At 40.3% G+C, this 66,320-nt stretch overlaps 1 protein-coding gene across 1 annotated transcript; it reads left to right on the forward strand.

Moving 5' to 3' along the window:
- The first annotated feature begins 32,950 nt into the window (after nucleotides 1–32,950).
- LOC147020890 (uncharacterized) lies at nucleotides 32,951–60,560 on the forward strand. Its single transcript, XM_085893543.1, is given in 4 exon segments — nucleotides 32,951–32,993; nucleotides 35,753–35,908; nucleotides 58,518–58,651; nucleotides 59,089–60,560. Coding segments are annotated over 4 exon segments (1,425 nt in total). The 3' UTR covers nucleotides 60,181–60,560.
- Nucleotides 60,561–66,320: the final 5,760 nt, after the last annotated feature.

Genomic DNA, 66,320 nt, shown 5'->3' on the forward strand with positions numbered 1-66,320 from the left:
TCTCTGTTTATCACAAAATAGTTGTATTATATCTTCCATGTTGTAATCATTTAGTTTGGTTTGAAGTTTAAATAAACTGATTATATCTTCTTTTTGAAGACCAGCATTAGAATCTTGTGAGAGTCTTTGATACTCAGGTTGAAAACTTGACTTCATGAAAATTATCATAATCTAAAAAGTTGGGAGTAAGGACCATCTTTAAAAGTTAGCAGGTTTTTCCACAACCGCTTGAACCAACCATGAGACATCTTCATGAATTTGGAAGATTTTTATGGTTGTTAAATTTTATCTAATTTTCCCAAATGGGTAAAAAAAAACCATTCATTTATATATTTGGAAAACAGTTTGTTTAATTTTTATTGGCTTTTTTGGAAACTGGTTTATCCAAAGTTCAGGTTTAATTTCAAGATAATCCATTATTTTATTTATACAATATCTTGTGTTGATATTTCCCTGAAAATGACGATCGTTAATAATATAAATTATCAATCCACGAAACATGGCTGTCATTTGTTCAGTCTCTTCTCTTGTAAGAAAAGGTTTATTATCACCCTCATATTTCACATTCATTTCTCGAATCAATCTTGTAGAGTAATTAATTTTTGGTGTAAATCTCAAAGAATTATATTCCTTTTTACATTTTTTATTATCTTTAATCAGAAGATAATCACAGAACATACATTGTTTATAGGCTTTTGACTCTGTGTATAATCCTCATCTTTCACACACATGACAATTCTCAAATTTGTCATGTGGAGAATCAGGAAATTGAAGAGGCTCAAAATCTAGTAAACTTCATATTTATAAAGTAAAACTTGACTTCAAATAAAATTCATCTTCAGTATCATCTTCGGTACTTTCATTGGTGCTTTCACAATCATCGATAAAACTACTTTCATAACTGTCGTTTGAACACAAACTTTCAGTATCAAGACTGTCTTCTGTTCCAACAGAGATACTTTCATCACTCTCATAATCTTCAAATTCTTCAGTTGAATAATGACTCATATTTAATTAGTAGAAAAAACATTACCATCTATATTTATATACTTTTTTTCATTAACAGATTCAACTACTACATTTTTTATATTAAAGGAAATTTTAAAATGATCCTTAACTACTATTGAACGAAATGTCATTTCACCTGAAATATTAACTTCCTTTATTTCATCAGGATTTACATCTTTCGGGTTGTTGAAAAAAAATACAAATTTCTCCTTGCATATTACAGATGGTCTTATCTTTTCTTTCTAAAGCTTCATCCATAAGGTATTTCTTTTTGATACTATTCCTTGTTTCATTGATTTTTCTCATTTTGAATATGTTGCCAGAAGGAGAGGAGAAACTTTTGTTAGAGCTACTTTAATTGATGTTCTTCCAGATATACTAAAAGCCCTTACACTGAAGGAAATTGAAGAACTCATTTTATTCACCATAATTGTTTTTCTCCAATAGTTGTTCTATTTACATCCTTGACATATTTCTCAGTATCTTTTGCAAATGAAGACATTGATTGAAACTTGTCTTTTGTGTCTTCATACATTGTATTTATTAAGTGAAAAAAGTTGGAGGATAAAATGGTTTTAAGCACAGATTCACCTATAAATTAAACGAAGTTTTCATCAAGAACATTTTATTTTAAGCAAAGTTTAATTATATAAATATGGTGAATACAACATACTGTGATGTTTGTAATCATGAATATAAATGTTATAGAAAAAACTCCTTCAAACCAACAAACACACATTCAATCTTTTCAGACAAATATCTCCACTTGACCAAGAAGCAAAACATTGTGATAGATGTGATAATAATATTCTTTTTTAAAAATTATAATAAACACCTTCAATCACACAAACCCAAGAACAATGAAGAAAGGGAAGGTGCCACTAAATTCTCCATTGAAAACACTGATGGGGCATTTAAAGGACATGTAAAAATAAGATTGTTTCGCTTTCAAAACCGTGGACCATCTTCAATCACTGAAGCTGTTGATATGGTTAAACAAAGTATTGAAATGATAATTAAAAACACATTAAGCGAAATGAAAACTTTTAAGTTTTACATGGGAGTAAGATTGAATATGGTAAGAGAAGGTGATGAAACTACTCCCTCTATGAGGACAACCCCTCACTTTATATCATCATTTCAAGATTCTGTAAGATGTGATGTTTACGATGAATTCCAGAGACAAGAACAAGATGTTGATAACACTGTAGTAGGTAGTGGATTGGCTATTCCAAAAATAATCTTTTTAGATATACACATCGTAAAATCAGATCCTCTTCAAGCTTCTTCTTATATTGATTTACCAAAAGAGATAAAACTTAAGAAAGCAGTTGTTAATATTCAAAACAAAAATAATAAATGTTTTCTATGGTCTGTTCTTGATCACTTACATCCTCCACAATGGAAACCTGCAAGGGTTGAACATTATAAGAGATACGAGAATGCATTAAATGTTAAAGATTTAAAGTTTCCAATGTCATTGAGAGTTATTCCTAAATTTAAGAAAATGAATAATCTATCTGTTAATGTATTTGGATTAACGGATACAAACAAAGTTCAGATGTTAAAAATTTCAAATAACTATGAAAATGATGAAACACACATTGACATTCTCTACTTTACTTCAAAGGAAAAATCACATTCTGCTTTCATCAAAAATTTATCAAGAATAACCAAATCACAACTGTACAAGAGAAAATGTAAAACGCATCCTTGTAAAAGATGTCTCAACTCCTTTCACACAAAAGAACGATTAAATCAACATTTGAAATATTGTAGTTATCATAAATCAGGCTAACCCCTGCTTTAGCGGGGAAAATGGCCTTTAAATGCTTGTGTGTGTGTGTGTGTGTGTGTGTGTGTGTGTGTGTGTGTGTGTGTGTGTGTGTGTGTGTGTGTGTGTGTGTGTGTGTGTGTGTGTGTGTGTGTGTGTGTGTGTGTGTGTGTGTGTGTGTAGTTATCATAAATCAACTGTAATCAATTTACCAAATGCAGGTTCAAACATATCATTCAAAGATTTTAACAAATCTATAAAACATCAGTTTGTGATATGTGCTGATTTTGAAAGTATCCTTGAAAAGATAGATACTGTTTCTCCAAATCCAAATAAATGACAAAAACATACTACTTGTGGTTTCTGTTATTATATAAAATCATCTGCTGGTGATGAATACAACAAGTTAGAAATTTATAGAGGAGAAGATGCCTCAGAGGAGTTTTAAGACGATTGGAAAACGACTGCATAAAACTAAGAGAAATAATGGTTAAAATCTATAAATCAATGTCATTAACAAAAGGAGAGAAAACGGAATTTAGAAAGAACAGTATCTGTCATATTTGTGAAGAGAAATTGAGTGAGAGGTCAAAGTTAGGGATCATTGTCATCTTACTGGAAAATATAGAGGCCCAGCTCATTCCCATTGTAATCTTAATTGCAAGCCCCCAAACTTTAATCCTCTCTTTTTTCACAACACTCACTATGACACACATCTATTTATAAATGAACTTTCAAAGACATCTGGAGATATTTCTACCATTCGAAACACAGATCAAAAATACATCTCATTCAAAAAAACAATTCATAAATCCCCCATAACCCATATCACATTTCTTGACACATACAAATTTATGGCAAGTCCATTATCTAACTTAGCATCAAATATTAAAAACTTACCGAATCTTAAATCACATTTCTCAAATCAAGAAGAGATTACTCTCTTATCACAAAAGGGAATATATCCATATGACAACATGGATTCATTTGAGAAGTTTAAAGAAACACAACTTCCTTCAAGGGAAAGTTTCTATAGCAAGGTGAATAAAACTCATATTTCCGATAGAGATTATACAAAAGCTAAAAAGTTTGGGAGAAGTTTAATATAAAGAATCTTGGAGAATATCATGATTTGTATCTTAAAACTGATGTATTGTTATTGGCTGATGTGTTTGAAACTTTTAGAACAGTCTGTCATAATAAAAAATTATTATGGAATAGACCCCGCTCACTATTACACGGCCCCAGGTTTGGCTTGGAGTGCTATGTTAAAAATGACAAAACAGAATTTGGAATTAATCAGTGATATAGATATGCTTTAAATGATAGAGAAGGCTAAAAGAGGAGGAATATCTCAAGTATGTTCCAAACGATATGCTAAAGCAAATAACAAATATCTTCCTGATTATAATAAGAATGAGGACAACTCTTACCTGATGTATTATGATGCTAACAATTTGTATGGGTGGACTACGTTTCAATCTTTACCTTATTTGAAAACTTAAATGGGTGAAAGAAAAACATTTTGAAAAAGTTTTACAAAACATTGATGTCTCCTCTCAAAAAGAATTGGATGAAGCTGAAGTTGGATATTATTTTGAGGTTGATTTAAAATATCCAGAAGAACTTCATCACAAACATAAAGACCTACCTTATGCCCCTGATAAAGAAAGTCCGAGAAAAGAATGGTTAAGTGATTACCAACAGTCATTTAACATAAAAGGTAAATCTACAGAAAAACGACTTACTGCATTAATTGATAAAGAAAGTTGTGTTTTGCATCAAAGGAACTTGAGACAATATTTATCTGCTGGGTTGAGAGTGAGGAAAATTCATCGGATTTTGAAATTTAAACAAAGTCATTGGTTAAAGAAGTATATTGATTTTAATACAAAAAGGAGAACAGAAGCAAAAACATATTTTGAGAAGGACATTTATAAATCAATGAATAATGCTGTATTTGGAAAGACTATGGAAAATGTTAGGAATCGAGAAAACACAAGACTTGCTACATCTTGAAAACAGGCTTCAAAGTTAATCAATAGACCAAGTTTTGAATGAGCGGAGGTGTTTTCAGAGAACTTTTGTGCTATTCATTTGAAAAAAGAGAGTATTGAAATGGATAAAGCTATTTATATAGGAACATCAATTCTTGACTTGTCAAAGTCGTTAATGTATGACTATCACGATAATAATTTAAAATCAAAGTATAAGGATAATGTGTCATTGTTATACATGGATACAGATAGTTTTATATTAGAAATTAAGACAAGTGATGTATATGAGGATATGATTGATAATATGATACAAGTAATTATAAGTCAGGTGATGTGTTGTTTTCATCAAAGAATAAAAAGGTTATTGGTAAGTTTAAAGATGAATTGGGTGGGAAGGTCATGAGTGAATTTATAGGATTGAGATAAAAGTCTTATGCTTTTACGTATGTTGATAATAATAACATTGAATGGTGTGATAAGAAGCTAAAGGGAATAAAGAAAAATATAATCAGGGAAACAATAAACTTTAAACATTATTACAATTGTTTCACCATAAAGAAGGAAGAGTACATAAAAATGAATACAATAAGTTATAAACATAAATTATATACAGAAGAGATAAATAAGAAAGCATTCGGAGCTTTTGATGATAAAATATATATTTTAGAGAATGGAATCAACAGTCTCCCTTATGGTTATAAGTACAAGTGTTAAGATATTGGGTTGGTAATTTTAAAGGGCTACCGCCATATTTTTACTGCTTTATAAATGATAGAACCAAGCAATAACCAAACCAAAGAGTGGAGATCTAATCAGCCTTGGCATTTAAATGGGAAACATAAAGAATGTGAAAAATATCAAATAAGTCTTATTGAAGAAATAACTGGGGTAAAAGTAGATAAAACAAATAAGCAGATAAATTTAATTACAAATAAATTGGAGGATGGAAAGAAAAAATAAATATCCTTGAATGAACTAAAAACTTTGATGGTTTTCAATTGAACAAGGGAAAAACAATTTACTACAATCTCAAAATGATATGTGGCTCAGGAGGTGGTCAAATAAGAGCATTAGAAGAAGTTTATCATTTCATTTCTGCTTTACAAAGACACTTAAACCAAGAACCAAGTTCCAAGTTATTCTTTGTGAATATACTCGATGGAAATGAATGTAATAGAAAAATTAATTTATTCCCTAAAGTAGAACATGGGCAAATATTCGTTGGTTCGCTCTGAGTGGAATGAAAATATGAAAAGGAAGAAGTGCTTTAATCAGTAAGTCTCAATTTTACATTTGCTTGTGTTGGAGGGAGAGGAAATGAGTTTCAATTTTACATTTGCTTGTATGGGAGGGAAGGGGATAGGTGGGGAGAAAATCAGTCTCATATTTTAGGCTTTTGGGACTTGAGTCAGAAAGTTTTTCCCTTTTTCCCCATTCATTTGAATGGAAGCCCCAGAAACCCCATTTATCCTCTACTGATTGAGGGGTATGGGGATGTTGACAGGAGTTTTTGGTAGTTTGAGCATTGATGGGTGATTTGTTTGCATGTGTATGGAGTGCTGTTTGTTGGTAGGGGTCTTGTCGAGGGGTGTTGCGTGGTTGATGTGTGTTTTTGGCCATGCCCATGCCCCCTCCCCTAAGGAGAATAAGAAAAAGAAAGAAAAAAGAAAATCAAAAAATTTTTAAAAATTAAAATTAATTTTAAAATTTTGCATTTTATTCCTTGGATCTTGTGCAGATAAATTAGTATGCTTTTCATGCAGGTTTGATGGGCTGAATGGCCTTCACCTGTTAGATTTCCTTGTGAGAAGAGAGAGAGAGGAAATTAATGATAAAGAAGCGAGGGAAGTTAACGATAAAGACGAGAGAGAGAGGGAGAGAGGAAATTTACGATAAAGAAGAGAGGGAAAAGAGAGGGAAATTTAAATTAACGATAAAGAAGAGAGAGAAATTAACGATAAAGAAGAGAGAGAGAGGGAAATTAGCAATACAGAGAGACACACACACACACACACACACAAACACACACACACACACACACACACACACACACACACACACACACACACACACACTTTTGTATCTTTTTATTATAAAAATAGAAAAGAAAGCCCCCAAATGGGAGTCACATTTTCATTTCAGAGAAAGAAAGAAAAGCATAAAACCAAAAAAACAATTTCTGAAGAGGAAAGGATTAATCGAGTGGATTATATACAAAACATTTCACAAAAGGATAAATGTTCCTCTCGGACTTTACAAATAAATTCATTTATACACCATTTTGATTTGAATTGCGGTAACCTTCCAGTGACTGAAAAGAAAGTAAAATCCAGTTGAACACGACTTATTACAAGATTTTTGAACAAAAACAAAGCATCTTCATCATTAAGTCTAACACCATCAAGTTTTCTTTTCCTTGACTTATATACTGCCATCTTTGCGTGAGCAAGCAAGAAATTGGCGAACACAGCATTGGAATTTTTGTGTGGGATATCCAATCCATAGATGAACACACAAGAGTTAAAAATCAAACCAAGCCTCACAAAACAATTCCGAAGTAAAGGCGCTCTCACACCTTGACGATTTAGCCAGCAATGGCAACGTATAAAAATGTTTGTAAAACGTTGGCGTACGCTGAAATTTTGATGTTTTTTTAAGTTTTGGTCGTATTCACAACATGTTGGTCGTATGCATAACATATTAGTAACGGGCACAGAACGTTTCGTTGTCTTATAGATAACTTGTACCAACGAATGCTTAGCCTGTTGTCAGCGTTCATAACCTATGCCCAACGATGGTTTAACTTAGGCATAGCACGCTGCATGTATCGCCGACGTGGCATAGCCTGTTAAAATCCTGCTGCACACCGATTTAAATCATAACCACCTGAAAATTGAAAGTGTCAACCACGCAGTCACACCTTGACGATTTAGCCAGCGTATGCCGACCTATGAAAAATTTGCCGAACCAAGCTGGCACACATCGAATACGTTATGGGTAAGTTGTGTATACGTTAAGAGCACGCTGAAAAACGATGAAGTACGCTGTCATATTTCGTGGTACGTCTCGTACATCGTGAAATTTCAAGCATGCTGAAAATTTTATGACGGAACGTATGGCTCACACGTTCCGCGACGCTGGGAATAAGTTGTAGGCACGATATGCGATCGTTGACACACGTCGACACAAGTTCCTTGTAAGTTACTCATGTCGAAACACGCCGAGGTAATGTTCAGCTTACCCGAAACTTATTTTCTCCGTCAAGACACATTTTCTTTTTTCTCCTTGGCTCCATGAAGGCACGTGACGAAATATCTGAAGTTGTTGTTATTGTTGTTGTTGTTTTTTTTTTTTTAGTCTATCACGAATTTTAAAATATATTCGGACATTTGCTTTTAAGTTTCGACGTCGACGTGACAATATCCTCAAACAGAAAATATTCACAGAGAAGGAACTAAGAAGAAGACATGAGCAAACTGAAGAGGCAACCGGACATGACGTAACGGCACGTGACGAAATAACGGAAGTTATTGTTGTTGTTTTTTTTTTGTTATGCTGCCAATACGCCATTATACGGTAGCTGCAAATTAGAAACACGTTCAGCAAGTTCTGTGGTCGTCTGGAAGACGTCAATCAAATATGTATACATACGTCAATATGCGTTGGAGGTACGTTACACATGGTTTCAAAGCACATTACTCATACGTTAGAAATAAGTTTTGGGTACGCTAAGCATTACCTCTACGTGTTTCGACTTATGAGTAACTTACAAGTAACGTGCCTCGACGTGTGTCAACGATCGCATAACGTGCCTCGACGTGTGTCAACGATCGTGTAACGTGCCTACAACACGTTACTCGTAGGTTATAAATAAGTTTCGCGTACGCTAATCATTACCTCGACGTGTTTCGACTAATGAGTAACTTACAAGTAACGTGTGTCGACGTGTGTCAACGATCGCATAATGTGCCTACAACTTATGGCCAGCAGAGCTGGCCTTATGGGAACTTATGGGAACGTGTGAGTCATATGCTGGCATACATCGTAAAATTTCAAGCATGCTAAAATTTGAGGACAACCACAAAGTACAACGATGAAAGCCAGCATACTACGACGTATGGCAGTATTTTTCAGCGTGCTCTTAACGTATACAAAACTTACCCATAACGTATTCGACGTGTGCCAGCGTTTCAGACAAATTTTTCACAAGTTGGCACACACTGGCTAAATTGTCAAGGTGTGACAGCGCCTTAAGATGAATAAAGGTGCCAACCGTTGGCATTCAACATAGATGTGAAAAAGGTTTTCAGACTTCTTAAAAAAAGGACATTAATCTCCAAGCAGATTTGAAAAACGCTGTAACAAGTTATTAGAAGGAAGGATCCAGTGTACTAGTCTCCATTGGAGGTCGCCATGTCGTGGTGGTACAGCAGGGTGATAAAAAAACCTTTCCAGTTAGGAAAATAAGGGGGAGAACAAGGTAAGAGGTCTCTCCATTGAACCCTCTGCTGTGTTATTTGCCATTGAAAAATAAATTTTACACAACCCAAATAAAGGTCTTTTTGTTTGGGAAGGCCATTGAAGCCTACGTTAAAAGGGGGACAAGGAAGAGAGCGAGCAAGAGAAAAAACACATACAAGTTCAGGAAAGGTAGAGAGAGAAGGTATTTGATGCATATTTTGTTCATTGCTTTGCTGGTCCTGCTCCCAAGCAGGGGCAAGCTGTGTGTATGTCCAAAGCACACTACATAATATGTGTGCCACAATTCGAGAGGATCGCACACTGACCAGGCTTGCCAATGCATCAGCTCCGATCCAACTGCCGTTTGGGCTGAGAATATCTGCGACAGATTTAATGCCCTTGTCGGTAAAGCGTTGAATAAAACACGTCAGCAGGTATATAATGGAAAAAGGATTTGTAGAACAAAGGTTTTTCCAGAAACATCTGCTTCATGTAAGAATGTGTAGCTCTTGATATTGTCAGAGCTTGCCATGTATTTAACATGCTCTGATAGAAACCAGAGAGGAGAGATGTGTCGATTTTGGAAAGGTCCATCAGGAAAAGAGAGTGGTCATAGCCTAGCCTCCCAGCCTATTGCAAAAGGTGATGAGCAACGTTGACCCATGGTGGAGAGGGTCGCGTGTATAGCATGCAAAGAGCAACCGAGAGTCGAAAGGCAATTAGTTGGCTCTTTATGTTGACCAGGCCTTGGCCTCCATCGGTCAGTGGTAAACTGAGGACCCCAGGTCGCAGCCAGTGTTTTCCGTCCCAGAAAAAAAGACACGAAGCTCTTCTGGAGCTGTTGAAGCACACCGCTTGAGGATGCAGCACAAAGAACCTGTGCCATAAGGTGGAGGCTACCAATGTGTTGATGACCGTGACCCTTCCACGATATGACAGTTGTGTGATCAGACCTTTCCATTTTTGCAGTTTACCCTCAACAAACTCGAGCAGACCAGCTCAATTCTTTGCTACTGTGGTATGTTTGCTACCAAGGAACACTCCAAGGTATTTCACACCATCGTTGGCCCATGACAGTGGAGCAGGAAGTATTGGCACCAAGTAGCACAACGGACTGAGCCAAAGGGCGCTCGTTTTATTACAATTTACTTTGGCTGAAGAAGCCTTTTCGAATAAGGATAAACAATAACGAACGATGTTAATGTCATTGATATCTTGTACGAATACACATACGTCATCGGCGTATGCCAGTACCTTGATGGGCCGTTCAAGCTGGGACAAACTAAACCCTGTTAGTCTGCAGCACAAAGAAACCAGTAGAGGTTCGATGGAGAGAGCATAAAGCAACCAGGAAAGAGGGCAACCTTGTCTAATTCCCCTCTTAACAGACAAAGGTGCAACAAGTTCATTGTTTATCTTAAGCACACTATGAATATTATTATATAGTATTTTAATATAAGAGATGAAGGTCGAACCAAGTCTAAACCGCTCAAGTACTTCGAAAAGGTAGCGATGGTCAACAGGGAAAAAGGCTTTCTCCTGATCAAGGAGAAGAAGTCCTAAATCTTTAGGGTTTTCCTTGCACAGTTCAATGATGTCTCTCACAAGGGAGAATGTTGTCAGAGATGGAACGTTTTTGGACACAGTAACATTGGTCTTCCTTCAATAATGAGGATAGATGAGGAGTAAGTCACGATGCCAGGGCTTTTGAAAATATCTTATAGTCTGTACATAACAAGGAGATAGGACGCCAATTTTCAATACACAACATGTCTCCCTTTTTGGGGATGAGGATTAGAAGAGTTTGTCGGTAACTCTGAGGTCGCTCTCCAAGCTGGCAGCTTGCGTTCAAAGTGTTCATGAGTTCTGGACCCAATAGGTGCCAAAACTTCTTATAAAATTTGGTTGCAAACCAGGGGCTTTCCCAATGCCAAGGCCGTGCAGGGTAATGCTAAGTTCATCCAAGGTAATGGGTCTTTCCAGTTGGGAACGCCCATCTGCACACAACACTGGCAGACCTATGGAGATAGAGGTGACACTGACAGGATTTATTTGTTCCATTGAATATATTTTCGAAAAGTATTCCTTTGCGAAAAGTTTGATTTATGATTGTGTAAAGGTAATAGATGAGTTTACCAATCACAGCTGAGAAAGCTGTTTACTGGGAAGACGTTTCTCTAAAGAAAAGAAGTACTTGGTTGGTACATCTGCCTCATTCAGGTGTCGCACCCTCATCGGAACTAAGGCACCATGTGCATTCCTCTTGGTTATTTCCTTTAATAAGGACTGTTTCTCAGTTAAGGTTTTTTGTATGTTACTATTATTTTGTCCGATGACCCATTGAAGATGTAAAATCTCTAACTGTAATATTTATTTTTTACTTCATGGTCAGCCCTTGTTGAGAAAAACTGATACTGTTGAATGAAACCTTTAATTCGAGTTTTTATTAAATCCCACCATATCAGCGGGTTAACGGAACAGCTTAACTTCTGTTCTAGGAGAGCCGTCCAGAAGGATTCAAAGGCCTGAATGAAGTTGAGGTTTTCTAGTAAACTATTATTGAATTTCCAATGAGAGCTCCCTGGACATGGTTTACAGAGTTGAATAAAGACTCGAGCTAGGGAATGGTCAGAGAAACCAGAAGGCACGATATCGGATTTATAAACTCCATGTAATAAATGGGAATTTACATAGATGCGATCAAACCTTGCAAGTGAGATGTGGTTGTTTAAACAACGACACCATGTATAAGACTGATCAGAAGGGTGCTGTATGCGCCAAATATCTTGATGATGAGATTTTGCAATGATGCTTGCAAAAAGTTTTGCGGTACATGTTGGGGTTCCGGCCCGTTTCGGTCACATGAAGCATTAACAGTACAGTTAAAGTCACCACCAATAATTAGACAAGTCTGCAAATCCAGTGTTTGCAGGAATTTTCTCAGTTCGGCAAAAAAGGAGATCCGCTTGTCATTTTTGCTTGGAGAGTACACATTGAGAATTGTGAACTTGACCTGATTGATAGAAAATGTCACAGAGGCAAGGTGTCCATCAATAATACTCATAAATTTAATGCAGGACAGATGGAAATGTTTCCCTAAGACAAACATGATGCCTGCCTTCAACGAGGAGTTGTTACTAAAGAGACATTCCTTGTCCATAAATAGTTGCCACCGAGTCTGAACAGATCGGACAGCATGGGTCTCTTGTAACAAAGCTATGGCGAGACCGTTGACCTCTCCCAGCTGTTTAATTTGGATCTTGTGGAGCGGACTCCCACCAACATTAACATTTATTGTTCCAATCTTGAAACTGGCCATGAGGAAAATAATAACTTCGAAGAATAAGATCAAAAGTGGGATAGTTGATACGAATCCCTTTTCACCTTGGTGATCAAGTTTTTTTTAGTGGTGACAGTGTGTCTGGTGGAAACCGAACAAGTCAGGCTTACGTACGATAGCCTGAGCACACTCAAGGAAGGACGGTAGATATGGAAAGTATTCCATTAGGTTTATATTGCGTTTCCTGTGTGTATTTTGTAAGAAGAGTCTTATTTGTTCAGGGGGTAAGACCTTGACTGGTCAGCTTCTCCACCGTTTCCACCTGACTGTTTCTGTTTGTTTCCTCCAGGTTAGATTCGTCAGAGTCGGTTTTAGTTTCCGAGTCACACAAGGTTGTGCTGTCCTGCATATCGATACTGTCGTCAGTATTGAGACACGGATCTGTACTGGTTACCACGTCTATGTGCTCTTCCATTGTGAAAACATCTCCTGGTGAGGGAACGGAAATTATCCGATTTGATGAAATGGAAACACCATCAGCGGATACAGCCATATCGCTTCCCTCGACCGTGACAGTGTTATTATATCGACCTCCAACGGCGTGGAGGTATACAGTACATTGGGGGGGGGGGGTCTCGTAAAACTTCCATTTTAACATTTCCAGCTTCACCACGTGATGGACTGGGAGCAGTAACAGGGTTAACATTTGTTTTGCTATTTCCTGCTGACAAGGATCCAGGGTTAACATTTACCAAAGTGACAGCAGGTTCATCACTAGTGGTCTGTGTATCACCATCGATGGACTTTCCAATAGGAGAGTTTTAACAAGTGAAACAGTTTTGTTTACTTCGATAACAGGTAAAGCGGTCTCTGTAAGGGAGACGTCTATGTCCTCACAGGCAAGTTGGTTAAACTTGTTGGCCGTAGGTACCGGGTCCATACCGGGTCCATTCCGGGTCCATTCCGGGTCCATTTCGGGTCCATTTCGGGTCCATTCCGGGTAAACATTGTAGAGTGACGTCAGTCGCAACTGCGGGAACATTACCGACAGATTCCTCGTTTGTAAATGCTCCCTTCTTCTGGATTAAACGACCATCAGCTAAAGTCTTTCTCTTCCTTGATGAAACGATGGTGAAACCATCCCAAACCATGGAGGCCTGGGCGTCATTATTACCGGACACGGGATTCGCTTCCCTCACAGTCGAGGAAGAAGAAGAAGAATTCTTGTTGACGAGGTTTGTTTCATCGTTCGACGAAGTCGCCTTTGGGCAAGATCGTTTCAAGTGTCCGAAATTACCACATTCGAAACATTTCAAGGTGTCAGTGGTTACGTGTACTTGGTAATCATAATTATCAATTTTGAGTTTTAAAACAATGTTCAAGGTTCTTTCAGCGTTAGAGGGAGGAAGTACCACACAAGCTTGTCTCCGAAAAGACATCACATGCTTCGTCCGATCGTCCTGGCTACGTAAAGGTAACATGGTGATCTGAGAAACCACAGAACCATAACGAGATAGTTCGGAGATCAGCGTCTGATTCTTCAGGAAAGGAGGAGTGTTCGAGATAATGACCTTCACGGCCGGTGTGTCCAGAGGGGAGACGAGCACGAAATGTCCGTCGTCTGTTGATAGTCCGCTAAATATGATTTCGTGAACCAGTTCTGTCTCAGATACGAAGATTACCACACGTTTGTTCATTTGCGAGGCTGCACGAACTTTGTCAGTACCGAGTATGTTTCCCGTAGCGATAACAAATCCTCGACGCTGACGTCGTCGGGCGGGACGCGGACGACGCCATGTTTTCGTGTTAATCTATCTATGATTCCAGCAGTGTGTGTGTGTGTGTGTGTGTGTGTGTGTGTGTGTGTGTGTGTGTGTGTGTGTGTGTGTGTGTGTGTGTGTGTGTGTGTATGTGTGTGTGTGTGTGTGTGTGTGTGTGTGTGTGTGTGTGTGTGTGTGTGTGTGTGTGTGTGTGTGTGTGTGTGTGTGTGTGTGTGTGTGTGTGTGTGTGTGTGTGTGTGTGTGTGTGTGAGATAGAGATAGACCGCGAGACCGCTGTATCTCGACAACCACTGGTCCGATCTCATTGAAACTTGCCACCTCTATTGCTGGGGACCTGAGTATGTGCCTTTTCAAGGTTTGATATTAATTGGACAAGTGCGTCCAAAGTTATGGCCATTTATTTACCAACCAATGACATGACACGTTGCTGCGGCCATTTATTTACCAACCAATGACATGACACGTTGCTGCATAGGCCGGTGCACGGCCGGCAGATGATGACATCACGGGCCGTGCCGGTTACATGGCAGCGAATGTCATAGCAAGCAAAGACAGGGAGGTAACTTGATTTTAATTTGGATTTTAATTAACTCTGTGTGTGGAAGTGTGGTTGTCACGAGAACGCGAGAGTGAAGGAATGGCCTGTGTAGTTGTCGTTTCTGGCTCACGGTTTGAAAGTTTTTCGTTTTTTTTGCACGTACGGCCACGCACGTACGGCCACGCACGTACGGCCACGTGAGAACGAAGGAATGGCCTGTGTGGTTCTTGTTTCTGGCTCGCGGTTTGAAAGTTTTTTTTTGTTTTTTTTATTTGCACGTACGGCCACGCACCTATGGACATGCACTAGTGCTTCAAATGCCGCATAACGGGAATACGGTCATATTTAGGAAGGGGGAGGGGGTAATTGCTCTTGTGCGGTAATTAAATACGAGCCGAGACAGGTTTCCAAAGGAAATAAACACAGCTTCAATGAAGAAAAAACGATCAATTGAAGGGCCGGGATGGGCCGCCAACTAAAAGCTATCCACGAGGAAGCTGTGGGCTCTTTCTCTCTCTATCTCAGGGAAAAAGTATGAGAGGAGAAAACAGGGGAAAGGGGAAGGGATGGGTAGAGATGAACCGAAGGGGAGGAAGGGGTAGAGATGAACCGAAGGGCAAACCGCGAAACAACAAGGACAGATGGGCGGGGTGGGGTGACGAAGACTACGCGAGGGAAGGCCGAAGCACGAGGTGTAACAAAGAGGGGAGGGTGGGGGCACAAATAACGATGCGTATAAGGAAACAAAGAGGAAAAAGAGGTGAAAAAAACGATGCAAAAAGGGATAGAAAGGCGAAAAAACAGGGCAGATCACATCTCACCAATACCACGCAGCCGCCATGACTCTCCACTCGACTCACCAAAAGCCAGCAGGGGGAGAGAGAGAGAGAGAGAGAGAGAGAGAGAGAGAGAGAGAGAGAGAGAGAGAGAGAGAGAGAGAGAGAGAGAGAGAGAGAGAGAGAGAGAGAGAGAGAGAGAGAGAGAGAGAGAGAGAGAGAGAGAGAGAGAGAGAGAGAGAGAGAGAGAGAGAGAGAGAGAGAGAGAGGAGTGGGGGAGAGAGAGGGGGGAGAGAGAGGGAAGTTCACGATAAAGAAGAGAGGGGGAAATTAACAATAACGAAGATCGGGAAATTAACGATAAAGAAGAGAGTAACGACAAAGAAGAGCGAAATTAACAATCAGGAGAGAGAGTATCGATAAAGAAGAGGGAAATTAACAATAAAGAAGAGAGGGAAATTAACGATAAAGAATATAGGGGAATTCACTATAAAGAAGAGAGAGTAATGATAAAGAAGAGGGAAATTAACAATAAGGAGAGAGAGAGTAACGAAAAAGAAGAGGGAAATTATCAATAAAGAAGAGAGGGAAATTCACTATAAAGAAAAGAGAGAGTAACGATAAAGAAGAGGGAAAATAACGATAAAGAAGAGAGGGAAATTAACGATAAAGAAGAGAGAGTAATGATAAAGAAGAGGGAAATTAACAATAAAGAGAGAGAGAGTAACGATAAAGAAGAGGGAAATTTACGATAAAGAAGATAGGGAAATTCACGATAAAGAAAAGAGAGAGTAACGATAAAGAAGAGGGAAATTAACGATAAAGAAGAGAGGGAAATTAATGATGAAGGGAATGTAAGGAACGGATTGGCACACGCATGCATCAAATGGCTGCCAATGCTTTGCCAACAAACTTCCATGAGCAAAATAAAAATATGGGGTGAATCCGAATCTACCCGTTCCAGCGCAGTTTGGATCCCACTGACCCATATAAAGGTAAGGGACGATTCTAAACATTTATCATAGAAATAACTACGCTGAAGGCCCTACTTGTCATGAGTGCACATTCATAATAGCGGTTGTAATATATTGTTGCGAACCCGGGGGTTGGGAGGCGAGAAGATCACGAGGGGGGACAACTTTTCGCCGGCTTAATAAAGCACAACAGACCTCGGATCTGCTCTCGCTGTTTTTTCTCAGATTAGTGAAGTTTATTGAGTTTTTACTTTTGGTTAGAAGCGCCTTCTTCTTCAAATATATACTTACATATACATATACATATACATATATATTTACATCTCTATTATAATACCAAGCTTGCACACTAAAACTCGGCTCGCCGTCACATGATCCCTATGAAATTGCTGTGGCACTTAGCGGATATGCCGACAATGTTTGGGAAGTCTTGGCGTTCCATAGTACCACTTGCATTTTGCACAATGCGTATTTTTGTCATTCCCCGTGTGCGGTCTGTCGTCTGTTACCAGCTATGTTGAACTGCTATCCCGTGCATGTGCACGGGTATCGCTAGTATATATATATATATATATATATATATATATATATATATATATATAGATATATATATATATATATATATATATATATATATATATATATATATATATATATATATATATATATATACATACCTCCGGTCGATGTGAAAACCAATATATACATACCTCTGGTAGATGTATTACCTCCGGTAGATGTGCAAAGCAATTACTGTGAATATACACCACTTGCACAACAAAAAGGAATATAACTCGAAATTGCATGAATAACAATATTTGTAAATCTCCGCATCCACTGTCTGGACCCAAGAGCTTTTAAATTAGGTATCATTCAGCATTGTATCTGCTGTGGTTACAACATCTAACCTGTTCAAACACAATCTGGCAACTTGTATTTTTATATCGATAGACCAGCAGATTACCTGTTTCCACTGTGCTGTTCACAGGGATTTCATTCCCAATCGAGTGTTGAATATCTGTGGAGTTTGTTCGGAATGTCCTTTGCCAGTTTAATGGCAGGGACCCGTGGAAAGTCCAGGTAATTGGGAAACACATTTAATATGCTATTAAATATGAAGTCGACACCTCTCACGCATGCCAGCCACTGCCACGATTATATCAGACAGAGCTGATTTGTCACATGGTCACGGATTGTTTAACCACAATATGGGGCCGCTAAAAAATTACGTAAAGCTATTTTATTCGAGAGGCAAGTCATGCGTGCTGACGGGCTTGATTAAACCACACTAATATTTTTTATTCGACATACGATTAGATTTTTTGGGGTCCCGCATCGTGATTAACACTCGACCCAAACAAAGCCAATGGAAATCTGACGTAACGAACCTGGCAGTGTTTAATTAGCAGAGGCCTCTGGGCCTGATGTCTTCAGCTCACCAGAAAACCAAGATGGTGGCCATATTATTTTGTCTCGTTGCCATGGTGGGTGGAATCAAGCGACAAATGTGGGTGAGGTCCAGCAGCTGTCCAACCAATGGTTGCACATTTTAAAATCAAGCCCACAACAAGAACCACAACAACAACCTTGTGGAGCTCTTGTAGACATGTGAAAGCATTCGTAGTGAGTCCTCGTTTCCATTTGTGAGTTCAAATTCGTTTTTTTTTTGCTATGATTTGCCTTTAACAGCATAATAGTCACTAAGGCCTAGGTCACATTTGCTCTAAGGCGAGGATACGGTGGCCGTACGCCTTCTGAATTGACAGAAATGTGCGGTGCCGCAGAGAAACTGAGGTGGCCTCAGGGTGGCCCTACGCCGTTTGGCTATATTTTACAGGCCCTTAGGGGCGCCATGGAATTATAGCGCAGAGTTATAACTTTTTTCATTTCTACGTTCGCCGTAGCAATTCGACAAGCCAAGCTATGACGTAGATTGTTCCACGTCGACCGTACGTAGGGCATACGGTGGGCTTGCGTTATTCGTGTGGCTGCCGTAAGCTCTTCTCAATGAAAAATGAATTTTCCCAACCCCCAAAAAATTACGGCGGCCGCATTATTTCCACGGTCGCCGTATGGTGGTCTTGCGGTCTGTGTGACTACCTGCGGGCAACACAGGGTCGACGCACGGTTCCCCTACGCCCGCCGTGCACCTACAGATGGCCTCTGTGGCAGTCTGCGTCGACCGTGCATCCACCGTGCGCTACTGCTAGGGATCGGAGTCCAGCTGTTTGCCTATACAGTGGTGCCCCCAGAATCCCAATTTAATTCGTTCCAGGAGGCTGTTCGGATTGCAAAAAGTTCGGATTCAAAAAATATTTTCCCAATAAGAAATAATGGAGTGAATTAATCCGTTCGTGGACCCAAAGAAAACCCACTTTAAAGACACTTTAAACTGAAATTCCCCATGTTTAAGGTAAAATAAGATGAGTAAATGACCTTCGGTGGTGGTGTATTGTATGTAAACTGGTACAATCACCACATCCAAAGGTCTACACAGGCTCGTGCTCCGGCCTGGATTATGATCGCTCGCGCACTCTGCGAGAGCACTGCCCCCGGGGGAGCTCATCAAACATGATGCCCGCAGAACCACAATCACTTTCATCAAACGCATCGGGCTGACGTAATCATGGATATTCCAAATTACAACCGGTTTTGCTGTGAAATTCAATCCTTTCCTGACAGTCCATCACACCACGTGATCGGATTGCTTTTTTTGTTATTAATTAAAACACAAGATGATTAAAAAAACAAACATCACAAATGAAGGTGAAAACACGAGGTAAGGCCTAAGTCACATTTGGCTCGGCGGCCGGAGGGTCTACAAAATGTACGGGCACTAGCAATTATAAAGCGGCCACAGTATTTCCACGGTCACACAATGGAGCAGTCAGATATGTTTTTATTTTTCGGGTAGACGCACGGGGTATTTATAAATTGTGGAGACCGAAAACGTGGGGGTGCCGTACGGTCTTTGATTTGATGTCGCACGGTGACCTTATGGCGTTCCTGCGGTGGCCATAGAATTTTCAAGGCAGACGCAAGGTGCCCGCAAGGCGACCGCAGGGGGGCCCTAAGCCGAACATGCGGCCAGACGGACGGTAACGAATGGGTTAATTTATTATTATTTTTTGCCAGTTTTTTTTTTTCGGCTTGTCGAATTGCTACAGCGAACGTAGAAATGAAAAAAGTTATAACTCCGCGTTATAATTCCACGGTGCCCTTACGACCTGTAAAATATAGCCATATGGCGTAGGGCCACCCTGAGGCCACCTCAGTTTTTCTGCGGCCGCCGCACGTTTCTGTCAATTCTGAGGGCGTACGGCCGCCGTATCCTCGCCGTAGAGCAAATGTGACTGAGGCGTAAAGTATCGATCGACACACGAGAGATGCTTTCACGAGGACTTCCACCAACGAACTGAATGAACAAAGTGCGAAGATGCGGCTCGAACAGGTGGGGGAGACACGTGAACAAATATGAATGCCACGTTGTGTTCGGTTTTTAAAAAATGTATTAGGGCAAAATTTTCTCGAAAAAACTGTTCGGATTCCAATTTGTTCAAACAATGGGGCATTCGGATTCTGGGGGCACCACGGTATATTATAGTTATTGTATATTCAGTTATATATACTGGTATCTTTTTATTTTAGTAAAAAAAAGAACTGGTATATATATATACCCACTCGTTACCGTCCGTCTGGCCGCACGTTCGCCTTAGGGCCCCCCTGCGGTCCCCCTGCGGTCGCCTTGTGGGCACCTTGAGGCTACCTTGTGTCTGCCTTAAATTCTATGGCCGCGGCAGCAACGCCCTCAGGTCACCGTGCGACATCAAATCAAAGACCGTACGGCACCCCCACGTTTTCGGTCTCCACGATTTCTAAATACGCCGTGCGGCTCCCCGAAAAATAAAAACATATGTGACTGCTACATTGTGTGACCGTGGAAATACTGTGGCCGCCGTATAATTGCTAGTGGCCGCAGATTTTGGAGACCCCACGGCCGCCGTAGCAAATGTGACCTAGGCCTAACTGCGAAGACTGCTAAGGTTTCTCTGTAAAGTAAATCTATGGAAAGGTAATTATACTTTGACAGAATTGACTGAATAATTTGTGGTTATATATTGTTATTATTTTGCTTCCGTTGGATTTGCAAACCAATGACTCTGAGCATATACACCACGTGTGCAACAAAAATGAATATAACTCGAAATTTCATGAATAACAATATTTGTAAACCTCCCCATGTACTGTCTGGACCGAACAGCTCTCCATTGAGGTATCATTCAGCATTGTACGTGCTGTGGTTAGAACGTTTATGGACCTCGGGGAGCTTGTACATGTTGCTGCGTTTGAACCTGGGGAGTAACTGCCAAAACCTATCAATTTTTTTATTTTCTTTTTTATATTCATTATAATTCTTGTTTTTTTTTCTTCATCAACATCCATGTTCCTCTCCTTCGTGATCTATCTCTCTTAGGAGAAGTGAATTCTCGTATAAATTTTTCTGTAAGTCTCACTTGGCTGCACCTGGATGGGTTTGAGGGTTGTGGAGTAGCGGCTGAAACCCGAATCTGGTCCAGTTTGCTCCTGATGACTCCATCTTAGCTCTTTATTTCTTTGTGTTCCTTCTTGGTCTTCCGTTTCATTACCCCATTCAGATGTCGGGCAATTTGTATTTATATGGTACAGTCCAGTATATAGGTATATAGATAGATAGATAGATAGATAGGATAGATATCTAGACACAATCATCTGTCTCACCCATAATTGAAGGGAACAACCAATCAGCTCTCACCCAAGCAATAATCTTCAGGTGGCTGGAATCTTTATAATTAACTCCCTGCTCCACCATCCAAAGAAAACTACATAAAACAACCAATACAAGCTCCACAAGGTAGGCCCTTTGCTGTTTCAACCTCTACCTTGGTTCCTCTACCACTGCAGACAATCACAAGTTGCACATACATGAGAATCCCAATGCTACCCTGCCCACCACCCCCCCCCTCCCCTCTTCCCCCCAATCAGCTGCCATACCGGTTTCATCGTTCATTGGCTGATCATCGGCGACAACACATATAGAACTGTGCACCACCGAGGATCCCAAGCATGTACCACGTGCATTGCCAATAGCAATTAACATACAAATAACAAGAAACAATCACGTCTCTCATCTACAGTTGGAGGGAATAACCAACCAGCTCTCATCTAATCAATTATCCCCCTTTGGCTTGGATATTTATAATTAACCCCAAGAGTGTCTTTCTGAGTCCTCTTGGTCTCTTGACTCTCTGGCCCACTGTCCTGTGCTCGTGACCCCAGGGGAGATGACGTTGCATTGTGCAGGTTCTGCTCCAGCTGTTCTTCACCGTGTGCCTTCACCACTCACCTACCCAGTTCTTGTGGGGATGATTGTGTGTGTTTGGCATTCGAGTGGAAATAATGGTTGTTTATGTTGTTTGGGTGTTCATTATAGTGTTAAGCCGTGTCCTGTGAAATACACGATTTCTTTATCTCAGAAGGACTGCAGTGCCTCGTGTTGCTGCCGCCTTGATTCACAAACTATGGGGTTCATTTGGGATCTATGCAAAGTTGAGTTCATTGTAATCGTGGATATAACCAGCACGGTAATATACCTTGCTGAATCACAGACCGGCAATAACCACTTGATGCTTGCTTGTGGTTAACAGTGATAGCTCAGCTCTCCAGGCATTCTCAGCTTCAGGGTGTGACAATATAACCGCCTCGGTTGTGGTTGCGTCCTGTCAAGAGGTTGCCATCCACGTGACAACATGTTCCCAGAGGTATTTGATAGCGTTCATCTTAAGACCCTGGTGCTCAGGGAAGAAGCTGTAGTCAATTCCATAACTCTTCCAGGCATAGTTGCTTCTGGACGTATGGCATGTGGTACCATCTTCCTGCAGTCGTATAAAGTGCTAAAATGGTTTCTTGCATAAATTCCCTTATGGACGTTTTATAATTTGAGTTCATTATGAGGAGCAATGTTGTGGATGTGGAATTAGAGGGTTCGGCTTTACTCCTTTTTGGCAATGCCTTAACTTGCTTGAGACCTCTTCATGCATGCAGAGAGAAATGGTGGAGGGTGAGTGGCCTAAGAGGAGCTCAAGTCAATCTATTCCTGAGCTATTCTCACTCCCACTCACAATATAACTACTCCTCCCAACATCCACTCCCACCCAGCCCCCAGAACCTCTCACTCTCCCTCTGTATGCCACTGCCATACAGAGGATATTTGTGTTCTTGGACAAATGATCCTTAATGTGCTTACTTTGCATTCCAGGATGTCTGCATAATGATAGACAAACATGCCCCGAAACAGGCATCTACAATCTCTAGATTGCATCATTTTGTGAGAGACTTACAAAAACAAAGAACTGAACAACTATTAAAAGATTGATCTTTCATTAATGCTTAACAGTCCTTCACTCGTTGGAATAATTTAGAGGAAAATAATCGACCTTGAAGTTGCTTCAACGAGGAGATCTCTGGACAAAGGAGGGGTAGCAGAAAGATGGTGGGGGAGAGAAAGGGGGAGGTGAGACAGGAGGCTAGATTCAGTGCAATGAGAAGGAGTGGAAGTTATTTTAGTAGGAGATACATTAAGGAGGAATGTTTGCCCTAAAAAATAATAAATCTTTGACAAGATGTTGGTGGTCAGTGGTTTAGCTCTGTAGGTTAATCTCTCTAAAAAGGTCCGAAGGCTCTCGTGTATTTATTTAATAACTATTCTGTTCAAGCTGCTGTCAGAAGCACAACAAGGGTGACGTATTTCTTGTATGGTACAAGGATATTCAATTAAAATTGTATACCCAATACCAGTAATTCTCAACTGGCAAAATATCGCAAAGATGTACGTACTCACATTTGGGCTATCCAGTCTGGGTTTGAATCTCGATTCGGATATAGACCGTCACTGCAATGCATACAGGGTGGTTCATCAATGTGTGTGCTGTCCATCGGCCGGATGTTCAGCCATTGGACCCCCAGGCCAGCAATTGTTGTCTCCCTAGAAAGCACTGGTCTCCTTAGAAAGGTAGATAGGAATTTAAATTGGAATTAGGTACTGAGATGCATTGGAGATAGAGCATACGGGGATATAGGCAGGACTTGTAGGTAGCTTTGTGTGGATGGGTGATGGTTTATGGGCTTGGTGTTGCACAGGTGTGATGTGTTGAATCCCCACTCCTGTGCCAAAGTTCCTTATGTGTATCCGTGTGTGTGTGTGTGTGTGTGTGTGTATGTGTGTCATTGGTGGATTTTAAAGATTACATGTTTGATGGTATTCATGTCTGTATTCTGTGTTGCCCAGGAAAGAAGCTGCTGTCCATTCCGCACTCTACCAGGCCGTTTGATCGAGACATATGGCATGTGGCATAATTTTCCAGCAGCAAATGTGTTCCGTACTGCAAAATGCCTTCCTATTGCACAAGAAACCCTCTTACCACTATAAACTGTCTGAGTGGTGCTTTGCAGGCAGGGTGTTTCATCTCAAAACGTGCTACACTTTGTTCGGATGGGTATTAATCTAATCTGGGTGTCCCATCTACTCCCATCGGTTGGTGGACTTTAAAGATCCCATGGTGTCTTTCATAAAGAGTAGTCAAGTTATAAATGACACCTTGAACAAATGACGAATTCCTGCCACCTTCAGTCGCATGTCCGACCTGGCCAGCCTTACGCCATAATGACAGACTGAAGGCCAAAGAAATGTTCCCTGGCTGACCCCACAAAAAGGTGGGAATAATAATTGGGAACATGAAAGAAGTTTCATCACAGTAATCTAACAGCAGCTCTGGGAAAATATGCTTCCTGAGCTATTTCTTCAACGTTTTCGTGGTGATTACAAACATAAAAAATGGCCAAAACTTCTCTCCCTTTCTTTTTATGCATACTTAAAAATTAAATGTCTTTTCAATACCTGTGTTCCATCAATTAAAAAAAAAAATCTCCTCTCAGAATCCTCTTCAATGGGAAGAGGACTTTAATCCCTTCTGTTCCACGAAGTCAACTTTTGGCCACGTCCATTGCTTTGTCTCCTTTCTTTGTTTTGTTGATTTAATCATTGCCATTTGAGAAGAAAAGAAAAACATCTTGTTTCTTACCTCCCTGACATTTACTACGTTGTCTTGTTTTGTGGCCCACGCAAGAAATACATGTACATTGTACAATGAGCCAGCATTAGCTCTTAATGTGCCATGCTAGTACACTGAATACGGCAAACGTGTGTGTGTGTGTGTGTGTGTGTGTGTGTGTGTGTGTGTGTGTGTGTGTGTGTGTGTGTGTGTGTGTGTGTGTGTGTGTGTGTGTGTGTGTGTGTGTACGTGTGTATGTATGTATGTATGTACGTGTGTATGTATGTATGTACGTGTGTATGTAAGTCTGTGTGTATGTATGTACATGTATGTGTGTACGTACATCTGAAAATGATAGGAAAAACAGGGCTGGCCGGATCTCCATCAAATTTTGCATACGTGTTGGTAAGACCCAGGGTCAGGTCGTGGGCAATTCTTTTCCCTCCCTCCTTGTGGGTGGGGGGGGGCGTAGGGGGACAGCAGGACCCCGACTTGCCAATACTCCTGAAGAGAGTGGGTGTTCCTAGTCTGCAACAACCGCCATCACCTTGAACTGATGCACCCCAGTGTCACCCCTCAACGGTGTTTGTTTCCATTTCCAGATCTCCAAAGAAGAACTGTCTGTTGCCATTGGTCCACGGGACACTGCTGTGGTTCTTTTCTCACTGTACCTTTTTATCGTGTTTACTCTTTTTCTGAATAGTGAGGGAGGACAGATCACACTGTTTTCTTCAAAATAGGACTTGTGCCATGAACGTGGCTATCTCAATCTCAGTGCATTGTAAATTCACCCTTATTTGGATTTTTGCTAAAAGGCTAACTCCAACCAGGCTTGCACAGCCAGCGCTATTCATGCCATTGTGCATTCTATTATAGTATTGTGGTAGCCTATTGGCAAGAAAACATTTCTGATAGGGAAAGCCTTGAGGCCTGTGGATGATAAGTCACAGCTGCGATTATCCACAATAATTGTCTCATGTTGATTCTGGCCTCGAGAAGTAACAATAATGATAATAATTTTTATTTTTGGATTTATTTATTTTTACAGTCACTTAAAGGTCATGGTGTGGTTTGTACATCCATTACATGGAGGATATTAGTAGACAATGGGAAAATGAAAAGAGAATTCTAGTCAAACAGGCCAATCCAAATTTGGCTTGTTCTTACCAGGATTGGTTCAAAGTATATTCGAAGGTTTTAAAAGCAGAAATCATGTTGACAGAAGCAGCTAGTTAGAGGCTTTGATACCCAGGATGCGAGAGAAAATATCTGTGAGTGATTCTGTGGAAGTTGTCGTGATTTGTTCTGTAAACTTAATCAAGCGATGACACTGAACCTGAGTTTCGAATTCATTTTCCTTTGTGTTTAGTTTGCATCATTATCTTGTTCCTTGAATCCGTGGACAATTTGCCTAAAAGCTAGTCAGAACAAGAGTGTCTTTTCTCGGAGAAATTTCTGAAAAGACTCGAGAGGTCATGGAACACCTCACCCCGCACAGTCTTGAGAAAAAGGACATGGGAGGAGGTTCTTTGCGAACCTTGCATAACAGGCGATTTGGTAGTATATAGGCGATTTGTAAATATATATACATATATATATATATATATATATATATATATATATATATATATATATATATATATATATATATATATATATATACCTCCGAAATTCCTCCAATGCTTCCTTCTGCTGTTTGTATTGCCCCCTTTCTATTTTGTTCCCTTGCATTCTGCTCAAGCTCTTCCACATTTCTCAGTCATGTGTAAGAAAGTTGTAGTTGTATTAGTTGTTGTCTCTATGATGTATGGAACACGCAGACTTCTTAACTCTATGACTATATAATCAAAATTTCTCGGCCAAGTTCATTCATTTTCCACTATTTTACGAATCACTATTATCAGAATGTTATTGTGCCATATTTATGGAATGGTGTGTGAGCTGATTTTTGATGAAAGGGTTCATAACACCCACGGAGGGGGAGTGGTGTGCGAGAGCGTGGGGATTGATTTTTTTGAATATGTACAATCAACTTTATTAAACACAAAACTGCACTTTTACCAAACTTGCAATGGAATCTTGCATCTGAAAACTTACATCAATTATTATAATATTTTTTTACACTTCAAAAGGTAATCTAAATGACAATGTAATTATTTAACTCAGCACTGCTCTAACAAATCCTTAGCTGTCATGTACTTAATACGCATGTACGACTGAAGAATGGGAACAGGGTGTAAATTAATAAAGGAAAGAGAAAGCAAAACAGGAGATTTTAAAAAGGCAGGTTATGGGAGTGCAGAACGATTCGGGAGTCGAGGGAAAAGTATTGGGAGGAGATCGAAGTAAGAAGAGTAAATGAGAAGAGGTACGTATATAGAGTATTGCAGGTCAAGGAGTCCACCATAATGTGTGCACATAATAAATATATCCCTCTTACATAGTGTAAGTCCCGAGTCTTGATCATATAAATCGACTTGTGGTCCATTTACCACATGGCCAACAACATTGGCACCCTTGCACTTTTTTCATGTAACTCACAATTTTCTCCAAAAATAAGTTGAAATTGACAAAAGTATTTTCTCCACAATTCTTTATTTCACTGTTCATATTGCAGAACCTTTGTTTTTGGTTCAGAACTTGATATATCCTTTTAAAATCAGAAAACAAAAAGAAATGGCATTGACAAAATTATTGACACCCAAGACAATATGTGGTAGCATGGCCTTTGGACAAAATAACTGCAGTCAAGGGCTACCTCGAGCCATGAATGAGCTTCCTTCACCTCTCCCCTGGTTTGTCCCACTCTTCTTGGGCAAAGTGCTCCAGTTCTCCCAGATTGGAAGGGTGCCTTCTCCCAACTGCTGTTTTCAGATCTCCCGACAGGTATTCAATGGGATTTAGATCTGGACTCATTGCTGGCCACTTCAGAACAGTTCAGCGTTTTGTTTTGAACCATTCCTGGGTGCTTTGTGACGTATGTTTGGGGTCATTATCCTGTTGCAAGACCCATGACCTTCAACGGAGACCCAGCTTACTGACACTGGGTTGAACATTGTGCTCCAAAATGCCTCCTTTGTAATCTGCTGATTTCATGATGTCATGCACACATTCAAGGCACCCAGTGCCAGGGGAAGCACAGCAACCACAAAACATCACTAAACCTCCTCCATGTTTGACTGTAGGGAAGGTGTTCTTTTCTTTGAAGGCGTCATTTTGTTTTCTGTAAACAGGCAATGATGTGCTTTACCAAAAAGGTCTAATTTGGTCTCATCTGTCCACAGGACATTCTCCCAGAAGGATTTTGGTTTGGTCAGGTGTGTTTTGGCAAACTCCATTCGGACTTTCTTGTGTCTCTCTCTCTTGACAGTGGGGTCCTCCTGGGTCTCCTGCCGTGGAACCCCCTTTCATTGAGTTGGTGATGGATGGTGCGAGTTGAAACTGTCGTAGCTTGTGTTTGAAGATCAGCTTGAATCTGTTTGGCAGTTGATTGAGGTGCTTTCTCCACCACTCGAACAATCCTTCGCTGCAATCTTCGATCAAGTTTTCTCTTGTGGCCTTGAGGGCCACCTCCAGGGAGGTTGGCGACAGTGCCATGGGCCTTAAACTTCCTGATAATATTGCGTACGGAGGACACAGGAACATCAAGATCTCTGGAGATGGACTTGTAGCCTTGAGATTGTAAATGCTTGGCTACAATCTTGTGTCTGACCTCCTCAGACAATTCTCTGGTTTTCTTTCTTTTCTCCATACGTATTGTGGTATACACAGTGACACAAAACAGCAGAATGACTCCTTTTCTCTATTCAAACTGGTTGAATGAGTGATTTTTATATTGCAGGCACCTGCAACTCACCACAGGTGAGTTCAATTCCAAGGTAAAGGAGAATCACCTGTTTGAAATATAATTATTTTTAACAACTTCTAAAAGGTGCCAATAATATTTTCTGGGCCATTTTAGGATTTCTGTGTGGAATTAGATAAGATTTAGTAATTTTTTTCAGCTTTGTTTTGTTTTGTTCCACTGCAAACCAAAGAAATACATCTGTGGATACCAAAAGATTTTTTAAATTTCAACAATTTTGTGTAAGAAATGGTGAATTATTTGAAAACAGTGCAAGGATGCCAATGTTTTGGCCACGACTGTATACTGCGAGACTGATTTACAATGCTTGTTTTCCAAGGCCGAGGACCACAAAATATGAACACACTGAGCTGGAATTTTGAAATCCCATAATGGGTGCTATGACCTTGATTCTGTGAACCTGGTGTATCGCCTTTGTAGGTGGGAGAGTCTGTTCGAGCATCTTGTATGTACACGTGGAGTAGGAAACAGCCGAGTTCAAAGTTTGCACCAAAAGTCGAGTGTGGCTCTGACCTGCAATTCACTGGCTAAACTTGCTCCTTTCCTCAAGACATCAGTAGATTTGGGATCCACGTTGCGACCTATGAAAGTCAATTTCCTCTCGGCAAATTTCTCGGCAGAGAGCAGCCGACATCGCCGTGTGTGTTCCACGATTAGATATTCCGAGAAAATAAGGGAAAATGCTCCTTGCGAGTGCCACAAAGTGAGAAGCCAAACAGAACAACGAAATTTGCCTGAAGTCAAACAGGTATGTTGTTATTATCCCCTCCTGGCAGATGAAACGAACTCTTATTTTGCTTCTGCGCCATTTGCCGAGTACAAGCCACCTCTTTGTACCGACAGGTTTATTGACCATTCATTTTAAATCCATATTGCTCTCTGGTTCCAAATTATTTTTACCCGCACACATGAAGCGAAAAGCAGGGTCAAGCAATTGGTTCATGTCCATCCGTCCGTCCGTCTATGTGTAAACGTCAGTTTATGATCTAGGAAGTTTAGGAACGACCTATTGAAATTTAATGTTACATTTTGAACACGAATCAGAAAACGAACCTGTAGTTGAACAATACTTTGGCTCTGAAGTCGATCGGATTGTGCGTGCGGGGAGAGGAGTGAGATGACTTTTACTCTATCTGCCTACCAGTGAAACAAAACTGAAAATCATTCCAAACAGAAAACTGAACTGTTTTTTAAGGACAATAACATAAATAATCAAGGACACAAACAGCAGGTACAAATAACTAATGTAATGTGTTAGATAGTTACCCTCACCAGAAGAGAGGTTATTGCATTTGGTTCTGTTTGTTTGGTTGTTTGTTTGTTTGTTTGTTTGTCCACACATAATGCAATAATGTAAGTCACAAATGCCACCTAGTGGTAGCTAGTAGTACACGTTATCTTTTTTCAATTGAGTATGTTTATAAATTATGAACAATTAGAGTGTGAGTGTGTTTAGAAAGTATGTACGATGCAATTAGAATGTGAGTACGTCGATTAAATGCATACTACAACATCAGACAAAACAAGTCTGGGCAAGCTTCAGCAATCTTTGAATGCTCGTTCTCGTTTCTTATCGAATGACACAGTTGTAAAACTAGAGGGGGAGCACTCGGGAGAGTGCAAAACCTCCGCCGCCAATACTGCTGGGTCACTCAAGTGAACCTTATATCTTATTCATTAAATATGATGTCAACAGTGCTGACAGTTATAGTTCTTTTCTGCAACATTTTTTTTTGGGGGGGGGGGGGTTGAAATCACTTAAAACATGTAAAAATGCAAAAAACAAAATCGCAATTTTGCTGAAAAAAAGTTGCAAATTTTTTTTTTCTCTCTAACAAGTTTTTCTTTGGTGGGGGGTTGGAAATCACTTAAAACATGTAGAAATGCAAAAAAAATTCCCCTTTTTTTGGGGGGGTAACTTTTGGGGGGAGGGGGTTGGAAATCACTTAAAACATGTAAAAATGTAAAAAAATAATTTTTTTTCTCAAACAATTTCTTTTGGGGGGGGTTGGAAATCACTTAAAATATGTAGAAATGCAAAAAAAATTTCTTTTTTTGGGGTGGGGGTAACAATTTTTTTGGGGGGGGGGTTGGAAATCACTTAAAACATGTAGAAATGCAAAAAAAAAAAATTTTTCTAACAATTTTTTTTTGGGGGGGGGACCAAGTCCAAAATTTAATGGCATGGTCCTTGGACCATACCTAACCCCCCCCCCACCAAGTTTCCTCGAAATCCGTCGAGGAGTTTTTCCATAATACTGTTCACAAACAAACAAACAAACAAACAAGCAGTCAAAGACTGGTACTTACGAAATCGTCAACTTGACCTCTGACCTTGTCTAATAAAAGCTGTCTCTTGAGAAGGTAGCGACGCAAACCAGAAGTTTCTACGATGATTCTGTACCAAACCATCAAAAATCGAATGTATTGGATGTTTGACCTCACTGTGACCTTGACCTTTGACCGATTTTGACCAAAATCTAATCAGCGCTAGCCACTACCCTCCTGAATCACGTGGTGTAATTTGACATTGGTCGCTTCTTCCGTTCTTGAGTTATCTGTACCAAACCATCAAAAATCGAATATTTGACTTCACTGTGACCTTGACCTTTAACAATTTTGACCAAAATCTAATCAGCACTAGCCATCACCCTCCTGAATCACGTGGTGTAATTTGACATTGGTAGCTTCTTCTGTTCTCGAGTTATCGTGCCTACAAACAAACAAACAAACAAACAAACAGAAACAGAAGGCATCAATATACTTATGAAATCTTTAGATTTCGTAAGTAACAAACGAACAAGCAGTCATAGACTGGTACTTACGAAATCGTCAACTTGACCTCTGACCTTGTCTAATAAAAGCTGTCTCTTGAGAAGGTAGCGACACAAACCAGACGTTTATACGATGATTCTGTACCAAACCATCAAAAATCGAATGTTTTGGATGTTTGACCTCACTGTGACCTTGACCTTTGACCGATTTTGACCAAAATCTAATCAGCGCTAGCCACCGCCCTCCTGAATCACGTGGTATAATTTGACATTGGAAGCTTCTTCCATTCTCGAATTATCATTTTTTGGATGTTTGACCTCACTGTGACCTTGACCTTAGAACGATTTTGACCAAAATCTAATCAGCACTAGCCATCAGCCTCCTGAATCACGTGGTGTAATTTGACATTGGTAGCTTCTTCCGTTCTCAAGTTTTCTGTACCAAACCATCAAAAATCGAATATTTGACCTCACCGTGACCTTGACCTTTGACCGGTTTTGACCAAAATCTCATCAGCACTAGCCATCACCCTCCTGAATCACGTGGTGTAATTTGACATTGGTAGCTTCTTCCGTTCTCGAGTTATCGTGCCTACAAACAAACAAACAAACTAACAAAAAAACAGAAACGGAAGGCATCAATATACTTTTGAAATCTTTAGATTTCGTTAGTAACAAACATACAAACAAACAAACAAACAAACAGAAACGGAAGTCATCAATATACTAACGAAATCTTTAGATTTCATAAGTAACAAGCAATAATAGACTGGTACTTACGAAATCGTCAACTTGACCTCAAACCTTGTCTAATAAAAGCTGTCTCTAGAGAAGGTAGCGACCCAAACCAGAAGTTTCTACGATGATTCTGTTCCAAACCATCAAAAATCGAATGTTTGACCTCACTGTGACCTTGACTGTTGACCGATTTTGACCAAAATCTAATCAGCACTAGCCATCACCCTCCTGAATCACGTGGTGTAATTTGACATTGGTAGCTTCTTCCGTTCTCGAGTTATCTGTACCAAACCATCAAAAATCGAATATTTGACCTCACTGTGACCTTGACCTTTGACCGATTTTGACCAAAATCTAATCAGCACTAGCCATCACCCTCCTGAATCACGTGGTGTAATTTGACATTGGTAGCTTCTTCCGTTCTCGAGTTATCGTGCCTACAAACAAACAAACATACAAACAGAAACGGAAGTTATCAATCTTCTTCTTCTTTCGGCTGCTCCCGATAGGGGTCGCCAGAGCGGATCATCCGTATGATCCGCATAGTGATTTGGCACATGTTTTACACCGGATGCCCTTCCTGAGGCAACCCTGGTCGCCTCTTACGACACAGGGATATGGTACACCTATTTTAACCGGGGTATACACCAGCCCAGTATACTGGTACTCATTTCGCCGACCTCGGAAGGATGACAGGCTGAGTCAACCCCCTGGTGTATTAATTCAGTGGACCAACGGGGCTTGAACTCAGGACCTTTTGGATCCCAAGCCGCTGCCCTAACCACTGCGCCAACACCAGGCTTAAACGGAAGTCATCAATATACTTACGAAATCTTTAGATTTCGTAAGTAACAAACAGAAAGGGGTGAAAACAGTAACCTCCATCCATCTTCGAAGATGGCGGAGGTTAACAATGAGATCGTTTTGATTGTTGTGCTAAGTAAGACACAGAACATTTTCCCCTCTTTCTGAAAGAGGCCAGCTCAAGCACTCTGTCATCTTTTTTTGATGCAAATGTCAATGCTCGTGGAATCTTCCCACCCACTTCATATCACCCTTTCCAGGTACCAGATGAAGATTTCTTTGTTATTTACAAAAGGAAATTGAGACAGTATGAGATTAAACAGACCATCATGGGGAAGTCACACTCCAGAACAGAGTTGCACAATGAAGAACAGATTGAAGAAGTGAAATGAAAATAAATTAAGAGTGCCTTATAATCAGGAAGTCGCTCATGGACTTCCCATGTAGGGATGGCATGTACACTCCATTAGTTTAATACAACACAACTCCTCTAAAAAACAACCGACCAAAATATATACTCATAAACCGATAAAGTATCTATCAGGCATCTGTGGAGAATTTCACATCCAATAAATTCATTAACTTTTGGACAGCATCGCTGAGATACAAAACTGACCGATCCAAAGAAGCCGTTTTGTAATTCTTCCGATTACTTCCGCCACCGAAGGTGGACGGAGGTTATGTGTTCACCCCTGTCTGTTTGTCAGTCTGTCTGTGAGCAGGGTATCTCAAAAGGTTATGAACGGATTCGGATGAAATTTTGTGGACAGGTTGGTTGTGTCCCAACATCGAATTGATTCGATTTTGGTGAAACCCAAATCCGGATCCGGATACAATAAATTATTATTTTTTTTAATGATTCTTCACCATTCAAAGATGGAGCCAAAAACAATATACAGCATATTTCAAAAAGTTATAGATGGATGAGTTGGATATGTGACAAGAACAAGCTAATTAGATTTTAGTTACGGTCTGGATTCTTGGTAAAGCATGCACCGTTTTATCACTGAATATCACGTGTCTTCCATCCACACCCACCTGCCCTTTTCAGAAAGTACTTTACGACTTTCCGTCCATAACACGCCCAACCATGACAATCCAGCCGATTAAACACCAGATCACGCATCACGTCGAGACCACGGGACCCCGTTCTTGTCAGTGCTCACCAACCAGCACCCGAGAAATTATGTATTGCCCATGAGGAGCTTGACTATATGTTACTTCGGGGGATCATCAGACCATCGTCCAGCAGTTGGGCTTCACCACTACACATGGTCCCCAAAAAGACACTTGGGGATTGGCATCCTTGTTGGGGTTACTGTTCCTTCAACAACGCAACCGTTCCAGACCATTACCCCGTTTTACACATTCAGGATTTTACCGCTACACCCCATGGAACAACAATCTTCTCCAAAGTCGACCTCATTCGTGCATACCATCAGATTCCCGATGATCCAGATGGCATCCCAAAAGACAGTAGTCACCACACCTTTCGGCCTGTTCAAATTGTTTTGGATGCCGTTCAGCCGAGGAAATGCTGCACAGACCTTTCAACGTTTTATCGATCAGGTGCTGCAGGGATTACACTTCTCCCAGTGTCTTCCACGTGGCCAAATTTCCTCGGCCACTGTGTTAACCGCTAAGGCATCTGTTCGCTCGAGGAAAAGGTGCAGATTACTCTGGATTTCCCGTTACCTTCATCTCAACACAAACTGCGAGAGTTTTTGATCCGCGTCAACTTTTACCATCGATTTATTCCAAACGCAGCCACGACACTGGAGCCGCTGAATGAGTTACTCACAACTGGTAAGCACCCTGGTGTGTTCCGATGGTCGGAGCCCACCTTGACAGCTTTCCATACCACCAAAGTTGCATTGGCCAACGCCTTGCTCCCGATTCATCCAAAGCCAGAGGCGCCAACATGCTTGATCGGAGACACGTCTGAGGTCGTTGTGGTTGTGGCCCTTCACTAGTTGATCGATGCAGACTGGCACCCACTGGCCTTGTTCGCTAAAACATTGAAATCACCAGAATGTAAGTACAGCACCTTCGATCAGGAATTACTCACTGTATACCTCGCCATCAAGCATTTCTGCCACTTCTTCAAGGCCCTACAATTCTCTGTCCTGACTGACCACAAACCTTGAACTTTTGCTCTATCCACACGTACGAACTCACTCTCCTCGCACACTTTACCAACTCAGTTATATCTTGCAATTCATCACCAATATCGGGCACATCAAAAGGAATCACGAACTCGGCATCCTGAGGTATTGGCGTTTTCTTATTCCAGTACACTATCCATCAATTTTAATGCACTTGCAGCATCACAGCAGGAGGACATGGAGCTCCACCGTCTGCAGTCTGTAGTGGATTTGCTTACATTTTGCGAGGTACTACTTCTAGGGACAAGCACGACCCCTGTGTGTGTGTGTGTGTGTGTGTGTGTGTGTGTGTGTGTGTGTGTGTGTGTGTGTGTGTGTGTGTGTGTGTGTGTGTGTGTGTGTGTGTGTGTGTGTGTGTGTGTGTGTGTGTGTGTGTGTGTGTGTGTGAGATACATCGACGGGGCAGCCACATCCTTTCATTCCTGTGGCATTCCGTCGTACAGTCTTCGACAGTTTTCACTCACTCGCGCACCCGGGTATTCGAGCAACCCAGAGACTCACCACCACACACTACGTCTGGCCATCCATCAACACTGATGTGTGCCATTGGGTCAAGCAACATCTTCAATGTCAATACTCCAAGATCCAACGTCATATTGTCGCACCACTTGGGAGCTTTTCAACACCAGAATGGCGTTTCGACAAGGACCATGTGGATCTCGTTGGTCCCCCACCACCTTCAAACAGGCACCGCTATTTACTGACTTGTTTTGACTGCTTTACCCATAAGCTGAGGCTATACCGATAGCTGACATCACTGCACTTACCATTGCCAGGGCCTTTGTGCACACGGGGATCACACATTTTGGTGTTCCATCAACCATCACTATGGATTGTGGTAGCCAGTTTGAATTGGCTATATTTCGCAAACTGACTCAACTCCTAGGTAACGACAATGTGCGAACCATTGCTTCCACCCAGCAATGATATGGTGCAGCGTTTCCACCACAAACTCAAGTCTTCCCTGAAAGCGCATGCCAACTCCACACACTGGATGGACGTCGTAAAGATGGTCCGGTTTGTGAGCTGCTCTAAAAGACGACATTGGAATGGCCACTGCAGCGCTTGTGTATGGTGCACTACATCATCTCCCATCTACAGTCTTGCCCGATGCCAAGAAATTTTGCCAACCAACTTCGCTTGGTCATGCAGGGCCTCCGGACAACACCAACACATACGCCTTCATCACGCCTGGTTTCTATTGCCCAATAATTTTCTACGCGCACCCACGTATTCATACGGCATGATTCCGTCCCGAAACCCTTGCAGCAACCATATTACTTACAGGCCTTATAAGATTCTACAATGATCCGATAAGACCTTCATACTCGATATTAATGGTACTCATACAATCCCAATAGATTTCTTGAAGCCAGTTTTTCTTGACGCAGCACTAGAGCCAACTCTCCCACTGACCAACGGGTCGACACTTAACACAACAATTTCTTTTCCGTCATATAGGTCTCGCTCTGGGCGTCATGTACACTTCCCAGCACAATATTAATGAGTATATTTTGCTTGTTGAGCATTTCTCTTTATTTATTATTATTTTTTTATACACATGCTCCAGACTCATGGAATAGCCATGGCACAAAACAAAATCATAACACAACACAACAAAGGGGACAGCAGGAGAAAGGGGAAAACACCAACAGCAGGGTGGAGGGAGCAAGTAGATGGAGATGGACAAACAAGGGATGTAGCAAACAACGAGGGGTAAAGGAGAACGCAAAGGGTGGACAATATGGGTGCATAAGCAGAATTTTGGGAGGGTGGAGGGTGGTTTAACGGGTGTAGAAATGATCATGATTTTGGATGGGGGATGACTTGAGATGGTGGCGAACAGCAGTCTTCAAGACCTAGATGGAAGAATGAGCGTGAAGAGAGGATGGAAGGTGGTTCCACAGGCAGGGAACAATATGAATAAATGAGTGTAGGTGAGCAGTGATTCTAGATTTAGGCAGTTTCACGAAGAGGGAGTTGCTGGTAGACCGTGTACATCCTGCAGATACATGAGGGGTGGGGGCGGGGGGGGACTAAGCACGGAGAGGGCACTGTGGGTGATGGTGAATTGATGGATCCATAGACACGGCTACATCGCGAGAGATTCCAATAATCTTGAAGGCCTTTGTTTCTGCTGCATCAACCTAAGAAAGATTTGAGGCATGGGAGCCAGCCCAGAGGGGAGAGCATTACTCCATCGAGCTGCGGATGAAAGCCTTGTCAGTAGATAGAAGCTCAGGTGTGCCAAGGAAGGACGACTTTGCACGATGGATGCCCGGTTGGTGTCCGACTTTGGTGGCCAATTTTGAAATGTGGTTTGCCCAATAATGATCGTGGCTGAGAGTGAGATCCAAGAGTATGAGTGACTGAACCTATTTGAGAGGGTTGTTGAGAAAGTATATGGAAGGGTTTGCGGTACGGTCATTTTGGCGAGAGAAAGTGAGTGTGAGGGATTTTCTCAGGATTGAAAGACATGCTCCAAGTGTTTGACCGGTTTTTGATCTTGTCTAGGTCTAAGGAGAGGGAAGAGGCTGCTGCCTGTCTGTCAGAAGGATGAGGGATCTCACGGCAGGCAGTAGATTCATCAGCAAAGAGATAAAGAGGATTTTCAGAGAATCAGTGAGATCATTGATGAAGTTTAGGAATAATATGGGGCCTAGAACACTTCCTTGTGGTACTCCAGCATTGACATGGAGAGCAGAAGAAAGGGTTCTGTTGAGAGCCACATGTTGGCTATGAGAGTGGAGGAAGTCAGTAATCCAAGAATGGAGTTGGCCTTGGATTCCATTCGCAAAGTGTTTGGAGAGTAAGGCAGGATGCCAGACTGCATCAAAAGCTCAAGATATGTCCAGAGAGACAGGTCTGATCTCATATCTGACATTGAGGGCCTCCATCCATTGTTGAGTGAGTAGAAGCAGTATGGTCAGAGTAGAGTGACCAAGTCTGAATCTGAACTGATGATCTGAGATGAGGCTGTTGGAGAAGAGGAAGGTTTTAATGTTGGAAGCGATGATGAATTCCATGACCTTGCTGATCATTGGAAGTAAGCCGATTGGTCTGTAGTTAAGGGGATCTATTTTTGTATCTTTTTATGTAATGCTGTGATGTTGGCTGATTTCCAAGCGGATGGAAGATGAACTGTAGTCAATGACAGGGTGAAAATGGCAGAGGAAGTGCAAGAGCAGCAGAGCAGGTTTTTAGGACACGTGAGTTAATGCCCTCTGGTCCAATTGCAGAGTCAAGGGTTGCCAGAAACTTTTCTACCTTTTCAGGTGCAAAAGACAGAATTCAGGAGCAGTTGGGGCGACTGGGAAGGGTGGGGAGAGAGAGAGAGAGAGAGAGAGAGAGAGAGAGAGAGAGAGAGAGAGAGAGAGAGAGAGAGAGAGAGAGAGAGAGAGAGAGAGAGAGATATATATATATATATATATATATATATATATATATATATATATATATATATATATATATATATATATATATATATATATATATACACAAGATTTTGAAGCAAACACAGAATTGAGGCATTCATCCTTCTAATGAGCAGAGTCGTCTGTGGTGCCATTTGAAGTGAGGGATGGGATGGAAGGGGAGAATACACCAGAGACTGACTTGACAAAGTGCCACCAGATTTTAGAAGAGGGAGACAAGTTTGAAAGCTCATCCTTGAGATTGGACAGATGTTGTTTTCTGGCTCTCATGAGGGTAGACACGTACTTGTTGAAGGCTTTGTGGAATGATCTGAGGTTATCTTCAGTTGGACTTGCCTTCCAGGAGGAGAATGTAAGTTGTTTTAAAGCAACTGCCTCATCATGGGATTCACAGTACCAAGAGTGGGAGGATGTGTTAGATCACTGAAGATGAGATGGGATGAATCTGTGCATAAGAAAGAGCAGGTGTCTTTGGAAGAATTCCCAGACTGAATTAATATTAGCAATGGTGGATATAGAAGACCAGTCCTGAAGTGTGATAGCTGCTTGGAGTCCCTGCCAGTTTGCTTGAGTGAACTGCCAGACTCACCAGCACAAAGGCTGTTCTCGGAGAATAGCCAGATAAATGGTGTGGTGTGCTTTGCTGTGACTTTCTTTTATTTTATTATTTAACATGTACAGTTTACATCTGTTCTCTAGCTCAATATTGCATTTTGTTTTGGAGTGGGAGGAGTGCAGCAGCATCATTTTGCCTTTTCTTTCATAATATGTGAATACGCTTAAGCTTTGGTTCAACGGGGCTTCCCGGCAGGGGTTTTGATGGTTTTTCTGGTGGCGGTTTTGGAATAATTGCCTTGGAATCCAAATGTCTCAGGTCTTTGTTCCCATGCTAAAAGGTCATGGACACAAAATAATCCTCCCTCCCACAACTTGCAAGGGGGACGACTGGACGATGATCACAAAACGAGCGGGTGTTTCTCGTTGTATAAATACTATAACAATTACAGGTGTGATGGCATGTGTGCAGAGTGCAGGAACTTTCTTCCATCCGTAAAACTTGCACACACGCACACACGCACGCACGCACGCAGCTTGTCATCTTCCTGTCAGCATTTCAGTGCAACAGACATTAAACAAAGTTGGTGAGTAAAAATGTAAATACTTTTTAGTAAGTGCAGAAACAAGTAATAAATACATATTTTAAACTAGAATGGTACTGGGTAGAGCGCATACATCTGCTTGGCTAAACAGTTTACCCTTTATATCCCACCAAAAGGTGTGATCTGCATCTGGATCTGAATCCGAATATAATCAGCTTGTTCTTGTCACCTACCCAACTGATCCATCAAGTTTTGTCAAAATTCATCGACAACGTTTTGAAATATCGCGCTATGTATCATTTTGGCTCCATTTCTCAATGGTGTTGAATCACTTTAATAACTAGAGTTCATAGAACATGATGCCCTATGCTGTGTTAGGTATAACACTTACATTTAATGAAATAATGATTTTAAAGATCGTTTTCAAAAAAAATCCGGAAGCTTAGCACGACAGAAGCATTCTTATATACATCACCCTTATGCACTGTAATAAAACGACATTGAGTTGCACTTTAGGAGATGGAGGCTTTATTGATAGATTTTTTATATGACGTCACACATCCGTGTACTTCACACCGCCGCCACCTTCATCAGCAAACAAACCGATCGTAACACAATACGCTAATCTTAATAGCCACAGGAGATCGTTAACAATGATGAATACATGCAGTGTTGTTGACTGTCACAATACAGACAGACCCCAACATTCACAGAACGTACATTCCTGAAAAATGATGCAAATGTCAAATCCGCGAATGTCGGGGCATTGTTGCAATGGGAATGAGGGGGATAGGTTCCCGGCGGTAAGTGATTCATGAAGGAAAATTTTTCAAACACGAATGCAGATCATTAGTTTCATTAAAAAAAAAGCTATCAAACAAAAAAACTGTTTCCAAATGTTATTCATGATACTGTGCGACATAACTTTTGATGTTATGATGATGATGAGTTAGAATCCAGTGAACTCCTCTGAAGAGGACGCAGGTGAGGGTCCTGATGAGTCATCCACCAAAGGGGATGCAGGTGAAGGCACTGAAAGTGTTGAGGTGGATGGGCCAGGGTGAAAAAAAAGTGCTGCAGGTTTCTGTGCAGCTCTCTGTTCAGCAGCAAAACATCATCCAACCCCCTCTTGAACCGGAGGTACCGCTCAATCACTGGGCCGTCATCTTGCAACCTGTCGGCGACAACTTGAATCCCATGCGAGAAAGGGGAAACTTGCTTGTTCTATTAATTTATCAATGAATAATCATTTTGTATCGCTCATTTTTATTTATTTTTGTCCTGTATTAAATGCATTTAAGCTTGTTTGTGAGGTCTTGGTTCATGCAAATCTCCAATTTCAATCTGGCAGCCCACTGGTATCAAGGAGGGCCAATCATGCAGCCCATTCATGAGCCAAGGTTGCCCACCACTAGTCTAAACAATCATTCCTGACAGCCCTATTTGGCATAATTATGAGACTTATACAGTGCCTTCAAAAAGTATTCACACCCCTCGACTTTTGTCACATTTTGTTGTTTCAGCCGAATTAAAAAATGGATTGAATTTTTTTAAAACATTGTCACCGATCTACACAAAATACTCCATAAATAACAAAGTGAAAACATGTTTTTAGAAAATTTTACAAATTCATTAAAAATGAAAATCTCTAATGTCTTGGTCAATAAGTTTTCAACCCCCGAGTCAATACTTTGTACAAGCGCCTTCGGCAGCGTTTACAGCTTGAAGTCTTCTTGGGTATGTCTGTATCAGCTTTGAATATCTGGATTTGGGGAGTTTCTCCCATTCTTCCTTGTAGATTTGCTCAAGCTCTGTCAAGTTGGATGGGGAGCGTCAGTGAACAGCAATCTTCAAGTCTTTCAACAGATTCTCAATGGGATTCAAGTCTGGGCTTTGGCTGAAACACTTAAGGACTTCTTATTGTTCTGAAGCCATTCCAGTGTTGCTTTGGCTGCATGCTTGGGATCATTGTCCTGTTGGAAGGTAAATCTTGCCACAGTCTAAGGTCTTTTGCACTCTGAAGCAGATTCTCCTCAAGGATTTCCCTGTATTTGACTCCATTCGTTGTTCCCTCTGTCCTTACGCGTCTCCCAGTCCCTGCTGCTGAAAAGCATCCCCATAGCATGATGCTGCCACCACCATGCTCTGTGGTAGGGATGGTGTTAGATGGGTGATGAACTGTGCTCGGTTTCCACCAGACATAACGCTTTACATTCAGCCCAAAGAGTTCAATTTTCATCTCATCAGACCCCAGAGTCTTTTACGTGCCTTTTTATGAACCCCAGGTGTGGTCATGTGCCTTTTTCTCAGGGGTGGCCCTTGTAGGAAGGTCCCAGCATCAATCCCAACATCGTGTACATCTGCTATTGGACACCATTTGATTGAGAATGCGAACTGTGCTGAACATTATAATGTGGATGCATTCAAGATATTGAGTAGAGGACGAAGTATAACACATCTCCGAATACTAGAAGCGGCATTTATCTATTCCACGGACCCTATGTAATGTCGGCAAAAACATATACATACATATATATTGATAGATATACATATACATATACATATATGTATCTACATACATTTTTTTTTTGAGAAAAAGGTTTATCACGTTTGCTGGAGGTTTTTTTTAATTATTATTATTATTATTATTATTATTATTATTATTATTATTATTATTATTCCAGCTATGAAGCTGTTGGGATGTCGCCTGAGACTGGGTCTGCTCTTGCTTTTTTGCTCAAATTTGTGGCGTAGATCGAGTTTTTACTTTTGGTTGGAAGCACCTTCTTCTTCTTTTACAATGTGTTATCCCACCCGCCCCGATGTTATACAAACTATATATATATATATATATATATATATATATATATATATATATATATATATATATATATATATATATATATATATATATATATATATTTATATATATATATATATATATATATATATATATATATATATATATATGCCTCACATTACATTTATTTTTCAATCATCCTGTTAAATGAACACATCTTTAATTTTCGCAAAATATAATATAAATAATTATAAATAAGCATGTGTTGGCTGATTCTCTGGCCATTCACCCTGATATTGTGACTGCTGTCAGCCACAGTCAGTGTCTGTTGTGGCTTGTTTGACAGCAATTATTTCAGGAAGTGTTTGTCATAAATACTATAGTTGGCAACAGTAAACCTTTGTTGTGGAATCGTCACCATGTTCTAAATTCCTGCTTGATGATCTACTCAAACCGAGCAAGCATAATGCTCATGTTGTGCATGCCTGTTAGTGAAGCGGACAGGTGGTATATGGCACTAATATGGCAGTCTCTGAAATCTGTTCACAACAAACTGAGTGTTCCTTCCCTTGCGAGAGGTACCTCCAGCAAACTTGATAAACTTTAAATTCACTGGTTCTTCTTAAAGGTATAAACTCAATTATCACATGATACTGTCGCTCATTCACAAGTTCTCCATGAAGAAGTAAACTCAATCACATGATACTGTTGCCGAGTGATTTCATCATTTTGAAGCACGCTTACAGTAGTTTATGAGTGTTAAAATATCATCTCATGGGCAAAAAATGCTCCTGACTGTTAAATCGCTAACAATGTGCCAACACATATATGAATGCATTTTGTAGTTTTTAACCAATGAAAATCTTATCTTTAAACAGACAATTATCGTGGGTCTAGTTAGACAGTGCTGGCATGGAAATTTTGTGGGTTTACCACGAGTGCATCACGTGACAAGCATGACGTGTTCTTGCACTCACAGTATGGCATTTCATGATTGTGATTCAGAAGTATTTTGTTTCAAGGGTTTTCCTCTTTGCACATTACACTCTATACTATACACGATAGTCCACCAGCATTAATAAAAAGTGACAAAATCAAGCACAGCTCCACAACACAAAAGCAATCGGTAGAGCACATACCTCCGCCAAGCTGAACAATTCACGTGTAGTGTCCCACTGATGGCCGGATCTGGATCCGGACCTGAACCAAAATCGAATCAACTTGTTCTCATTACCTACCCAACCAAGTTTTGTCATAACGCATCCGCAACCTTTTGAAATATCATGCTTATGATCGTTTTTTGGTCCCATCTCTCAGTGGTGAAGAATCACTTTAAAAAAATAAATAATTCTCGTATCCTGATTCAGATTCGGATCTTCACCAAAATCGAATCTTTCTTCCTCTTCACACACCGAACCTGTCCACCAAAATTTGTCCAAATCCACCATAGCTCTTTGAGATATCCTGTGATATCCAAAAGGGTGATTTGGGTGATTCTTTAAATAGTGTTCATAATAAGTATTGGGATGCTGGCTGGATGGCCTTGACTCCCCACTGTCTAGCTTGGGTTCAAATCTCAACCCTGCTATAAACCGTCATCCCGGTGGTTCACAGGCAGCGTGATTCATCAATGTGTGTGCCGTCCCTCGGATGGACGTTAAACGAGGTGTCCCATCTGCTGACGTTAGTTGGTGGACGTCAAAGATATAATAATGTCCTTTGCGATGCATAAGCGAGTTATCACTTCCAACATGACCAAATTACAAATTCCTTTTCTTCACCGAAAGCATGAATGGAGTTGAGAGTTCATAGAACATGATACCCTACTCAGTGTTCAATTGCATATTTCAATCTTAATAAAATAATTATTTTAAAGATCATTAAGAAAAAATCCAGAAGTTTAGCATGACTGAAGCAGGTTTACATACATCACTCTTACACACTGCAATAACAAGATGTTGTTCTACAATTTCAGAGAAGGAGGCTTTATTGATCACCATCGAGCACAAGGTTACTCTGCATCATACATAACCAAATCAGCAGCCTCTTCTTCACACCAATACTGTGCCCTCTCACGTGCCATGCCCTCTCATGCTATATATCGATAAACTGCACAGCATGCTCCCTGGATGCATTATGATATTCATATATCGCATGGTTTTTCTGTGTTTAATAATATCGATATATAGCATGGTTTTTGGATGCATTATGATATTGATCTTTCATATGGTTTTTGAATGAATGATGATATTGATATATAGCATGGTTTTTGAATGTATTCTTCTTCTTCTTCTTTCGGCTGCTCCCGTTAGGGGTCGCCACAGCGGATCATCCGTGTGATCCGCATAGTGATTTGGCACATGTTTTACGCCGGATGCCCTTCCTGACGCAACCCTGGTCGCCTCTTACGACACAGGGATATGGTACACCTATTTTAACCGGGGTATACACCGGCCCAGTATACTGGTACTCATTTTGCCGACCGAGGAAGGATGACAGGCTGAGTCAACCCCCTGGTGTATTAATTCAGTGGCCCAACGGGGCTTGAACTCAGGACCTTTTGGATCCCAAGCCGCTGCCCTAACCACTGCACCAACACACCAGGCTATTATGGTTTATGAATGTATTATGATATTGATATATAGCATGGTCTTTGGATGTATTATGATATTGATACATAGCATGGTTTTTGGATGTATTATGATATTGATATATAGCATGGTTTTTGGATGTATTATGATATTGATCTTTCGTATGGTTTTTGAATGAATTATGATATTGATATATGGCATGGTTTTTGAATGTATTATGATATTGATATATAGCATGGTTTTTGGATGTGTTATGATATTGATATATAGCATGGTTTTTGGATGTATTATGATATTGATCTTTCGTATGGTTTTTGAATGAATTATGATATTGATATATGGCATGGTTTTTGAATGTATTATGATATTGATATATAGCATGGTTTTTGGATGTGTTATGATATTGATATATAGCATGGTTTTTGGATGTATTATGATATTGATATATAGCATGGTTTTTGGATGTATTATTAATTTTTCATATGGTTTTTGAATGAATTATGATATAGATATATAGCATGGTTTTTGAATGTATTATGATATTGATATATAGCATGGTTTTTGGATGTATTATGATATTGATATATAGCATGGTTTTTGTATGTGTTATGATATTGATATGTAGCATGGTTTTTGGATGTGTAATGATATTGATATATAGCATGGTTTTTGGATGTATTATGATATTGATATATAGCATGGTTTTTGGATGAATTATGATATTGATATATAGCATGGTTTTTGGATGTATTATGATATTGATATATAGCATGGATTTTGGATGTATTATGATATTTATATGTAGCATAGTTTTTGGATGTGTTATGATATTGATATATAGCATGGTTTTTGGATGTGTTATGATATTGATATATAGCATGGTTTTTGAATGTATAATGATATTGATATAGAGCATGGTTTTTGGATGTATTATGAGATTGATCTTTCGTATGGTTTTTGAATGAATTATGATATTGATATATAGCATGGTTTTTTAATGTATTATGATATTGATATATAGCATGGTTTTTGGATGTGTTATTATATTGATATATAGCATGGTTTTTGGATGGATTATGATATTGATATATAGCATGGTTTTTGGATGTATTATTGATTTTTTGTATGGTTTTTGAATGAATTATGATATTGATATATAGCATGGTTTTTGAATGTATGATGATATTGATATATAGCATGGTTTTTGGATGTGTTATGATATTGATATATAGCATGGTTTTTGGATGTATTATGATATTGATATATATATATAGCATGGTTTTTGGATGTGTTATGATATTGATATATAGCATGGTTTTTGGATGTGTTATTATATTGATATATAGCATGGTTTTTGGATGGATTATGATATTGATATATAGCATGGTTTTTGAATGTATTATTGATTTTTTGTATGGTTTTTGAATGAATTATGATATTGATATATAGCATGGTTTTTGAATGTATGATGATATTGATATATAGCATGGTTTTTGGATGTGTTATGATATTGATATATAGCATGGTTTTTGGATGTATTATGATATTGATATATATAGCATGGTTTTTGGATGTGTTATGATATTGATATATAGAATGGTTTTTGGATGTGTTATGATATTGATATATAGCATGGTTTTTGGATGTATTATGATATTGATATATAGCATGGTTTTTGGATGTATTATGATATTGATATGCAGCATGGTTTTTGGATGTATTCTGATATTGATATGTGGCATGGTTTTTGGATGTGTTATAATATTGATATATAGCATGGTTTTTGGATGTATTATGATATTGATATATAGCATGGTTTTTGGATGTATTATGATATTGATATATAGCATGGTTTTTGGATGTATTATGATATTGATATGCAGCATTGTTTTTGGATGTATTATGATATTGATATATAGCATGGTTTTTGGATGTATTATGATATTGATATATGGCATGGTTTTGGATGTATTATGATTTTGCGAAATGGCATGGTTTTTGGATGTATTATGATATTAATATTTCGTATGGTTTTTGCTTGTATTATGATATTGATATACAGCATGGTTTTTGGATGTGTTGTGATATTGATAAGTGGGATTGTTTTTGGATGTATTTTGATATTGGTATTTCGTATGGTTTTTGAAGGTATTATGATATTGATATGTAGCATGGTTTTTGGATGTGTTATGATATTGATTTGTAGCATGGTTTTTGAATGTATTATGATATTGATATGTAGCATGGTTTTGGATATGTTATGATATTGATATGTAGCATGGTTTTTGAATGTATTATGATATTTATATGCAGCATGGTTTTTGAATGTGTTATGATCTTGATATGTAGCATGGTTTTTGGATGTGTTATGATATTGATATGCAGCATGGTTTTTGGATGTATCATGATATTGATATGAAGCATGGTTTTTGGATGTATTATGACGTTGCTATTTTGTATGGTTTTTGGATGTGTTATGATATTGATATATAGCATGGTTTTTGGATGTGTTATGATATTGATATATAGCATGGTTTTTGGATGTATTATGATATTGATATATATATAGCATGGTTTTTGGATGTGTTATGATATTGATATATAGCATGCTTTTTGGATGTGTTATGATATTGATATATAGCATGGTTTTTGGATGTATTATGATATTGATATATAGCATGGTTTTTGGATGTATTATGATATTGATATGCAGCACGGTTTTTGGATGTATTCTGATATTGATATGTGGCATGGTTTTTGGATGTGTTATAATATTGATATATAGCATGGTTTTTGGATGTATTATGATATTGATATATAGCATGGTTTTTGGATGTATTATGATATTGATATATAGCATGGTTTTTGGATGTATTATGATATTGATATGCAGCATTGTTTTTGGATGTATTATGATATTGATATATAGCATGGTTTTTGGATGTGTTATGATATTGATATACAGCATGGTTTTTGGATGTATTATGATATTGATATATAGCATGGTTTTTGGATGTATTATGATATTGATATATGGCATGGTTTTGGATGTATTATGATTTTGAGAAATGGCATGGTTTTTGGATGTATTATGATATTAATATTTCGTATGGTTTTTGCTTGTATTATGATATTGATATACAGCATGGTTTTTGGATGTGTTGTGATATTGATAAGTGGGATTGTTTTTGGATGTATTTTGATATTGGTATTTCGTATGGTTTTTGAAGGTATTATGATATTGATATGTAGCATGGTTTTTGGATGTGTTATGATATTGATTTGTAGCATGGTTTTTGAATGTATTATGATATTGATATGTAGCATGGTTTTGGATATGTTATGATATTGATATGTAGCATGGTTTTTGAATGTATTATGATATTTATATGCAGCATGGTTTTTGAATGTGTTATGATCTTGATATGTAGCATGGTTTTTGGATGTGTTATGATATTGATATGCAGCATGGTTTTTGGATGTATCATGATATTGATATGAAGCATGGTTTTTGGATGTATTATGACGTTGCTATTTTGTATGGTTTTTGGATGTGTTATGATATTGATATTTTGCATGGTTTTTGGATGTGTTGTGATATTGATAAGTAGCATTGTTTTTGGATGTATTATGATATTGGTATATATATAGCATGGTTTTTGAATGTATTATGATATTGATATGTAGCATGGTTTTTGGATGTGTTATGATTTTCATATATGGCATCATTTTTTTGGTGTATCATGATATTGATATGGAGCATGGTTTTTGGATGTATTATGATATTGATATGTAGCATGGTTTTTGGATTTGTTATGATATTGATATGTAGCATGGTTTTTGAATGTATTATGATATTTATATGTAGCATGGCTTTTGAATTTGTTATGATATTGATATATAGCATGGTTTTTTTGATGTATTATTATATTTATATATAGCATGGTTTTTGGATGTATTATGATATTGATATGTAGCATGGTTTTTGGATGTGTTATGATATTGATTTGTAGCATGGTTTTTGAATGTATTATGATATTGATATGTAGCATGGTTTTGGATATGTTATGATATTGATATGTAGCATGGTTTTTGAATGTATTATGATATTTATATGCAGCATGGTTTTTGAATGTGTTATGATCTTGATATGTAGCATGGTTTTTGGATGTGTTATGATATTGATATGCAGCATGGTTTTTGGATGTATCATGATATTGATATGAAGCATGGTTTTTGGATGTATTATGACGTTGCTATTTTGTATGGTTTTTGGATGTGTTATGATATTGATATTTTGCATGGTTTTTGGATGTGTTGTGATATTGATAAGTAGCATTGTTTTTGGATGTATTATGATATTGGTATTTCGTATGGTTTTTGAATGTATTATGATATTGATATGTAGCATGGTTTTTGGATGTGTTATGATTTTCATATATGGCATCATTTTTTTGGTGTATCATGATATTGATATGGAGCATGGTTTTTGGATGTATTATGATATTGATATGTAGCATGGTTTTTGGATTTGTTATGATATTGATATGTAGCATGGTTTTTGAATGTATTATGATATTTATATGTAGCATGGTTTTTGAATTTGTTATGATATTGATATATAGCATGGTTTTTTTGATGTATTATTATAATGATATATAGCATGGTTTTTGGATGTATTATGATATTGATATATAGCATGGTTTTTGGATGTATTATGATAGTGATATATAGCATGGTTTTTGGATGTATTATGATATTGATATATAGCATGGTTTTTGGATGTATTATGATAGTGATATATAGCATGGTTTTTGGATGTATTATGATATTGATATATAGCATGGTTTTTGGATGTATTATGATATTGATATGCAGCATTGTTTTTGGATGTATTATGATATTGATATATAGCATGGTTTTTGGATGTGTTATGATATTGATATATAGCATGGTTTTTGGATGTGTTATGATATTCATATATTGCATCGTTTTTCGGTGTGTCATGATATTGATATGTAGCATGGTTTTTGGATGGATCATGATATTGATATCTGGCATGGTTTTTGGATGTTTTATGATTTTGATATGTAGCATGGTTTTTAAGCCTGGTGTTGGCGCAGTGGTTAGGGCAGCGGCTTGGGATCCAAAAGGTCCTGAGTTCAAGCCCCGTTGGGCCAATGAATTAATACACCAGGGGGTTGACTCAGCCTGTCATCCTTCCGAGGTCGGCGAAATGAGTACCAGTATACTGGGCTGGTGTATACCCCGGTTAAAATAGGTGTACCATATCCCTGTGTCGTAAGAGGCGACCAGGGTTGCATCAGGAAGGGCATCCGGTGTAAAACATGTGCCAAATCACTATGCGGATGATACGGATGATCCGCTGTGGCGACCCCTAACGGGAGCAACCGAAAGAAGAAGAAGAAGAAGAAGAAGAAGAAGAAGAAATGTAGCATGGTTTTTGTATGTATTATGATATTGATATACAGCATCGTTTTTGGATGTATTATGATATTGATATGTAGCATGGTTTTTGTATGTATTATGATATTGATATATAGCATCGTTTTTGGATGTATCATGATATTGATATTTCGTATGGTTTTTGGATGCATGATGATATTGGTATTTCGCATGGTTTTTGTATGTATTATGACATTCATAAATAGCATGGTTTTTCAGTGTGGAATGATATTGATATGTTGCATCGTTTTTGAATGTATTATGATATATATATATATATATATATATATATATATATATATATATATATATATGTATATACATATATCGTGAGATTGTTGAATGTATATGATATTGATATACAGCATGGTTTTTGGATGCATTATGATATTGATATATAGCATGGTTTTTGGATATATTGTGATATTGATATTTCGTATGGTTTTTGGTGTTTTATGATATCAATATATTGCATTATTTTTGAATGTATTATGATATTGAGATATAGTAAGGTTGTTGAATGTATGTGATATTGATCTACAGCATGGTTTTTGGATGCATTATGGTATTGATATGTGGCATGGTTTTTAGATGTATTATGATATTCATATATGGCATGGTTTTTGGATATATTGTGATATTGATCTGTTGCATGGTTTTTGGATATATTGTGATATTGATATGTTGCATGGTTTTTGGATATATTGTGATATTGATATTTCGTATGGTTTTTGGTGTTTTATGATATCAATATATTGCATTATTTTTGAATGTATTATGATATTGAGATATAGTAAGGTTGTTGAATGTATGTGATATTGATCTACAGCATGGTTTTTGGATGCATTATGATATTGATATGTGGCATGGTTTTTAGATGTATTATGATATTCATATATGGCATGGTTTTTGGATATATTGTGATATTGATATGTTGCATGGTTTTTGGATATATTGTGATATTGATATTTCGTATGGTTTTTGGATGTGTATGATATTGATATGTAGCATGGTTTTTGTATGTATTATGATATTCATATATAGCCTGGTTTTTCATTGTGGTTTTTCGTTCATTTTTCATTTTTCATATTCATATACAGCATAGTGATATATAGCATGGTTTTTTTTAATGTATTATGATATTGAGATATATCGTGAGGTTGTTGAATGTACATGATATTAATATACAGCATGCTTTTTGGATGCATGATAATATTGATATATAGCATGGTTTTTGGATATATTGTGATATTGATATTTTGTATGGTTTTTGGATGTATGATGATATTAGTATTTCGTATGGTTTTTGTATGTATTATGATATTGATATATCGCATGGTTTTTGGATGTGTTGTGATATTGGTATGTAGCATGGTTTTTGGATGTATTATGATATGCATAAATAGCATGGTTTTTCAGTGTGGAATGATATTGATATATAGCATCGTTTTTCAGTGTATAATGATCACGATACATTGCATGGTTTTTGAATGTGTTATGATATTGATATGTGGCATTGTTTTTGGATGTATTATGATATTCATATATAGCATGGTTTTTCAGTGGGAATGATATTGATATATAGCATGGTTTTTGGATGTATTATGATATTGATATACAGCATCGTTTTTTGGTGTTTTATGATATCGATATATTGCATTGTTTTTGAATGTATTATGATATTGATATATAGTAAGGTTGTTGAATGGAGATGATATGGATATACAGCATGGTTTTTGGATGCATTATGATATTTATATGTGGCATGGTTTTTAGATTTATTATGATATTCATATGTAGCATGGTTTTTGAATATATTGTGATATTGATATTTTGAATGGTTTTTGGATGTGATATGATATTGATATGTAGCGTGGTTTTTGGATGTATTATGATATTCATATATCGTATGGTTTTTCATTGTGGAATGATATTGATATATTGCATGGTTTTCGGATGTATTATGATGTTGATATTTCACATGGTTTTTGGATGCAATGTGATTTCAATATGTCGCATGGTTTTTGGATGGAATATGATATTCATATATCGCATGGTTTTTTGGTGTGGAATGATATTGATATGTGGCATGGTTTTTGGATGTATTACGATATTCATCTATAGCATGGTTTTTCAGTGTGGAGTAATATTGATATATGGCATGGTTCTTGAATGTGTTGTTGCGGGTCGCGCCCGCCGGCGTGCGAACGGCCACATAACTCGAATCGCGACACGTCGCCCACCGGACGGACAATTCTGTCGTGACCCTCTCGGGCCAACGCCGGAGCTACTCACGGGTGGGCCTTTCGACCTCACCACAATTGTGCCAATCGGCCACCCGCGTATTGTAGGATTGTTCGCCAAACTCGACCTACCTAAGTACCCAAGCGGATGGTTAACCTGGCGATCGTACTTCGCCACAGGTCGACTCCGGAAACGAGCCGCTTGGGCGGCCCGTTCCGTACTATCACGATAATCGAGGGTGTTATCGTCGACCTGGACGGTTCAGATTAATTACCGGGATGTTGAACCCACTACGAAGCCCTTACGTGATGCAAGAATGAGATTCAAATAGAGAAAAGATGAAGCAAAACGGGCACAGTTCAACAAGCAAGCAGTTTATTTTGTGACACACGGAAAGCACGTATATACAGCCATACAGAATACACAAAAAGCAAAGGCAAGAAGAACAGTTGACACCGACCTAACGTGTACACACGGCAACACTTACACAGTTTTACTTCACAGACGGCACCAACACACATTTACACAAAAGCAAAAGAAGGAAGCCACCCTCACAAAGAGGCAGACAGGCCGTAGGCCAAATATGTGCGGGACCTCGAGGAGCGGCCAGGTCCGCGAGACCGGGGAGGTCTTACCCGCATCCTCGTGACGCGTTGGCGGGCAAGCCGCAAAATGTCTGCGCCGCTGTGCCCCGACTCCGTGCCCCTGGCGTGCTCGTTGGCACCACGTTTGGGGTGGGGAAGGAACGGGGCCCCCTTTGCACTATCTCAGCGCAGGGGAAGGGTAAATTGTTGATGCCCTGGGGGAGGGGAGTGGCTAGCTGGCTTGGGTCCCACGACGAGACGAGCGATCCCCCACACCGCAACCTCGTCGCCGACCGCCGTCCTCCATGCCTCGGGCCCGAGCTCCCTTGCCCCAACCCGCCGCCTGCAGCTCCACCGCGCGCACTCCACTTCTTCCAGCTCAACTCTCAACTCTCAACTCCGCTCCCCAACGCTCAACGCTCAATGCTCCACGCTCCTCGCTCCACGCTCCTCGCTCCTCGCTCCACGCTCCACGCTTAACTCACGCCCAACTCCTCGAGTCGCCTTCCGCTCGCATCTTTATCGCTCTCAGGAGGCGCCGATATGCAAATTCCCGGATCAGAACGCGATTGGAGGCGGGGCCACACCCCCCCCCGGTCAGCCATTGGTCGGGCAAAAATGGGCGTGAACCTCCCCTGATCCTATAATTTGCATATACGGACATAGACGGACATAGACGGAATTCACCGACACGCGCCTGGAGGCGGGGCCAAGCCGCCTCGCGCTTGCCCATTGGACGGAGGAGAAGTGGGCGTGAAGCATTCCTGATCCGCGGATCGACACGTTCGTCCTCCACTGCCGAACTGCTCCGGGACCACGTCGTTTGGTGTTGACTGGTGGTGTTTGGGAATGGCCGTAGAAGCGATGATGTGGGATGAAGTTGTGAAGGTAAAGGCGAAGGTGGTGGTCTTTGCGAATGGTTGTAGAAGCAATGATGTGGTAGCGTAGATGGTGGAGTTGGCGTCGTTGTAGTGTGGTTGGCGCTGTGGTGGGGATGGCGTGGTTGTTGAGATGCTGTTTGTTTGAAATAAAAGATAGAACAGAAAAATGGCTCACTCAAAGCGTCGCAGCCCGGATGGATCACATAAATTCCCTCTATACAACGGGTTTGGGTTAACTACACATGTACTTACAGAGATATCTCACCTGAGGGCCCTTTATGGTGTAATGCGAATTTCCACAACCGTAACAGTATTGTTACATCTGGGGGGGGGGGTGGGGGTATGCATTGAAAGGGTAATTGGGATGTTTAATTAGGTATGCCATGCTGTTCGAGTTGTACCAGGATCTCGATGTAATAAGTAGCAATTCAGTGGTGATAAGTTGTCGAGCAAATGTCCATTTCTTTAAGGGGGAAATGATAATTGTCACGTCAAAAGATAGGGAGATGGGTTAGGGTAAGTGTGTATGCGTATCCCCTTCTAGTATTCCCTGTCGGCTTGCCGTGATGGAACAGGACGGTGCTGCGGATGGCTCCGCCCCTTGATCACGATTGGCGGAAGGCGACAGGAGAGGGCCAATTAAAGGGCTCCATTGGAAGTGACGAGCACTCGAGTATAAAAAAAAAACGTGCTGATTGGGAGAGGTAGAGGAGAAAGCGTCTGGTCGATGCTGTTTGTTGCGTTGGTTCGTTCCTGGATTCGTCGTGTCTCGTGGCCTTGCTGTGCCTCACCTCGGTTGGCTCTGGAGTTCTGCTGGCTTGGAGTACTGGACCGAACGGTGGGCGGACCTGCCTCCCTCTCCTGCTCGCATCTTGGCGCTAGAACTGGCTCCCTGGTGGCTGAGCGGTCTTGGGCCTACACCAGGAGGTCGACACCACCACGGTGGCTGGTTGGAGCAAAGAGGCCGGAAACCGCGGTTCTGCGCGGAAGGGTTGACAGAACCTCGGCACCACCGTGTCTCCTGCCCCTGACGAGCGCAACACCAGCTCGTCTGGCACCAATCCAGTGACTGTTACGTCGACATCACGGGCAAGCCTGACCACGAGCTACGGTGTGTGTGTGTGTGTGTGTGTGTGTGTGTGTGTGTGTGTGTGTGTGTGTGTGTGTGTGTGTCTGTGTGTGTGTGTGTGTGTGTGTGTGTGTATGTGTGTGTGTGTGTGTGTGTGTGTGTGTGTGTGTGTGTGTGTGTGTGTGTGTGTGTGTGTGTGTGTGTGTGTGTGTGTGTGTGTGTGTGTGTGTGTGTGTGTGTGTGTGTGTGTGTGTGTGTGTGTGTGTGCGCACCTGGCGCCTTTGAGGGTTTGAGATTTGTATATCCATTGGAATTGGTTGTGTTTCCCCCACGCCCGAATCCACCCCACCTCCCGTCGAATCGCGCTCGGATCCCTCCGCTTGCCGAGTCTTATCGTTCTGGTTAGAGAAATAAACATTATTAACTCGGTGAAAAGCGGCTCGTGCCACCTTCCTCGTCCCGTTTGCTGGAGAGCGATTTAAAACCGCCATCCTTGGGTTATAAAAGTAAACCGCCTCCATCGTTTTGGCTCCTTCTACTTTGGCGGGACTGTTCAAGTCCCGTGGGCGTCACAGTATTATGATATTGATATGTTGCATGGTTTTTGGATGTATTATGATATTGATATGTAGTATAGTTTTTGGATGTATAATGATATTCATAAAAAGCATGGTTTTTCAGTGTGGAATGATATTGATATATAGCATGTTTTTTTTGGATGTATTATGATGTTGATATTTCGTATGGTTTTTGGATGTATTATGACTGATATATCACATTGTGTTTAGATGTCTTGTGATATTTATATAATCACATTGTGTTTGGATGAATTATGACATTGATATATCACATTGTGTTTGGATATGTTATAATATTGATATATCTCATGGTTTTTGGATGTATTATGAAGGTAATTTGTGTTCTACAGTGTTCAAGTCTATAATTCAAAGAAAGGTTAAAAAGGCAAATAACTAACCGGGCGTGGTGGCGTGCGCCTGTAATCCGGCTACTCGGAGGCTTGGGTTGGAGGATCGCTTGAGGACGGGGGCTCTGCGCTGCGTGGCGCTATGAGAGGGTGTAGGGCAGCCCGGAATCATGGCGAAACCCAATCCTTATCCCTGTGTCGTAAGAGGCGACCAGGGTTGCATCAGGAAGGGCATCCGGCGTAAAACCTGTGCCAAATCAGTATGCAGATCATAACGGATGATCCGCTGTGGCGACCCCTAACAGGAGCAGCCGAAAGAAGAAGTTAAAAGGCAAATAACAATGAATTCCGGGTTTTACTGCCGTTTTCCCCAGTGTCTATTACATCACTATCGAAGACATGACATTAGTTCTTTGTGCCTGTTGTTTGTGTTCTTTATGACGTCCTTAAAACCATACGTTTTTGTGTTTGGAATGATTTCCAATTTTGTTTGACTGACAGGCAGCCAGGTTAAAAATAATTCTCACTCGTCTGCGCATGTGCTTTCGGGATGAATTCTGAGGCAAGGTACAGTAATACAAGAAACTTCTCTTCCTAGTTATGGTCTGATTTGTGATCAAAATACAACATTTGATTTCAGTAAGCTGTTACTCGAACATAAAATAATGATCATAAACTGATCAGATGGACAGGCGCGGACATGAACCAATTGCTTAACCCCATTTTCAGTTTTGTGTGTGTGTGGGGTAATTGCAAATTATTGCCCGAACTACTGCGGAAGGCTATGGCAAACCACCTAGTATAACCCTTACCAAGAAACTGCAACTACCTCGAACATAGACATCTTCATACAATTATACCAACCCATACTACAAATCTACAACTACCTCTAACAGAGACTTCTTCATACAATTACACCAACCAAGAGAATGGTGCAACAGAATAAAATAAACACAGGAGAGTGACTAGTTGAGGAGTGGTAAAAGTACATTGTGTTTACAAATCCACAATGGATCTCTTCAGAAAATGATTAGCCTGGACTAAAAATAATGCTCGAGTTCATTGTCTCTGTTCGGTTGACTGACCACATCTGATCCCCAAAAGGAACGTGTTGTTCAATACGATCCTTCAATCTCGAAGGTGTGCAGCCCCCACATACCCAACGTCACGCTGGCACTGAAATTCATAAATAATCTTAATTATATGAGAGGTTGGCAGAACGTCTTTTTGGACTGACAGAAGCAACCTTGTAAGAGACTGATGGGGCTTGTAAGAATATACAAAGTATGACAACTATTCCCTGTGCCTCTGAAATTGGTTACCATTTACTTAATAATCCTCAGTGTGCAGAGCAATATCGTGTCGGCTGGTTTAAAATCCTGAGTAGAGGACGCAGTTTAGCTCACCTTCTTGCAATGGAGGCCACATTCATCAGGTCAAGCAACACTTCTTTGAAGACAGAAAAAATTTGTCTGAACTTTATATCTATTTTGACAATGATGGCTTCACTGTGTAACAACTCCACCACAGTCAACGTTGAGTCATCATGAAAACCAAACTCCCTCCCCTCATCCCTACTAGCCCTCAGCTAATTAGCATTACATTTCTGCTGGTACTTTGGTGATTCATCTCTGCCTATTCATTAGTCGTGATTATTTATTTCCGCCTACTCATTATTCATTATCCTCTGTGGTTCCACCAATCAGGTAATCCCATCCTTTCTTTCTCTCAACGAATCAACGTTGAGAACATTACATTGAAACTTTATAAATGAAAGTTTGGTGCTTCTTCTTCATCTGATTGTGGTTGTATCCTATGGAGTGCAAATCGAAAAGCTTTGATGTCTATTTTATTTAAATACATATTTAAATTTTGTGCACTCATCAAATGTTACATGATATATATCTCCTCTCTCTCTCTCCCCCACACTCACACCCCCTCCCTCCCTGGAGTTTATTTCGATGTGTGGTAATGCATCACTCTCCTTCCTCCCTTCCTCACTTTCCCCTTCCCCCTGTCTCCCTCCTTTATTTTGAAGGGCAGCCTTAACTCCTCAAGAGCAATGAAGAAGATGAGAGGCAAATGCAACAGGAATGGCTGCATCCAGAGCAGCTGAAACTCCTCAAGAGCAAGAAAGAAGATGAGAGGAAAATGTAACAAGAATGGCTGCATCCAGGAAACAGCCCTGGAGGTGGGGGGGGGGAGTCTGCATTCTTCTACAATCCAGCCTTGGATTATGCTTCTGATCCATTTGTTGCTATTGGCTCAATGTTGATTATTTGCAGGCACTGTGATGCGATGACATGGACATGAGAAGCTCCAGGGATATGCTGCAATAGTGGCAAGGTTCGGCTGACCCAAATTTATGCTCCTCCTGGACCTCTTTGTACATTGTTGACAGTCAACACTCCAAATGCAAGTCATTCCCAAAGCGACATCAGAAGATGCAACTTTTGCTTCATCGTGAAATCTTTTGGCAGCACAAAAGAGATCAGAGAATCTGGCGACATGCCCACATTTAAAGTGCAGGGACAGGTTTATCATCAGATTGGCAGTCTACAGCCATAACAAAATGAAGAGCCAAAATTCCTGCAGATCTACTTCATTGGAGAGAATACAAAGCAGGCTGAACAGCGCTGCAACAACATCATTCAAACCAAGCTGGAAGTGATGCTGCAGTTGCAAGATATGTTCCACAAGGAAAACCACTATGTTCGTAGTTTCAAGTGTGTTATGTGTTATGGAGAAGATGACACTAGTGCAAAATTGTCATTCATTCAGACAAAACTCCAGCTGGGGAGCATGAGCAGCGCTTCAATACACCCTCCACATCAGAAGTGGCTGTCATCCTATCTGGTGGACAACATGGCGATCAAGACATTGTGCTGTAACTCAGAAACAACGCCCTCCAGAGGATTGCTGAGACACACTGAACATATGATCCACTTCAGTATCCACTAATTTTCTGGCAGGGTGATGATGGATATGATATTAAACTGCAACAAACAGACCCAGCAACAGGACTGCCAAGTGAAAATAACATTTCTGCCATGAACTTTTATGCCTTCAAGATGATGCTGAGAGCTGGTAATTTCAATCACATCTTGTGTTGCAAAGATCCCTTCCACCAATTTGTTGTGGACATATATGCCAAAATTGAGGCAGAAAGGCTGAGATTCATTCAAAAGAAACTCCAACTCGAAAACTATATTCACCTCAGGGATGCCATGAACAATGATGGAAATGCTGCCAATGTTGGCCAATTGGTCATCTTGCCTTCCAGTTTCACAGGTGGTCTCTGGAACATGCATGAGTGCACTCGGGATGCAATGACATATGTGCGAAACTATGGCCGTCCTGATTTCTTCATCGCCTTCACCTGCAATCCAGCTTGGGAGGAAGTGGATTATGAACTGATGCCAGGCCAAAAACCACAGCAATGCCATGATTTGCTGGCAAGAGTATTCCAACAAAAAGTGAAGACATTTATGAATGTCATCACCAAGGGAAAGATTTTTGGAGTCATTAAGTGCTACTTGTACACAATTGAGTGGCAAAAGCATGGCCTGTCACATGTCCACATTCTGACTTGGCTTCAGGATGAACTTCATGTGCACAGGGTGGATGACTTCATCAGTGCTGAACTTCCAGACCCAGTAATTGATCCACTTATGTTCAACACTGTCAAAACACAGATGGTGCATGATCCCTGTGGAAGCATCAATCCAAACTCACCATGCATGAAAGATAACAAATGCACAAATAGGTTCCCATGATATCTTCTGAAATAAACACAGACTGGGCAAGATGGATACCCACAGTGTCGTCAGAGAAAACCAGAAGATGGTGGATTCACAACACCCATCAGAGTTTGTGGTTGTGAGATTGAAGTTGACAACAGGTGGATTGTTTCATACTGTCCACTCCTTACATGGCTATTCAATGCACACATCAATGTTGAGTACTGCCACTATGGGAAATCCATCAAATATGTGTGCAAGTATGTCAACAAAGGATCTGACATGGCTGTGTGTTGGTCTGAGGATGGATGGGACTGTGCATGATGGTTTGGCAATATGAAATGGGAAGATACATCAGCAGCAATGAAGCCATCTTGAGGATCCTGAACTTCCCAATTCCTGAGCGATATCTCACTGTGGTTCATCTCGGTGTGCACCTTGAAAATGGCCAGAGAGTGCACTTCACTGAGGAGAATGTACGTGAGCACGCCCAAGTCCCACAAGACACAACTCTCACTGCTTTCTTCAATCCCTGCCAGGATGATGAATTTGCTAAGACACTGTTGTATCATCAGATACCCAAGTACTACACATGGAATGTTGGCAGCAAGAAGTGGGCTCGCCGCAGAAAAGGACAAACTATACTAGACCAGCCAGGCATCAAAGCCAGTGATTCACGTGGATGTGTGTACACTGTCCAGTGTCCATCCTAATAATTTTGAATGCTTTTACCTGAGATTGCTTTCTGCATGAGGTCAAAGGTCCATCATTTGAGGACTTGTGAACAGTGGATACCACAATCTGAGAAACTTGCAAATAGGCTTGCCAGCTCAGAGGACTCCTGGAAGATGATACACACTGGAACAGCATATTGGAGGAGGCAGCTGCAACTCTATCACCATGGATGCTACAAAACCTATTTGCCATCATGTTGCAAACATGTACCATGTCAAATCCTCAACTATAGGACATTCACAAGGAGAATCTGGCAGAGGATATTTTGCATCACGCACAAGTGCAAAATCCTAACCTGGAACTGGACTCCAGTGATGCCATCTTCAATCAAGCTCTCATTATCATTGAAGACAAGATCAAGGCTTTGGGTGGCTCTGACCTCAAAACTTTTGGCCTTCCTGACCCTCAATGACAATGAGCTCACAAATGAAATTTTGAGAGAGACCAAGTACAACATGGAACAGCATGCTGAATATGTCCAGGAGAATGAGCCATGTCTGGTTCCAGACCAAAAAGAAGCCTTCAATAAGATTACACAAGCAGTTTTCAATGGGAGTGGTGGCACTTTATTTCTGGATGCTCCCGGTGGAACTGGCAAAACTTTTCTCATCAATCTTCTTTTGGCAAAAATCTGGGAGAGAAACATGATTGCCCTTGCAGTGGCATCAGCCATTGCTGACACACTGTTGACAGGAGGAAGAACAGCTCACTCAGTCTTCAAGTTACTCTTAAATCTGGCAAGTATGGAGGCACCAACCTGAAACATTGGCAGGGGTACTGGCAAAGCAAAGCTCTTGCAGGAGTGCCGGCTCATTGTCTGGGATGAATGTACAATGTCTCACAAAGCTGTCTTGGAGGCTCTTGATCACACCATGTGAGATCTTCGACATAATCGGTGGAGTGACTGGTGTTGGCTTGGAATTTTCGACACACTGCCAGTCATTCCACATGGAACCAAAGCTGATGAACTGCAGACCTGCCTCAAAGCCTCATACATTTGGAACAACATTCAACAACTCAGCCTAATGACCAACATGCAAATGCTTCTCACAGGTGATTCATCTGCCATGGAGTCTGCTGCAAGCCTGCTCAAACTGGGAAATGGAGCCATGGCATCTGAAAATCAAAATGGAACCTTCTCAATAAACAACATTGAGAAAACAGTTGCATCACTTCAACTACAAGATGCAGTATTTCCAAATGTTGCACACAACTTCCATGACCACAAGTGACTATGCCAAAGGGCCCTCAAGGCACCAAAAAATGATGCCACAAATTCCACCAACAGATGCCTTCTCACACAGTCACCTGGCACTATGCAAATGTACAAGTTGGTTAACACTGCAGCAGATACAAATGAAGCAGTCCATTACCCCACATAATTTCTTAACCCTCTGGAACCACCAGGTGTGCCTGCTTGCAATCTGGAGCTCAAGATTGGTGCACCCATTATGTTTCTCAAGAATCTGGACCTACCAACACTCTGCAATTGAACACATTTGGCTGTCAAGAAGCTTATGCCATGTGTCAATGAAGCCACAATCATGACTGGCCATCCATCCATCCATCCATCCATTGGGACCTTGCTCTGTGCAGAGCGTTGGTGCTACCTAAGTGGTCTCCTTGGCTATTGGACACAATCCTGGATGGGTCACCACTCTGACACCATATACCAGCATGCTGGTACTCATTTTGCCAACCTCAGAAGGATGACAGGCAGAGTCAACCCCACCTGGTATTAATTCAACCTCTGAGTGAGATTTGAACTCAGGATGCTAGCATCCCAAGCCCTCCACCCTAACCATTAAGCCAACACCAGGCATATACTGGCCATGCAGCAGGACAGAATGTCTGTCCTGCATGCATTCCAATCATCCCCTCTGACTTGCCATTTCAATTCAGAAGGCTCCAGTTCCCTGTCCGCCTCAGTTTTGCCATGAGCATCAACAAGGCACAAGGACAATCACTCAAAGTTGTTGGCCTCAACCTACAAAGCCCATGCTTTTCTCATGGCCAACTCTATGTCGGTTGTTCCAGAGTTGGCACTGAAAAAAAACCTTTTCATCTTGACTCCACATGGAGAAACATGCAATATTGTCTATCCTGAAGCTATACAAGGATAAAATTAACGATGTCAAACACCGTGATCAAATGTCATGTGAAATCCTCAGTGCTGAAGGAGAAGAAAGGCACAAAGAAAAACAGAAGAAGGAAGGCAGAAGAACAATGAAAAGAAGACAACAAAGACCAAAGGCAGGAGAGGCAGATACAAGAAGAAAAAAGTCAGAAGGTCAGTGAGATAGAAGGACACAAAGTTTACAAATAAGGAATAACAAAAACCAGAGCCACAGACACTCCGCAAAATCAAGAAGCAAGACAAGAAGTGAACACATTGGCAATGCCACACCTGTGTGAAGTGGGACAATCGCCGTAAAATACAAAACACACAGGAAATGGCACTTTGTGTTGAGGCACGGTGGTGATGGTCATGTTTAACCCTTGACAAGTCGAAGATCTCCGGGGGGGGGTTAAACATAGCCTTGGGGCGCCTTGGTCTTATTTGCTGTCTCCCACCTGTCTCTCTCTTTCTCTTTCCTCCTGCCTGCCTCTATCTCTATCTCTATCTCTATCTCTCTCTTTTTTTTCGTATTTGCGAGTTAACAATAATAATGAAAATACTTCTTTCACAATATAATGTCTCAAAGAAGTTTATGATACATTTTCATATTGTGAAAAGGTTTCTGTTAGGCCTTCATGTAGTTTCACTCGATGCTATGTGAAAAATCATAACCCTAATGTCATTGCATTTGATTGGTGACATACAATTCCAGTTACGTGGCAGCAAATGACAAATGCTGTTCCACTTGCAATCATTAAATTATCGACCCACGAGATGAAGGACGTTTCTCATTGGTGTGCTAGCCGGATGCACGAGGCGCACATGCACACACGCATATGCGCACACACACGCACAAGCCGGTGACCCATCAAGATCTTCGTGCGAGGTCCCAAATATCTTCTGACATGAGGTCATTGCAGTAGATGGACCTAAAGTCTGTATTGGAGAGCAGAGCATGGCGATATCTGAGTTTATATTTTACTCATTACAACATAATATGTTATACAATTTAATGTCCAAAACATATTCAGAAGTTATATGTAAAAAAAAAACAAAAAACTTAAATCCATCTGGAAAACATGATTATTCTCTTAATTTTATATAAAAGAGTGTGTTGGAGTGTACAAATTTACAAAATTTCCCGACCGGGGGAGGGGCAACAGCCTCCCCCCCCCCAGGTTCACCCTCTCACCCCCCAGGTTTCCCCCCCCCCCATCCCTCACACCACAGATCCTTTCCATCTTAACACTCGTTCTTCTCTCAATGTTGGCAATTATGCAACTGCCAACTACAATACGATGAGAGCATCACACGTAAACGTACACTCACAGGACACGTCGGCGTACACACTCGCAGACGACGAACTTTATTTTCCCAATTTTTTTCCCTTGCGGCATCAACAGGGAATCTCGACATTTTGAAATCCTTAACTGATGGTGATGGTTTTTGTGCCTCCAACGGTACAGTGTGTTGTCATTATAAATGGGCTCATTCAATGAGATATCCATGGATATAAAATTGTGCCCATGATCCACGTGACCAGAAATGTTCGGGACTTGCCATGTTGCCCCTCTCAGTATAGAGGGATTCATGTTTGGTATGTTTTAGCTGGGGGGGGGGCTAGGCAGGGAGGGGAAGAGATCTTTGTGAGGGATTATTTAATGGCAAACACATTTAGTGCACATAATGGGGGACAATGACAAATAAATTAGTGGTTGTAGTAATTTTAGGGTGTAGTGGGGGGAGTGGGAAAGGGAGTTCTCTCTGTTGGGGGTCTAGTTTCTCACATCAGCCCAATGGACCACAGTGCTCCCGAGTGCACCTTGCATAATGGTGGCCCACTGGGGGATTCATGGTGTAACTCCATTGAGTTTTTATAATTTCGTGATATTTGGGATGGGTGGATCTCTGTGACGGTTTGCTTGAGTGATAGCCACCAAACCTGGTAGGGGTAGTGTCGGTCCCACAGGGGGTGATGATGAAAAAAGAAAATCAAGTTATCAGCTATCATTGATTTTGAGATTTAACGAGTGTGGGATTTGGAATAGGGGAAGGATATAATCGATTGAACTACTTTAATTGATTCAACCCAACTTTTGAAGTATGGTGTGGCCTCATGGACTGTTAAATAGGGGGTGTGGGTGGGAGTGGATGTTGTTATTATAAAACTTTACACACAAAACATATCAAGCCTTAAAACCTTAAAAGTACATTTATGAATCAACTGGAAGCGTTTCAAATCCCTGTCAAACACAAAGGTAAAAAGGGTGAAGGGGGCCAATCCTAGTCTGCCTTTGGTTTCATTAATCTGGCTTATTGGCATCCGGTTTCTGACACACCTGTACTTCTACAGTAGGTTTAACATGAGGTGTCATAAAACAAGACAATGGGATCCCAAGTCCTGACAAGTTTTCTTCCCTGCTCTGTGCAACATTGCGATCTTCATTGATCTTCCAAAGGGAAATTTGTCACACTTGGAAGTGTCTCAATAAACATACTTTCTGATGGCACGTATTGTGATGTTTTATTTCATCTGCCATGAGAAACGTGTACGAAACTTGGTGGGACAAAAAAAATAACCTTAAAGCTCATTTGAGCACCATTCCATAATTAGAGTTTCAGATGATTAAGTTCATTTTCCTAATGTGCTAAAAACTGCAACAAAAATGCTGAATCGAATAAACAGTGAATTGTACACTTAAAAAAAAAACACAGACACAAACACACACCTGTTTTTTCCACATGCAACTGTTCCTAACAATTCTATCACTCTCTCTCACACACACACACACACACACACACACACACACACACACACACACACACACACACACACACACACACACACACACACACACACACACACACACACACACACACACACACACACACACACACACACACGAACATATTGTTGTGGATATCAGAATTGGATCTAACTAATGCACACAACATCCAGGTCCTCAGACAGTTATTTCCATAACTGCATGTTCAGAATCGACCCATCCCCTTGTCTGGTGGGATTCTAACTCTGATGCGTTGGAGAAGGGTCAAGAATAGATCCCCTTTCTTTCTTATGGGATAACCTTTTCCTCTTTACAATACGTTCGTGCACACGAGAGATAACCGTTAGCCCAACGGGGACTCATTCTACTCCCTTTCCATCAGGTTGCATTGGCTTGGAAATGGAACAATAATTTACGCTTTGGACTAACAGAACATTTGATGAAACGCACCATAAGCTTTTCCGAAACAATTCATTTTGAGAGTCAGACATGACTGTGGATCATTCACCTCAGGACAACCTTTTTTTCCATTGATGTTCGACACCCGCCTCTCCTTCATCGACGTTTGACATCAACCTTTTTCCATTGACGTTTGACGCCCCGATCGGTAGCTCTGGCTGCTGTCTGGCGTTTGTCCAGTGCCCCGAACATGCCGTTGTAAGCCAGGCCTGTGTTAATTGAGAGTTGCATCCTGTTCGATAGTTGGGAAGGAATGATCGCGGGGGTTGACGGTTGGAAGTCACGTGTCGCGATGCTCCAATAGGCAAGCTTGACTTGGCTGAAGTCTTCTTGAGGCTCCACCCACACTGGTCACCAAGAAAATG

Source organism: Eptatretus burgeri, chromosome 8, assembly GCF_056783735.1.
Source record: "Eptatretus burgeri isolate ZD-2024b chromosome 8, Ebu_testis_v1, whole genome shotgun sequence".
Classification (NCBI taxonomy): Eukaryota; Metazoa; Chordata; class Myxini; order Myxiniformes; family Myxinidae; genus Eptatretus; species Eptatretus burgeri.